Raw genomic sequence first — 63,574 nt, 5'->3', positions numbered from 1 at the left:
AACAAGATCTTTTACTAGGAGGTTGGGAGACAAATTTTACTTTTGACCAATTTTAATCTTATTGCAATTTTCATTATTTTTTGCATTGCTAAATTCTCTTTCTAGTCAAATGAACTTCAAGGTTTGATTCTTAAAGTTTGTGAGATCTAATTGCTCTATATATATATATATATATATATATATATATATATATATAGTATTTTTCATGTTTTTTGATTTAATTACAAATATTCGGATGTGTTAAGTATGTGACCCATATTTGGTAACTTAATATTTGCCTTGTCCATTAGAATAGTTAAACCCATAATTGTTTAATTGATTCTTATGCTTGTGAAAAACAACATAATTGGATGTAAGCTATGTGTATGCAATCTAGTTGTGTGGACATGCCATCTAATCTAAATAGTCATCACTTGTGTGTGTTTGTTAGTTAGAATTATGTCTCTCATATTCTTAGTGCTATTAGTAAGCTAAATATTAGGCACTAAGTTATAGGGTTGTTTATTGATAAAGGGAATAATTCCAACAAGTTTCTTCTTGGTTATCAACAGGCTAAGGAGAGAATAGTTGTTAGGCGTGAGACGTTGACAACTAAAAAATACTGAAATTATCTTTGCATCGATAATCAAACTAATAAACCAAATGGAGAGCTTTCACCTTTTACTAGAGCTTTATATAATTGATTTTCCTTTAATTTTAATTATTTTCATTTTACATAATTTTAATTTTTAATTTCATAAACCTTTTTTTTTTGCTTGATTTGTTATTATTAACGAAATAAAATTATCATCAGTCTATGTGGATACAAACTTACTCACTGCCATCTACTAAATTTATATTTTTGAGTAGGATCTATATATTTATTATAGGTATCAACAACTGTACAAGTAAATATGCTCTTCTTTATATATCTTATAGGGATTGCATGAGCCTATTTCATATAACATCATGCTCGAGATTAAGACTAAAATTTTGACGAGATCGAATTATATCGAATTGTACTAAACTTTATCTTCGATGATGCAGAAACTTGAATATAACAATACCGACACAATCAAAACATCAAACACACATTCTTTCGTGAAATAACACATTCATCAATTTAATTTATTTGTTATATATATATATATTAAAATCCAACCTTATTCATGCATGATTGTTGTTTATTTCCCAACTTCTATCATTTGTATTGTAACCGTAACCAAAAAGACATTAATCACTTAAATAGCAATCCTGTGTAGGACTAAGGATAGCAATAGTAATGGCTGTCTTTTACAAAGAGTTCAATGTTTCTTTTTGTTTGCATGTTTGGCGTGGATAGTGACCACATGGCCCCATAATCACAATGGGCCAATTATTTCACATGGTAATTTTTTATCCTTGTATAAAAACTATGTACCACGTTTTAAGATAGCTATTCATGCATGAAACCCATTTCTTAATTTCATAAAATAGATTCCTAAAAGACAAATATTTCAACCTACGGAAAAAAATCATTTTTATTTGGTTAAAATTTCCTATCAGTCCCCATACCTTGTATCAAAGTTTGATAGTTAGGCTTTGTTTGCTTTCAAATCGTATTTTATTTTTATGCTGCCAATTTTTTTAATTCTTTTAAATTTTAGGCAGATAATTTTTTCTTTTTAATTTTAATCAAATTTCAAATTTTGATAAAACCATCAATGGTGGTTATAATTTTCAAATTTTCATTTTTACTAGTGTTTTTCTTTTCTATATTTTTAATGGGTCAATTTGTGCTTATGATTTTTATCAGTTTTTTTTAATTTTAATTATTGATTTAAGTATTTTCAAATTTTATTTATTTTTGGTTATGTTTTTTCTTGGTATATAGTTTCAACTTCCTCTAAATTTTAATTGTTTTAATTAAAGTTAAATTAAATTAGAAATGATATCATATGTGATTGAGTGTAGAATAATATTTATATGTCTTTAAAAATTGATAATGTGACATTATTTTATTAGTACCTAAAAACTATATATTTTATGATTATATTAATATAAGCTATTCTCTTATATACAATGAGTCCCACAAATTTATTAGCACAAGCGGATTTATAGATGTTAGATTGTTTATAAGGAATTTTAGTAATTTTACGATTGAATTATTAGTGGGTAACATAAACTCAATCAAAATCTCAAATATAATATAAATTACAATGATATATAAATTATTTAAATTAACATTGAATCATCGATTTTTTCCGTCATTTATTTATTTTATCATTTTACTATAGTTAGATTTCTACTTTCGTATTTTTTATTGTGTTTTTTATCATCAAATATATATGTGAAAAATAAAATAGAATAAAATAAATAAAATAAAGAACACATAAATTTTACGTGGAAACCCTTTCGGGAAAAAAACCACGAGCAGAGGAGAAGAAAATTCACTATGTCGAAAAATTTTTTTACTCAAATACAAGAGGAATAGACTATATCTATTTATAGGCTTGCAAAGCCATATTCTAGTAGGATTGAAACACCTTATCCTAATCAAGATAAAATAGATGGAGTTTAATAAGGTTTAAAACCTTATTCTAAAATAAAATAAAAGAAGTCTAGTTCTATATGGATTTTACTTTTATTTTATTTTCCATCGTATTTTATTTAAATAAGAATTTGGGTCACTTAATTCTAACAATCTCCACCTTGACACAAATTCTCAATGAACAAGTTCTTCATCGCGAACTTTCAATAAACAAGTTCTTCACCTCTTCCAAAAAACCCTTAAGGGTTTAACTTCAACAATGAACACCAACCAAGTCTAAGCAATGCTCAAACTTGGTTATAGGAAGTGACTTAGTCATCATATCTGCAGGATTTTCATGAGTGCTAATTTTGCTCACAACAATATCACCACGAGCAATAATATCACGAACAAAATGATACCGAATATCAATGTGTTTTGTTCTCTCATGAAACATTTGATCTTTTGTAAGAAAGATGGCACTGATGTCACAAAATCTTGTCTTGATTTGAAGGTCTTCATTGAGTTCACTAAATAGTCCCTTCAACCAAATAGCTTCTTTACAAGCCTCAAGAATCGCCATGTACTCAGCTTGATTGGTAGACAAAGCGATCGTAGTTTGCAAAGTGGCTTTCCAACTAATTGCACAACCTCCGATTGTAAAGACGTAACTTGTGAGAGATCTTCTTCTATCAAGGTCTCCAGCAAAATCAGCATCAACATACCCTATAACTCCATCTTTAGTTCTTCCAAAGCGTAAGCAAACATTAGTAGTGCCTCGTAAGTATCTTAAAATCCACCGAATCGCTTTCGGTGTTCTTTACCAGATTCGCCATGTATCGCTAATCTGACCGATGTGCATATGATAAATCGGACGTGAACAAACCATAGCATACATGAGAGATCCTCTGCACTAGAGTATGGAACATGTGACATGTACTCAATCTCATTATCGATTGAGGAGATAAGGCCGATGAAAGTCCGAAATGGGTCGCTAAAGGAGTACTAATGAAGCTTAGCACTCGCATATTGAACTCGCAAAGAACTTTCTCAATGTACCCTTCCGACTTAGGTACAATTTACTTGCTTTTCTATCTCGAGAATCTCCATACCAAGTATCTTCTTTTTTGGTCCTAAATCTTTCATCTCAAATTCTTCACTTAGTTGGGCTTTAACCTTTCTTATCTCTCTTTTATCTTTTGTCGCTATCAACATGTCATCAACATAAAGAAGTAGATACACAAAAGAACCATCAACATTTTTCTTAAAGTAGACACAACTCTCAAAACTACTTCTTTTGAAATCATGAGAAGTCATAAAGGAATCAAACCTCTTGTACCACTTTGTCTTGGTGATTTGTTTCAAACCGTAAAGGGACTTTTTCACAAAGCAAACATAGTCCTCTTTTTCGAGACTATAAAACCCTCGGTTGTTGCATGTAAATATCTTCCTCAAGTTCTCCATGCAAAATGCGTTTTACATCTAATCGCTCAAGCTCCAAATCATGCATGGCCACAATACCAAGCAAAGCTCGAATCGAACTATGCTTAACAACTGGAGAGAACACATCATGAAGTCCACTCGAATTTGATGTAACCCTTTGCAACAAGCCTTGCTTTATATCCGGTTCTTCAACTCCTGAGTCCCTTCTTCTTTTTAAACACCCATTTACAACGAATGCCTTTTTACCTTTAGGAAGTTTTACAAGATCCCATGTTCTGTTTTTGTGGAGTGATTCCATCTCCTCTTGCATAGCAAACATCCACTTTTCGAGTCTTCACACTAATCGCCTCGAATAATTAAATGGCTCTTGATTCGCATCTATATCTTCACCACATTTAAAGCATAAGCAACTAGATCAACCTCGGCATACTTCTTTGGAGGTTTAATTTCTCTTCTTGTCCTGTTTTTGGCGATAGAGTATTGCGGTGAAGAAGCAACTCTATTCTCAATTTTTGTCTTGGCTTGAGGAGTTGATTTCGTATTAACTGATGCTCCACCGCTTTTGGTTTTCTTTATTGGAAGAGTCTTTAAGAGATAAGTTAGGTAGCATAGCGGTTTCATCAAAACAACATCTCGCTAATCACAACTTTTCTATTTTCGGGACACCATAACTTATAGCCTTTTACACCACTTTATAACCAAGAAAACGCATTTAATGGATCTCGGTTCCAATTTTCCATTATCAACATGAGCATACGCAGACACCCAAAAATCTTTAAATCGGAATAATTAGCGGGATTACGGACCATACCTCTTGTGGAGTCTTTTTCTCAATGGCAACGGATGGAGATCGGTTGATCAAAAACATGCGATGAGGTCGTCGCCCAAAATGACTTCGTAAGTTGGCATTTGACAACATACATCGAACCTTCTCCATGATCGTTCGTTCATTCGCTCGCAACGCCGCTTTTCTTTGTGGAGTATGACGAATCGTCAAGTGTCTCATGATCCTTCCGACTTGCACAATCTATTAAACTCATCGTAGCGAACTCTAAGCCATTGTGCATGCGGAGGTATTTTATCTGCTTTTCCGTCTGCTTTTTCAATCATAATTTTCCAAGACTTAAATGTGGAAAACACATCGCTTTTCGCTTCGGGAAGAACGCCTAAACTTTTACGGAAAAATCATCAATAAAGGTTAGCATATAATTAGCTCCACCTCTCGAAGGCACTCGGACGGCCCCACGGATCGTAATGGATATACTCCAACGTTTCCTTCGTGTTATGGATTCCTCTAGTGAATCGAACTCTCTTTTGCTTCCCAAAACACGGTGCTCACGAAATTCGGTTTGCAAATTCCTTGCCCATTAAGAAGTCCTCTTTGCTTAATTTCGCCATGCCATTCTCACTCATATGCCCTAGGCGATATGCCAAAGTTTAGTAATATCATCATCCGACAAGGAAGAGGAAGCGGCAATGCATCACCAAGAATAATAGAACCTCAGTAAAACATATAACTTGGCAATCTTTCTTTGCCCTTTCATCGAACAAGGGACCCTTTGAAATCTTTAAAACCCCACTTTCAAATTGTGTATCTGCACTTTTGAATCAAGAGTACTCAACGAAATTAAATTTCTTTTCAATTCGGAACATGCCGCACGTCACTAAGTGTTCGACAACTCCATCAAACATCTTAACTTTAATTGTTCCAACACGCGATTTTACATGAAGCATTATTTCCCATCAAAACAACACCTTCAGATCATCGTTTCATAAGTTGTAAACCAATCCCGATTGGGACTCATGTGGAAGGTGCAACTGAATCAAGTATCCACTCTCGCACTTTAGAATCATTGATGAAGCAACTAGAAGTTCACCATCGCCGTAGTCTTCTACAACATCACTTCACCGAATTTTTCCGGTTGTTTTCCTTTTGATTCGCAGCCTCCCTTTTAATCTTATTTTGTAGCTTATAGCACTCAGATTTAATGTGCCCTTTCTTCTTGCAGAAGTTGCAAGTTTTACCTCTGTTTGAAGATTTCGATCTACCCTTAGATTTACCACGAGGATTCCGTTCTCGTGTTCTACCACGATCATCATCAACATTCCGGTCTTGTCTCCCACGAACAATGAGACCCTCTCCCGAGAGTTGGGTTTAACCACAAGATGCTTCATCTTATCATACGAGGTTAAAGAATCATAAACCTCATCAACTGTGAGAGACTCGCGGCTATATAAAATCGTGTCTCTAAAGGTTGAATAAGACGGGGGCAACGAACAAAGTAGAATCAACCCTAGATCTTCCTTATCATCTTGAACCTCCATGGCCTCCAAGTTTGAGAGAATTTCTTTAAACACTGTTAAGTGTTCGTGTCTGACGCACCTTCCTCCAAACGATGAGCATAAAGACGCCGCTTCATATGCAACTTGCTTGTTAGAGTTTTCGACATACATATTTGTTCTAGCCTCTTCCATAATGCAATGCAGTTTTTCTTTCATCACATCCCGCAAAATTTCGTTGGACAAATGCAGATGTAATTGTGTTAATGCCTTTCGATCCTTACGCTTCTTCTCTTCATCTGTTAATGTCAAGGCATCTTATCTATCCTAGCGGGGCATCCTCTAGATCCATCTGCAAGAAGCGCTTGCATCTTAATTTGCCACAACGCAAATCGGTGTTGCGATCCAACAATGAATTTCATACTTCAAAGATGCCATTACCGTGATCGAGATGAATAACCCTAAGCTCGATACCAATTTGTGAAAAATAAAATAGAATAAAATAAATAAAAATAAAGAACACATAAATTTTACGTGAAACCCTTTCGAAAAAAACCAGGCAGAGGAGAAGAAAATTCACTATGTTGAAAAAATTTTTTACTCAAATACAAGAGGAATAGACTATGTCTATTTATAGGCTTGCAAAGCCATATTCTAGTAGGATTGAAACACCTTATCCTAATCAATATAAAATAGATGGAGTTTAATAAGGTTTAAAACCTTATTCTAAAATAAAATAAAGAAGTTTAGTTCTATATGGATTTTACTTTTATTTTATTTTCCATCGTATTTTATTTAAATAAGAATTTGGGTCACTTAATTCTAACAATATAAATTCTCTAGAATTTGTTATTATCCTTTCTTATTAATAAGTTAGTATCAAAATTTTTAATAGTTTTATATTTAAATTTAGTGAGTGATTGTCAATTAAGTCTTAACACAATTGACATGGACATTGTTACTAATATAGGATGACATGGGTTCGAGTGTGTTGAAGCGTATTATCTTCCTATTTGTGGGGTGGAGAGGGGCTATGAGTAGTTCTATGCTTTAAATTTAACTCGACCAAATATATTTAATTTGATTCGAATTTCATCTTACTCAACTCGATTCGAGAAAATTTCAAATCGAGTTAGGATGATAAAATTTCAAATCATATTAATACGATTCATTAACTCGATTAACTCAAATTTTTTTCATTCAATTCGATTTGATTCAATACGATCGAACACTCACCCCTATGTACAATTGTCATCCACCACCATTTAACACAATTGGAAGGATCCAATGGCTCAATTGGTCCTTCGATTAATTAAAAATTCATAGTGAACAATCTTTACCACTTTTACAATTTAGTCCTTGTATCTTAATTAACTATCCAATTGACAAAATTAGAGGACCAAACTTTAATTAACCTTTATACTAACCTCATTTACAGACTTAAACATTGGAAATGGAGTTTCGAAACCACCTTTTCGACACCACTGAAAATTAAGTTATTACACTAATGCCCCTATTTAATCAACCGTCCACTAACATATATTTAAGCATGGTCTAACTGATATTTTAGGCCTTTAGTTAGTTACAGGTTAAGTCTTTAATTCTTTTTTCTAATTAAAAATCTATAGCGATTGAATTTTACAATTTAGTCCCTAAATTCTAATTAGCTATCAATTCGGCAAAAAGTATTAATCCAAAATTCAATTCACCTATAATATAACTCCATAAATATTTAATAAAAATATTTACGAGTTCGTTTTACGAAGACAAAGTTCCAAAACTGCATTTTCTAACACCACTAAAAACTAAGTCGTTACAATAGGTTTTACAATGAAAAAAACACTTTGATCAATGAGAAACGAAGGAATAGGTAAGCCTTGATTGTTGCCTATTAGCTTTGGACAAAAGGAAATGTTGGCTTTGGTATTGTTTGCACTTTAACTAACGTCAATGGTAGAACCTTGATGCAAAGGAGATACAATATAACTCACTGGTTCCTAGAAACTACACACTATTTGAGAAATCCTGCTTGAGGTCTACAAACTACACGTCAACCCCAAAATCGTTATGCCAAAAGAGAACAGAATTGAGGAACTTCTCATCAATGCAAGAAAGGGATGGCACTAGAGACATTAACCATGGTTAGATGACATTATTATGCTAAAGGATGTGATTTTTTATGTGCAGGTAGATCACCCCTAGGGACCAAGCAATGGAAGACACTCAAAAGTGGGTTCATGCCTCTACAAATTGTCGAGCATGTGGTTTAAATGGAACTAGCTCTCAATCATATTACCAAAAAAGTAGAAAAAATACCATTGCTATTTTCGAAGATAATGTTGTTTTTATTCAAGTATTTTTTATACCATGAAGATAAGGTCTCCACATTTCAAGAAAATTTGATTAAAAAAAATTCAAGAAACCATTTCCTACATTATAAGAAAGAAAAAAAAAAGCATTCTTCAATATTATTGCTATTTCTAAAATATGTATATAGTTATTGCATGAATAATTTGGATCCGGTAAGTTAAAAAAAGTAATGTTATTAAAATTTAAGAAGACCATTTCTTTTGACATGTTAAATTCAAACTATCTAATGAAATAGTTATAGATATGCTTAGAATTTGATACTTGCATTTTAAATATACTTGCAGGGAACTTTGACTACCCAATCCAATTTCATGTTCAAAAAATAATTAGAACAAATTGTTTGGAGTACTCAAAGGTTTTGTGTTAGCATATTTGATTGTTCTCAATTTTATTTGGACCTTGTATAAAATGATTTTATGCAACAAATGGATTGGTAATTCATGGTAATAATAACCAAACACGTGTTGTGTTCTAATTTAATTAATTGACTTCTTAAGGGAAAAGAAGAGTTTGAATTACAAAAGAACTCTATTCTTAACTTTTGAGAGAGTTTTGAAATTGTTGTGAGACTTATTTATGAAGGCTTTTATTAAATAACTACTCAAGATAGTCTATGAGATAATTTTAACTTTTAAATGAGTGTTTTTTTGTTGTTATTTTATTTGCCACTCTTTTAGGTATTATTTGAAAATTTTTGTTTGAATTTATGTGAGGTATCTTTGTGGAGAATGATTTTTAATGATTTGAGTTTAATATTGGTGCTCCAAATATCCATACATATAAAGGCTAGTTAAGGCTTTAATCAATAGTTGATTTGAATAAATTGTTAAATAAAATCATATTCTTGACGAGGCTTTGCAAAATAGAATTATTATCTGAATTGTATTAAGAAAAAATGTGTGATTATAATTTTATTATGTGAGTCTTGAATGAGAAAAGGAGTGTTAATTTTGTAGTTTTCAGTTTTATGTCGGGTTTAGGTTACTATGAAAATTGTATCATGGAATGTGAGAGGTTTAGGGGTTGTGGTGAAGAATCGGGTGATTAGAAAATTAGTGCAGACAAATAGAGTCGACTTATTGTTGTTACCGGAAACAAAGCTTCAAGAGTTTGATATTCAGAGGATTCATAATTTGTGGGTGAATGATGATTTTGAGTTCATTTTTGCTCCTTAGCTGGTAGATCTACTGGTATTTTATCCGTATGGAATAAAACCTATATTATGCTGGAAGATCAGGTGATTTCTCAGAGGTTTGTGATTTTTCAAGGCAAACGGGTCCAATTTGATTTCAAGTGTTACATTGTCAATGTGTATGCACCATGTATCGCAAAGAAGCAACAAGTGTTATGGGATGAATTAAAACGGTAGATGCAAGTTAGGAATGGTAATTGGTGCGTTGTTGGGGACTTTAATATGGTCAGAACAGTGGATGAACGACAGGGATGCTGATCGGTTTATACGGATATTGAGGCTTTTAACCAATTTATCGAGGTTATTGATGCCTCTTAAGGGTAAGGCTTTTACATGGTTCGACCCCGATAATAGAAGATGTCGTTTGGATAGATTCTTACAGCGTGTTTGGTTGGCTGTAATATAAAACCATTACAGCCTTATTCAGTGGCCCAACCTTATTCCATTGTTTGGTTGGCTGAATAGGCTATTACATCCATATTCATTACAGCCTTATTCAAGGCTAAATCACCGTTTAGAATTCAGCACTCCCCCAAGGGAATACCTATTCAGCGTGAAAATTGTTCAAGTTTACCCTTCTCATATCTGTTCTCCTTCTTTCGTTCCACCCTTCTCCTTCTTTTCAGTCTGGTTCCTATTTCATTCCACCCTTCTCCTCCACCCTTCTCCCTCTTTTCAGTCTTATTCCCATTTCGTTTCACCCTTCTCCCTCTTTTTCACGTAATTCTATTGATTCTCAGTATCCTCAAGCTCCGGTTGAAATCAAGGTCAACGATTTCAATTTCCTCCCAACAAAAACGCAGCTTGAAATTCTGACTTTGGTGTGAGAGGAAAGGGCTAACGATCCAACACCCAGATGTTAAATCGGTGCTGAATCGAGTGAAGAAGTTCGCTGACAAGGTAATTTTGCTTTGTCTTAATTAAGACCCCCTTTTTCTTTAACTATCCCAGATCCCTAAGAATACACTTTGCTTAATCAAGCTATTCTCTATTATCTAGTTTGTTTGTAAATTACATCTCTTTTTCCTTTTTTCAGCCAACATTGGGGCAAATAGTTAGGCAGAAACTGAGTGAAGGTAGAAAGGTAATCTATATACACTTCTTAAAGTAAACGTTTGGTGTTTATTTTATTTGTGTCCATTGTTTTCTAAAAGAATGATTCTTTTATATGTTATTAGATTTGGAAGGACAAAGATAGAAATGAGGATTCGTACTTTTGCTCGTTCAAACTTTTACTGAGTTGTTTTTTTAGGATATTTTGCTCTGTTAACATGCTCATTTGTAATGATTAATAACTGATGCTCGGGGGGGAAAAGAGATAAAATGGTGAAAATTCAACTTCTAGAAGTCTTCCTACACCCTGAATGTGCACTCAAGACTTATAGGACATGCCTTGGTTAACTGACTGGCATTACATTTTATAGCCATTAGAAGCTGTTATATTAGTACTGAGGGAGAATCTGTTTAATTGGTTGTGCACAATTACTTTAGTCTTTACATAGGATACATGAGCCATTAAACACTGTTAATTAACTTCTCATATAGGTATTGGTAACTTCAACTGAACTTTTTCGGGAGCAGCATAACTTTCTAGCTTGCTTGTACTAAAAATTATATATATAAAATACGTACTTTCCATAAACTTCATCACTACAAAAGTTGGACCAAGACTAAGAACTTCCCGTAAAGTCTTGGCATTCAGATGTCTATCATTGAATGCAATGATTGTAAGCCCCTAAAAAAGAGAAGTAAGCAGCCCATAAAAATATTTAAGATGTAATGATAACCATGAATAATTTAGCTTTCATTTGAAAGAGAAAAATTCTACTCAAAGATGGGAGAAATCTAGAACTCTATTGTAGCACAAAACAGGAATGAACATAGACAGATTCAAAGATCAAAGGAAGTGTAATAAAAGATACTAAAACAAGAAACAAGAATCAGGTAGTTTCCAATTTTTCTCTGCAGATGGCAGAAGATAGATATTGACAGATGGGGCAGTTTGAAAGAACTATAGAATTAAATGAAAATTGAACTTTTGGACACTAGAAAAGTGGCTAGTATATGGCCTAAACTACCACCTAATAGAATAAACTAAATAAGCGAGAGAAAACTACGAGTGCTAATAGCTCTTTCGGCCCAAGTATTTCATTACCTTGTCATTTCGTAATGCATTTGTTGGAAGGATACTGGACTACATCAAAGGAAAACAAAAATTTTCCCGTTTGGATGTCATGGTGAACAAACTATGTCGAGGGTACATGTTCTTCTCTAGGGACCCATTTTGGTGCGTAAAACTAATCTTGTTACGACTATATTGTTATTGCTTGTATTCTGCTGCCTATCATTATTTTATATCTGCAACTTTTTGGTGTGAAATGTTAGATACATGGTAATTTACAAAAATTATTTATATTAAATTTTTTTTTTCCTATTTTGGAAGAAACTCGTGTCCAACATTTTTATTTGTTGAGTTGAAATTAAGATCTGCCCTAGTAGTCAAAAAACACAAACATAATTCAATGATTAAGAACAGATAATGTGCTCATAAACTTTGTTTTAAAAATGGCTTAAGATGCGTGTATATATATATATATATGTAAGATTCTTTTATGAGTGCATATATGGATGGAGAATTTGGTTTGGGGATTTGCTTAGTGCTAGTATTGCTAGGATAGAATGGGATCGGATGTCACATCTTTGCCTTTTTGTAATTGAAGTTGAACTATCGTATGTCTATGTGGAGAACATAAATGTCATATTGATTGAATTGCTTCTTTTGTTACCGGCGAGAATTATATAAAAAATGTTACTTTCTCAGAATCATCATCACTTTAAATGTTGCTTTTTTTGTTTATATATAAAATTAAAATGCATTTGTGACATGACTAGATGAGACATGTAGCATACAATTCGAAAACGTTTAGAAAACTACGAGTGCTAATAGCTCTTTCAATTCCAAGTATTTCAGTACCTTGTCATTTCTCTAATACATTTGTTCGGAAGGGATACTCTGGACTACATCAAAGGGAAAACAAAAATTTTGTTTTTGTACCTATTAGAGAAAGACTCAAGGATCCAAATTCTAACACCTAAATAAGGAGATTGCTAAGAAGAGAGGGCAAGGGAGCGACATATGGAGATGGATATGGATATTATTGACTTCTATAAAAGAGTATAATTAAAATAAGACCAGAATAGCAGAAAGGAAAATATATTACACACATATATTACGGGAAGTTCTATTTACATGGTTAGCCGGTTTCAATTTGATTGGCACGAGGTACACGGTTTGGTCCCCGTAATATAATTGCTTGCTTGTACTAAAAATAAAATATTTGCATTCTTAAAACTTTCTATCCATGGTTGGAACTTTCTGATGCTTTTTAATCCTTGTACCAAGTGCTATTGAGTTGTAGATCAGTATAACATCATGTTAGCTTGAGGAATTGTTTTATGCTTCTCATATTGCTATTGAGTTGTAGATCGGTATAACATCCATTCGATACCTTTTTGAATCCTTAAGTAATCATTTGTATAAATTCGAGATATTAAGAATGAACAGACGGTTTAATAATGTTGTGTTTTCTTTGGCGAATTGACTTCAAGATAAGGACCATAGAGCTTGATAGAAAAGGATCAAGTTGCATATACTCTTGGGCAAGAGAGGTTTCATACAATAATTATTGGGTATTGTTTTGGGTATTGTTTTGCATAAATCTATTATTTGCATAATTATTGGGAGGAATAATGCAACTTTTAAATATAAACTATCAAATAATATTGCTAACAAAGATAGTTTGAAAGAAGATTGATAAGCAATATCTTTGGCATTATATAAAGATCTGTTTTACCATTTATGAGGATTGATGTAAGTAATGAGAATTCCTAAGATATTTCATCAAGATGACGAGATAGATGTAAAAGCCAAGGGCAAATATAAAAGATAGATGTAAAGGCTAAGGGCAAATATAAAACAAATTGCAATTTGCACCTTAAAAGAAAGGGAAAGAACTATTTTGGCATATATGCCTTCATATCAATCTTTTGTTTTTTTCCTCAATTAACATTCCTACATGTATTTTTATTATATTTTTTTCCTCAAATAAATAATGACTTAGTATTTGATATACTAATAATATGTTTTTTTTTATTCCACAAACAATTTTAAAAATTGTTAGGCATCTCTTTTTAACATTTTGTTATACTTTTTAAGACACTTGTTAATTTATTAAAATACAAAACAAAAGATTATAATTTTATTAAAATGTATTTTTATTAAAATTGTGAATTGAGTTATACATATATATATGTGAAACAGTTATATATATATATATATATATATATATTAGTACTTTATTATTTCATATCTTTGTTATGGAATATTATTTATAAAATATCTAAAAATAATGATCTTGTTTCATGATTCAAAAGTTTACACTCATGTACTTTATCTTATTACTTATATCATTATTATAAAATTTTCAATTCCATAAATATACATAGAGAATATTGCTTATAAATCTCAAATGACTACATGTAAAATATTTATAACATTTCAATGACTACATGTAAAATGTTAAAAGTGATTTAACAATTATAAAGTGAAGGAGTATAAGTATTGAGTGATTTAAATAAACATTTATTTGGATAATTGTATTTATATAAATAAACATGAAATTCTTTGAAAATAAGATCAATTTCAATTGCAACAAACTTTAAAACTTTGAAAATGATATTATTATTATACACTAGTAAATGCTTGATAAATTATTTACTTATACATAAGCAAATATATTTTTAAAGCAGACTTATCCTATTTATTAATATGTATTGCTCATTTTTCTTTGTGTTTGTTATTGCTTCCTCTTCTTATTTGGCTTGTTTGATTGTTGCCTCACCCGAGTTGAGCATCTTGTATTCATTGAATCACTTTGTAAGTTCTTTGGCAATTAAATTCTTTTATTTTGTTTTACTGTTATTGAAATTAGTATTGGAGAAATGTGACCCGTTTACTACGATTTGAAGATATGTAACACTTTAATATCTTGCAGTAATGGCTCGTCTACCTTTAATAGTACAAAATGAGAGGCGTAAAAGAATTGGTCTTGCTATTACAATATGGTTGCAAATGTGTACAGTTGCGAATTGGTTCTTAGTTGCACTGGGTGCCATTCATAGTCTGCATACTTATAGACCAAGGGTTAGATCCTATATTTTAGATTTTTATGCAAAACGAGATTATGTGAAAAGACTTGTAGATGCTAGTGACGAGACGTGTATTGAACAAGTTAGGATGAATAGAACTACCTTTTTTAAACTATGTGAGATGTTACAAACTTTAGGGGAATTGAAGTCGTCAAGGAACATGCTTGTTGATGAGCAAGTGGCAATGTTTTTACATATTATTTCTCATCACCTTAAAAATCGAGTTATCAAGCATCACTTTAATAGGTCCGGGGAAACCGTTAGCAGATCATTTCACAATGTTTTAAATGCTGTCATACGCTTACAAGATGTGTTATTTAAAAAGGCAGAGCCAATTACAGCTAATTCTACAGACCCAATGTGGAAATGGTTTAAGGTATTGGAGTGAGTTCTATATATAGCTCGTATATAATTTAGTACATTTGGAATTAAATATAATATTCTAACTCGAGATTTTATACATGTGATGTAGAATTGCTTAGGTGCTTTAGATGGAACCCACATCAAGATTAGGGTTCCAACAGTTGATAAACCTAGATATCGAACACGAAAAGGTGACATAACAACAAATATGTTAGGTGTTTGTACACCTGATATGCAATTTGTTTATGTTCTTCCTGGTTGGGAAGGTTCATTCTTCGATGGACGAGTTCTTCGAGATGCCATAAGTAGGAGACATGGACTAAAAGTTCCTCATGGTAAAATGCAAAAATTAAAGGAATTTGAATTAATTTCTAAGATCATACTTTTTTAGGAAATTAACCGTGACAAATAGTTTCTTTTTATAGGTTGTTATTATCTAGTTGATGCTGGATACACAAATTGTGAGGGATTTCTTGCTCCTTTTAGAGGACAAAGATATCATTTGAATGAGTGGCGTCAGGGTTACCAGCCAAGTACTCCGGAAGAAGTTTTCAATATGAAACATGCTTCAGCGCGTAATGTTATTGAAAGATGTTTTGGGCTATTAAAACTTAGATGGGGAATACTTAGGAGTCCATCATTCTATCCTGTAAGGGTGCACAATAGAATTATTATTGCATGTTGTTTGCTCCATAATTTTATTCGAACCTATATGAGTCTTGATCCTATTGAAGAAGAGTTGGGAGAAGGATTACCTAGTAATGTGATAGATGACGATGAACCGAATATTATAAATATTCATCCGTCGGATGCATGGGCTACTTGGAGGATGGAACTAGCCAACCAAATGTTCGATGAATGGCAAGCATCTAGAAATTAGTTAGGTTTAGGGTAAAAATAGTAAACGTTTAAGTTGTTTATGTTATTTCATATATCTAGTTTATGAAACTTTGGTGGTGTTTGAATTGTTTTTTTTTTTTGTATTGTACTAGACTTGTTGAATGATAATTTATTTTCTTTTGATTCATCATGTGTTATAATTTTATAAAGTGTTGACCTTTTGATACATAATATTGAACTTAATTTTCATTTGCGTTTTTTCTTAAGATAGTTATGTCAGGTTTTTCCCAATCAAGTGTTTCTTCCCAGAGTTCTCGAGGAACCAAAAGGAAATGGGTTCCAGAAGAAGATGTTGCGTTGGTTGCTTGTATGGTTGACTTGCACAATGCTGGAACCTTTAATGCGGATACGGGATTCAAAGCCGGCTATTTAAATGAGTTAGAAAAAATGATGGAAAAAGTTTTACCCAATGCCATGTTGAAGGCTAAACCTAATCTTGAATCGAGGATTAGGACATTGAAAAGGGATTGGTCAATCGTTTATGACATGCTTAGTGGAAAAAACAATAGCGGCTTTGGTTGGGATGAGCATAGGCAGCTTGTTGTTGCTGAAGATGTGGTTTGGAACTCATATATAAGTGTAAGAATTATTTCAAGTCTTTATTATCTTATTTTAACAAAACTTATATCTAATATGAATTTCTAATTTTTATAGAGTCATAAAGAAGCAACTCAATTCAGACATCGGAGTTTCCCTTATTATGACCAACTTACTGCCATTTACGCAAAAGATCGAGCCACTGGAAAAGATGCTCAAACAGCTGCTGATATTATTGAAGAAATAAATGTTGAAGATGTAGCTGCTACAAATTCTCATGAAGAAAGAAACGATTTCCATGGATCCGAAGCTGATGTTTCTTTAGATGACATGGATCTTTCAGCTACACAACCTCAACCAAAACCGCAACTAGCTAGAAACCAAGGTGATTCTGCATTTTCAAAGAAGAAAAAAAGATTTCTGATGCAAGTGATTTTTCTACTTCATTTAATGATGCTGTCGCTTTATTGGCGGAAAATATACGGACCGTTGGCCTTGAAATCAGCAAGAGTATTGCATCCGAAGTGGTAATTCAACAAAAGTCAGAAATGACCATTCAAGAAAGTGCTTTGAAATTATATCCAACATTATGTGAAGTGGAAGGTTTAACTGAGGATGAACGCTATCGAGCATTGAGCAAAATTCCAGATCATCCAACGCAAATGCTCATTTTTTTAGTTTACCTTCTGTTGTGCGATTGGAATGGGTCAGAAGATTTCTTGCTGACCATTAAAAATCATGGTTGTGTTGATATTTTGATAACTTTTTGTGTTTGTAATATTTGGATGGTATAATGACATGATAAAATGTCATTACAATGATGTAACTTTTGGTGTTGTAAAATTTTAAAACATATGGATTATGACATATATACTAATGAAATCATGTAACTTTTGTTAATATATGAATATTATGCTTGAATGTGAAATATAATTTTCAAGTTATTTATTACTTTTTAGCAATGAGTTATTTATTACTTCTAATATTTAATTATTTTTATTATAGAATAATTAAATTATTTGTTTCAATAATGATATTTTAACACATTAAATATGTATTGCAGTTTAAAAATAATAAAGTAGATTATATATATTTTTATAGTACTATATATTTTGATTTTTAATTCATATATTAATAATTATATTAAGAATGTTATTAAATTATATTTTTATTAAATTATATTTAATAATAATTATGTTAAAATATGGTTAAACTATTTATTATTTTTATTAAATTATTTTCAATAATAATCTTATTAAAATTTAATAACTATAACAATAATCATCTATTTTAAAAAAAAATTCTGCTAAGGGTATTCTGGTCATTTTAGTTTTTTTCCTTATGCTATTACAACATCATTCCATTTAACCAAACATAAGAATACTATTACAGTTCTATTTCATTCCATTCAACCAAACAGTTGAATTACTTATTACAGCTCTATTCAATTACAGCCCTATTCCATTATAGCCAATCTGAGATTTGGATATTTGTTGCAGAGTTGCTTGAAACATTCTTTGTCTGACCATGTACCCATTATGCTTGCTTCAAATGTTCTGATTTGAGTTGAAAAAAATCTCCTTGGAGGATGCGAATAATCCTGAATGAACCTTTTCTATGGGAGAGATTAAAACAATGATTTGGAGCACTGAAGGCTCAAAGGCACCTGACCCGGATGGGTTCAATTTCCAATTTTTTTTAGAAAGGGTAGGATCTTATGGAAATGATGAATGAGTTTTATATTTTGGGCAAACTTCCTAAGGGCTGCAATTCTTCATTTATCACGCTCATTCCCAAAGTAGATAGCCCTCAACTCTTAAACGAGTTTCGACCCATTAGACTGATTGGGTCCATATAAAAGATGGTGGCAAAAGTTTTGACAGCAAGGTTGAAGAAAGTGACCGGTCACTTAATTAGTGATCATCAGTGCACATATTGGAGAAGATGGGGTTCGGAAAATAAGTGGAGAATGTGGGCGTTGGAAAATGTATCAGTTTTGGTTAACGGTTCATCGACGAGTCAATTCCGAATGATGCGAGGGCTTCGTCAAAGGTGATCCTTGATCATATTTTCTATTCATTTTGATTACTGAAGCTTTTCATGTGATGATGAAAGAGGCCGAAGATAATGTTATCCCTGGATCGTCGATTTCTCACCTCCAAGTTGTGGATGACACAATTATTTTCCTTGAAGCTAAGTTGGATTATAATCATAATTTGAAGATTCTCCTTAGTTGTTTAGAGCTCTTTTTAGGACTTGGGATTAATTATAGCAAGTCTGTTTTAATTGGGATTGGAATCAGGGATAATGTTTCTAACAGCCTTGCTGATGCTTTTGGGTGTTGCCTTGGCTTGTTCCCCCTTAAATATCTTGGTATTCCTCTTGGAATCAGCCCGAGAAAACGGGTAGTTTGGATCAAGGCTGCAGACGATAAATTACTTGTTATGGAGTCAGCTTGATGGGATTGCCCACTGCTTTGCTTCTCGGCTACTCCTGTTAAAGCAGTTCGATATCTGTTGGACGCCTCCAGCTCAAGGTTTTCTCAAGTTTAAAACAGATGGAGCTGCAAGAGGGAAGCCAGGCATTAGGGATTGTAACCGTTGTGGTAACGTGTTGGACCTATTAATTGTTTGTATGAAAAACTAGCGAAAGCTTTAAGACGTGTATTAGTATTATTTTTTTAAGGTGTTATTCGTTCTTAGCTATTATGATGTGTAAAAGAGTTATTGACAAATGAATTTCGATGATACAATAAAACCTAATGATTATTTAGGTTTTGTACTGATAGAAACAGTTTACTAAGCATTGAGTGAAATATAACAATGATATCAATTTATATAAAAAATTATGAATTTCTACAGTAATTTTTTATAGAACAATTTAGGAATATAAAAGATTGTGAGAGAATAGAAATTAACTTTTGATGTATTTTTTTGGTGTGTTAGACAAATAAAATTTGACTTCTATTTATAAGAGTTTTCATGTCTTTTCATAAAAACATAACTATCTAAAAGGATAGTCACATCTTTTAACAATAAAATCATGATTCATTGTTAATAATAAAGTGATATAATTTTTAAATTTAAGAGACATAGTTCATCATTATGAAATGTGATAACTTAGTTAATAACAAAGTGATATAACTTTTGGTTATAAATTTTATTTTTGAAAATGTTCCAATAATCTTCATAAATACAAATAAAAAAGAGAAGCGCGTCTTACTGTTGAATCAGATTCTTGCATTGTTGTTTCATCGTGTAATAATGTTGTTTGTAGATCTTGGAATTTTTGTGAGTTAGAAAATTTGTAGTACAAGAAAAAAGCTTATAAAGGAGAGAAATAGACTTGAAGCTTGATTCATTATTTTAAGGCTTTAATTTTAGCTCTAGGATACAATTAGTCTTAAAACAAAAATAATAAAAATTAAAATTATATTTATTCAAATAAATTTGTTTAAAATGCTTAAATTCCCAACTTTTGACCTTATGTGTGTGTAAATAAAACTTAATTAGTAAACCCACTTATCCAGAAGATTAGGCACTCAACTCAATTGCCTAAGTCATAAAAAACTTTCTATTTAAATTTTTTATATACGTTAGCAATGTCTAATTACTAACATTGCAAACTACTATTAATTGAAAATTTTTTAATTCTATCATACAAATATCAGTAATGTGTTGTTCATAGCAAAGACTGGCATCGACAAACTTAAAGCCTTTTTGGATGGGCATTTATTTTCAATGCGGTGCTGTGCGTTTAGCTTTCTTTTTGTCTCAAGTTATAGTATCTAATTTCACCACTATTACTATCTTTCCGTTAACAATAAGTAAACACAGCACCTATCTAAAGAGTTCTTTAATCTTAATCTGTTCTATGCTCGGTGGTAATGGGTTTTCTTGTGGCTGCTTGGTGGGCTTAAGAATCATTTTCTGGTTTTCTCTTAGGTTGGATACTTTAGCTTTTGCTTCTTGTTGCATTTGTCTATATGGCTTTGTTTCATCATTTTCATTCATTGCAATGTTACTTCTTATTTAATTTGGCGAATAGTCTTAAGGAGCAAATGATTAAAATTTTGTGTTTACACCTCTCTAAGTCTTGGCTTCATATTTCCTTAGCCCAATTATAAGCTTATAAAGGTAAAAAAAACCAAAATAAAGGTCAAAATTTGCAGTTATTTTTGAATAAGCTTATAAAGGTGAAAAACAAAATAAAGGCAAAATTTCGCAATCACATTTTGCATAAGCTTATAATGGTGAAAAACAAAATAAAGGTCAAATTTTGCAACCACATTTTGAATTTTAAGGTTGTAGTTTTGACTCTTAATTTTTATACCTTTATGAATTAAATTTTTATCGTTAAATTTATTAATTAAATTAATGTATTTTTATTAATATTATATAGAAATAATAAGTTAATATAACATTTTATATGTAATATTATTTTGTTGCATAAAATTTTAGAAATAAATATTTAGTTTAATAAATTTAATATATATTATTTGATTCTGAATTAAAATTTTAATATTAAAAAAGTATGAGGAATAAATCAAAATATATTGAAATATGGGAACTAAACTTGTAAGTTAATTATATCTGATTTTGAATAAAAAATCTAATTTGAAAAAATAAAAACCTTTTTATTTGCATTTATTATCTGGTCCCTGATTTCACCACACATTTTCCTTTGCTTTTTTAATAAATTTATTATTATCAGGTTTTTTATTGAAATAATACAGACATAGGATAACTACAAGGCAATAACAAGTGGAATTATATTTGATGTACCATTCATATATAAGTCTTATATGATATAACATTTCATCATTAAATAAAACAAAAATAGGAAGTACTTATAAATAAATATTAAAATCCTTAAATCTAAACTTTAATCTTAAAATTTTAAATCCGAAATTTATTAATATTTATTTATAATAATTACTATCAATATTTAATTATATTTAAATAAAATTATTAATATTTATTTATAAGTCTTCTATTTTTATGTACTTTAAAATAAATGTATCAAATACTATTTCATAAGAAATAATATTAACACGTTTTTTCATTTATTTTTTTTAAATTTTATGTTGTAAAATAATTTTAAATTTTATAAGGTGAAAGTTGGGAGAAAGTGACCCATCTTTTAAGCAATTGGACATAAGGTGCGGTGGCAGAATTTAAATCTGTTCTTTTTTGTGGTAATTGCTTGTTCTCCTTTTCAATATCTTTTAATCAATTGAGGGACCAAAATTTATTTTGAGAAAAAAGAAAAAGAAAATGGGACCTTGAGGGGATCCTTAATTTTTGTTTCGAGATAAATTTTGGTTACTTATCGATTCTATTTGTATATTTCAATTCGTTTCAATTTATAGTAATGCGTATCGATTTATATTGGTTGATACAATATTTTAATAGTTTAAATTAATTTTTAAAATTTTTATCTTAATTATTTTATTTTGTATAATTAAATTTAATTAAAATTAGTTTTCATATAAATATATACTTGAATTATATATAATATATATATATATATATCATATACATAAAAAATATTTAGAAATTATTAATAAATTCTAAACAGTATGTTAAAACACAACAATAATGATATGTACCAATATTAAAGCAAAAATGATATATCTATCTGTATGTTATTGACTACTTTGATAAGTATAGATATTATTATTTCTTTTTTCTTTGGATGTTAATTTATATTAGATTTGATTAAATTTAGAATTAAATTACCCTAGACGGAAAATAAGTTCTCTCAACATTGTTTCTTTTTTCTTTCACAATATTTAAATTGAAACGTATTGAGCTCCTTACAACTTGTAAATAATAATTTAATATATTATCATTAAATAAAATAAAAATTTAAAATAAATATAAATAATTTTATTTAAATATAATTAATTATAAATAAATACTAATAAATATTAATAACTAGTATTTATTTATAATTCTAACCATTACACCTTTAAACATTCTATGTTAAGTCTAACCACTTAAAAAAAAACAAATACTGCTATACATATATATATCTATATATGTTGATTATTGTCCCTTCTATTCGTATTATACATACATATATATATATATATATATATATATATATATATATATTGCTGTTGCAGGTTCACATAAACACAATAAGAGTAGATTCCCTAGCCTTTCGATATCAAACATGTCATGGACCTGGAGAACAGCAGCAAGAAAACTAAGCAGAAAATGGGAGGGAAAAAAAAGAAGAGTTGCTTGAATTTATCACCATAATTACATGAAATTAAAGCGCAAAAGGAAACCAGTTGAAGCAGAAACTAAAAACAGCTATTACACAAACACAGTAATAATCTCACTGTAGCTTCCAGAGAAGAGCAGATTTAATGGCTTCTTCAGTTGTCAATCCATAAGGGATCTTTGCAACAATGTCCTGGAGCATAAGCCCATTAACACACGACATGCTTGCATGGTGAACTTGAAACTCCAATTCACGAAGTGCTGACATTAACCTAGCACCTGGATAGTTCACATTCTCTGATTGAACCCTGATCATCACATCATTGTTTCCCATAACCTTGACATCAAGTTGCTGGTCACTAATCCTAGCAGTTGCAGCCGATGATGAATTGCTAGGCCTGGCTGCTGCTACTTCTTCCGACGTGGTTGCGCTTTGGTTATCCATGGCGTCAATTACATCCACTTTTACTATCTTAATGGTCCCTGATCTGACCATAAATTTTTCGGTGGTAAATATGGTAGTTTTTATTTTATTTTATTGAAATAGTACAGATATAGCATAGCTACAGAACTGAAATCCCCTGCCCGGATGAGTGCCCTTGAATAACATAATGCCACGTCTTTTTTAGTGGGATGCCACGTTTTCTTTCAATTGTGAAGTATTTTTTTCTATAAAAAATGTTTTTTTTTCTCAATTCATTTTTCAGATTTTATATTAATGATTAAAGAATTTAAATTTTAAAATTAAAAATTTTGATATTAAATTAGAAATAAAAATAAGTACATCATAATATTTAAATTTATACAAAATAAAAATAAAAATAGTTGAAAATTTCCTCGTATCAATTTAGCGCATTGAGTTTTGATAAACTGATTTTCCAATTAAATTTGAAATATTAAACTAAAAATTAATTTTTCAATTCATTAAGTTTTTATTTAATATATAAATTCCATAATAAATATAATAAGTATTGTATGATTAAAAGTTAGATTTATAATTATTACATTAAAAAATAAATTTAAACATTATTTGTTTGACTGAAAATGACTTTCTAGAAAATGAATTATAGAAAATGATTTACTTTTCAAAAAATCTAATATTTTTAGTGTTTAGACAAATTTGTGTAAAATATTTTTATTGTTTAGTAGATTTCTGAAAATATCTTATAAAATTATTTTCAATCAAACAAACATACATTTTCAAAACACAGAAAAAGATTAGGCCAGTTTGATTTTCATATTTAAAACCCAAGACCAACCTTACCTATTTTCATGTTTATAGTATGTTACTTTTATTTGGTTTACATATTATATTATTTATATTATATAAAATTTCAATATATTATATTATAATATAAATAAAAATATATATTAAGTTATTTATATTTAGAAATTTAATAAAAGTAAAAATATAATAGTAGTAAAATATAATTAGGTATTTTTAAAAATAAAAAGTGTGACAAATATAAAGTTTAATAATTTACAAATATACATGGATTTTGTAAAATTTGAGCTTTTTATTTTGAGTCGGGTTGGGCTTGAACAACTATATATAATATTGACACCATGTATAGGCCTGACTGAATCTAGCTCAACTCGACTTATAAACATTTTTAGGTTTAAAAAATTTTAACCTATAAACTTCATTTTTAAAAATTATTTTTCAGATTCAATATTTTTTCCATCAATTAAAAAGATTAAAGTATATATTAATTGAAAAAAATTAAATTTGAATATATATATATTTTTAAAGATGAGATTCATATGGTTAACTTTAAATCTTGAGATGTTTATGAATTGAATCAAGTTAGATTCAAGTTGGGCCTATGCATAGTGTTAATGCTATATATAGTTGTTCAAGCCTAACTTGACTCGGGGTATAAGCTTCAAAATTTGCTCAAATTCATCTAAATTTTGTTTTGTCATAATATTTTAACTCAAATCCTCTCAAATTTTGTAGAGATTTTTGAGTTTGGATGGATAGCTCAATCTTTGAACAGGAATATTTAAATCTAGCTTGATTTAATTATATAATACTTATTATATTTATTATGTAATTTATATATAAAAAATAAAAAATTAATTTTTGGTTAAATATTTCAAATTTAATTGGAAAATAAAATTTTGATATATTAAATTTGTTGAGGCAATTTTCAACTATTTTTATTTTTAATTTGTATAAATTAAAAAATATTAAAGCGTATTTAATTGGTATTACAATTTTATTTTGAGAATTCTTTTAAAGCAAATATAAAATCCTAAAAATCAACTGAGAAAAAATACTTTACAGTTAAGAAAATGATATGGCATTATATTATTGAAGGGTTACGAATAGTGACAACTATCCGATGCAGGGGAGGGGATTTCGGTTCATAGCTACAAGGCAATAATAAGCAGGATTAACACGTTTATTATTATTTTTCAGTATATTTCTTAAAATAAATTTAAAAATTATAAGGTAAAAGCTGGAGAAAGTGACCCATTTTTTAAGCAATTGGATACATAGGATATGGTGGCAGAATTTATTTTGTTTTTAGGGTAAATACTTCTTCTCCTTTCAATATCCTCACAATTTGCCGTGCTGGCGAATTTTGGGATAAAGTTTTAAGAAGATTTAGTAAAGTTTTTAAAATTTTAAGAGTTTAATGAATTTTTTAAAAAAATTATTAAGAGTTTAATTAAAATTTTATATGATTAATGAGAATTTTCAAAAGTTTTAAGTTTTCTAAAAGAATTTGAAAAACCTAATTAAATTTTTCCTTAAAATTTCAAGAAAAAAATAAAAATTTCTCAAAATTTTGATAGCCAAGACCTTGAAGCCGCCATAAGAATCTGCCTGTGCTTGTTTATCTCTTTGGGCAGGGAAATTAAATTTTATTTCCAAAAAAGGACAAGACGGAAAATGGGACCTTTAGGAGACAATCTGGGTATGTGTATTAATGATTGTTAAAACGTTATTTTTATTTTTTATTTTGGTCTAAATTTTTATTGGTATTAGCTATATTGATGGAGGCTTTCCATCTACATCGGTACGTATTGATTAGTATAAAATTTTAATATTTTAATTATTTTTATTTTTAATAATTACATTTAATTAAATTATTGGACATAACTAATTATTCTAAAATTAATATTTTATATAAACATATTTATATGTATGCATTTAAGATATATTTCCATATATATGTCATATACAAAATATATTTAAAATTATTAATATATTTCAAATTGTACACCAAAATATAATTGTACCAGAAAAAATTTTTAGGGGTTGGATGAATTTTTAATTTTTATAGTTTATATTTTTATAATTTGTAAAAATTAAATCAAATTTTTATAATTTTAGGGGACCAAAGTGTAATTTTATCTTTACTAATTTAAAATTTTTAAAAAATTTGAAGGCATAAAATGTAATTTTACATTTTAGGGGGGCCGAGGAACATGCCAGCCCCCCTAGCTTCGCCCTTGTGTACCAATATATACCAGTTTCAAAGTAAAAACTATCGTCCACCAATTTGATATTTTTACTTTATTAAATATAAATATAATTTTTTTACTTGAAGTATTGATATTTATATTAATATCCATTAAATTTAGAATCGAATCAAGTTGAAGGATAAACAAAAGTAAATTTTAAAAAAATTAATAAAATAAAGTTTGAATAAATTAAATTTAGAATCGAATCAATTAAATATATCTGATTTTTTTTTACTCTTGAAATTACAATAAAATATATATCATAATATTTTTACATATTAAATTAGTAATTAATCTATATTAATAATGGTATACTTGACTGAGTTGGATGTCAAAATCAAGTGACATCTCAACTAAATAAATAATAATATAACTAATATTGTAAATCTATTTATAATCTTTTTCAAACTTTAAATTAAAGGAAAAAAACACATTTAATCGCGTTTGAATTTATGTACTCCTAATTATTGTAATAGTAACGATGCCATCTAAGCTAAAGCTTAATAACTTCCCCACTCATTGTTGGAAAAATCAATTTAGAAAACAATATCAACAAGTATAACAGAAGTTTAAAATTTTTCTTTAAAACTGAGCCGTTATGTTATCTATAACAATAAACTTAACCAAAAAGCACTTGTGCTTTGTATGAGGTAGTCTAAAGTCGACCTCGGCTTTCAATTGAACGTCTTTCTCTGCTATTCTTGAACCATGAACTGCTTTGAGTGTGAGTTCAAAGTATATCAAACTAATCACTCAGAATGAAAAAAATTATTAATTTTGTTAGCTCGACAAATCAACTCGAAATTGTCAAGAGGGGGATGAATTGGTTTTTTAAAAAATTGCGGTTGCTAAGAAAATAAATAGAGACAATAAACACGTCGATATATAATAGTTCTGCCCCATTTACCTATTCCACTACCTTAACTTTCCATTTCTCAAATTCACTAATTTGACAACCTTTAAGGATAAGGTTTAAGCTTACAAACTCTCTTAACGTTTCTACCCAAACCTTATGACAAAACCCTCTCAAAGAAAATAACAAATAAGCAAACTAAGAACAAGCCTTTACAAGATAAGAATATTTGCAAATAAGCACAAATACAAGAAGAAATACTTGAGCTGAAATGAATACAATGAAAGCTTACAAGTGTGAAATAAATGAATCGAGGTTGTTTAAATTGTTTTAAACTTGATTAAAAGTTTATTCAAAAAGTTTTCCTAAGATTTCAAAATAATATTTCAAAATTATATCTGTTAGACTTCCTTTGAAATATGATATTATCAATTTTGCTCAACTTTATTTAACTTTGTTCAACTTTAACTTTTATTGAAAAACATTTTAATTTGTATATCAAAACATATTAGCAAATAAAACTTGGTATAACAAACTTTCACTAGGAAAGTTAATTCTCTCTATAGCCGAAATTATGCCTCTTTTTTCCAAAAATAGAATTTATTCTTTAAAATAAATTTTGCCTACTTTCAAGCAAAATAACATCGTATGAGAAGTGTTGTAAATTGCTTTAACATAGTTCCTATATATAGAGAATTAGTACAAAAGTTCTATTCAAATAAAGCTTGATTAAATAATAATATTTTAATAGAAAATATAACTTCTACCCTATGTAGAAGAGTGAGGCGATGACACCCTTGTAAATTGCTTAACAATAAGGTTGCCGCCCCTTGCATGTCATAAGGTCTTATTTGGCCTTTCATTTATTGGGTCAGATTATATGTGCTTCCTAGATTTTTATTCAACACTTTTAATTTATCTAACCCAATATTTATTTTTCATTACCCAAAATATTATTTATTTAATCAATTAATTAAATTAACTAAATTAATTTATCATTTGAATAATTTTCTCAATCCAATTTTAATTACATTAAATTCATAGTAACTTTACCATAATAGAATCTATGAAGAAAATACATTTAATTTTCTTCATTCAGCAAATCCATAATCACTAATTAATTTAATTTCATCTTTGAACTTTAACTATTTAATTATAATTAATTAAATAATAATTGAAGAACTTAAATTAATTTCTTAGTCATCCTTTATACTTTGAGAAAACGCATCAGTACAGATTGTGATACATGAGATCTATTTCTTTTAGTTCATCATTTTCATTCATTTCATATTTGTTGGTTCTACATACAATTCATTTTTGGTTATCTAGAGTTAGCAGAGGGACCAATTGAACATATATAATTAGGGCTCAAATAATTTGTAATTAAATTCTGATTTTTCGCCTATTAATTATAACATTATTTAGTCACGAAATCATTCCACTAAAGTATTTGTTGGAAAAATCCTAGTTTGAAAATGGTTTTCTTGCATAGGGAAAATTAAAAATTTGAAAATCGACCCAGTTTGTGATAATTATAGCAACAAACCTTAACCAAATTCATACCTGTGTTTTCGACTTAGCGAACGTTTGTTGTTCCCAACTTTCAACCAAACGATATTCTCCGCTATTCTTATACCACAAACTACTTCAAGTATGGGCTAAAACCAATTGAATCGAAACAAAGAACTAAAATTTTTTTCTCTACTTTTGGGTTAAAAATGAAAATTCTCTCTTCTTTATAGAAACCGATAGAATTCTTATTCTGAAAAAATATATGTAATAATTGAGTATAAATTCTCTTCATTTTAATTTTTGGAAACCTACATTCATTTCCAAATAATTTCATTTTGAAGAAAACTGTAATCATTCCTGAATGTTTCTGATTTCTCTTTTCCTATTCATTCTGTTCATTTCTATCCAAATATGCAATTCATTTCTGGTTTCAACGAGCTAGCGAAGGGACAAATTGGACATATGTAGTTGAGGCTCAAATGATTTATAATTAAGTTCCAACTTTTCACCTATTAATTATAAACTCATTTAGTCATGAAGTCATTCCACTATAGTATCGTGACTGGGCTTTCCCCAACGACATACCATTACGAAAGTAACTCGCTCAGTGCTCATCCAATGACCTTATCATAAGTGTGTTACCCTTATAGAATATTATTGGTCTCTTTGGGATAATATTCGTTCTCCCAATATGATCCTATTTTATCTCATGATAACCATTACATCTTCTTTCATGAAAAGTCAATCACTATCAAATAGTGATCAAATCATCCATCACAAAGATGGACAGCCAGTGGCCAAGTTTACTTTTCATCAACCATGTAATGCCAATGAGAGGATATCATTTACCCATGTTTTGGGCTATGAATTCCACAGTTGTGAAAGACACTACACACTACAGAATTCGTACATCCAACGCACTAGATTTTGGTTCTTAATCTATTTGAACTCAGGTTTTTATTTACATTAAAGTGTACGAGTCATGCATACATAGTCCTTCATCCACTCAGGATTTAGATATTTCATACAATGAACGTCACAAGTAAATTCAAATTAAATGAAGTTCAAAAATGGAAATAAATCATTTGGTCATAGTAAACTCATTGAATGTAGAAATATATATTTTCTCATAAAATTTTTTACGGTAAAGTCATCATGATTTTAGCAAAATTATAATTGGGTTGATAAAATTATTTAATTGGGTGAGATATTTATTTTAGGAAATAGAAAAAAAATACTGAGTTGGATCGAATTATAAAGTACTGGCTAAAAGTTCAAGAAGTACTTATAATTGGACCCAATATAGAAGAGACCCAAAAGCCCCTTATGTTTAAAAGAGTGACGACAAACCCTAGTATAATTAAATAGAGTTTACACCCCCTATATTCTTAGCTATATTGATCATGGCTCAATGAGAATAATCCACTATATTTAATCCCAATACAACAAGTGATCTAGTCCTATCACACCCCCGGTATAGCAACACTACTTTTGTATCTAAAGATAAGACCTCTAGCTTTTAATTTCATTTAATTTTGTATCTAAAGATAAGATCTCTCGCCTTTAAATTCATCACAAAGAACTTAGGTTGTAAAACCAAACAACAAATTATTTTTACTGTCAACTGAAATGTAACACCCCAAACCTGACTTAGACGTTATGACTGAATCTGGGAATGTTACGAAGAAGGGTTTTAAAACCAATCTTAACATGTTAAAAACCTCGTTTAGTATGTTGCTAGAAAGGAGTCCATATATTATAAAACATATCTATTTAACATATTCATTACTAAAACCGTCGATAGTTTATTTTTTTCGAAAAACTTAATTCGCAGCGAAAATCTTAAGTGTTATTATATGTCGAAAACCAAGTTTGTATTTTCCAAAAAGTTTGTTTGCGTAGAACCGTTATTTACAAAAAAAAATTGTTGGTTGTGCGTCGCATAAAACATAATCAAAACAAAGTCAACAACAAAAATCAAAAGAAATCAAAAAGTCTGGAGAGTCCCAAAATTACAAAACTCTCAAGGAAAACCAGAAATTAAAGTAAAACCGATAATTAAGAGATAGTTTCTAAACTAGGGGTCACTGCTAAGCCTCTGTCATACTGACCCACCTATGTGTGAGGATTATCTGAACAGAACAGACAAAGAGATGTGAGTTTTCAACTACTCAGTGTGTAACTTAACAGAGACACGCATACACATAAACTCATATTTCTCATGTAGCAGATCAGATACGGACATAAGTCCTTAACAGAACTAGATAATATCATAATCAGATTATCAGATACATAGAGATATGCAAAGTCCTACCCGCATGCATCCTCTACACACTATCTCCGACCATCCCAACACACCGTGTGGGGTATAAAACACCCACCCATCCCTACACACCACATAGTGTCTTTACGACAATTATCAGAATAGTTTGCAGCCAAGCTGCCAGTATATCGACGAAATGTCGCCTCACAGAACACTTTCTCCACATATATAAATCCCACCCCATATACAAATACATAATACACATATACAGATATAACAAAATAAACATGTCCCGCATACTCATATACAGATATCATACATGTTATTACAAAGTAGTCAAATCATATTCTCATATACAGATATCATACATGTTATTACAAAGTAGTTAAATCATATATATAAACTTCTCAATACTCAACCGGTCTTTCAAAATAGCAGATATCATGCATTAGGATTTATTTTGCCCTTACAGACCATACGGAAGGCCCATAGTCGATTAGAACGAAGTGTGTGACCCTAGGAAAAAATTTAGAATTTTGGGCCTACATGCCCGTGTAGCCCACATGGCCTGGCCCATGGCCCAGACACCCGTGTGCCCACACGCCGAAATTAGCCTAGGCCGTGTGACCCATATGACCACACACTTGCCCGTCACACAGTCGTGTTGCGTCGACAAGCCACTTTTTTGGCTTTTGTCGAACCTCGTTTTCTCGTGTTTTCATTACATACCTGGTTCGTTTTCAATGAAAAAGCTATCCCAAGACCACCAGAACCTAGAAACAGTATTCCCATGACTAATTAGCAAGTAATTTACGAATTTAACAACATAAAATCGAATAGCACACATAAACTTACCGTCGCTAACAATAGCTATTATCATGGTTTAGGCAGTTGAAGCAAAATTCATAGGTTCACTGTCTTCTCCTACGAAAGAAAATTCATAACGATCAAAACTCCTAACTACACACCCCTACGCATTTTCAAAAGAAAACTCCACAATTGATTAACAGAGAACGAAAGTGAAAACAGGATACAAAAAGTCACCCACCACTTACCGAATCGAACAAAGGAACTGCGATTACGAAGTAGAGCAATATGATTAAAGAATTATGGCAGAGTCAAATGGGAAAAGAAAGAAAATAGATAGAGCACAGAAAAGGAAAAAAAACCTCAGAATAAGGGGAATTTCGAGAAAAGAAAAAAATAAGATAAATTAAAATTATTTAATTTGAACTACACTCCTACTAACTCTTAACTCCCCACTATCCCACTAACAACCCAACTAACTCAGAGTTTCACTTCCACCAAACTCTATCATGCAACCGAAGAAAAAATTAACATTTATGCTCGTATGGGGATTCAAGCACGAGACCTTAGAGCAAGCTAACATCTTACCACTCAAACCATCAGGCTCATTCTAATATAAGTTTACCAAAAAAATATAACATAAACTCACCCAATAGGGATAATGTTAGAATAAAAAAATAATAAAATTTTCCAAAAGTAAAACTTGAACCCAAGACCTCATACACACCTTCCAATCACTTAACTACTAAAGTAGATACATATTAATGACAAAATTCACAGAAACAAAATTAAATTAGCTAGGGTGTTACATGATAAGTGCCTTCGATACTTCGTACATAAACATAATCCCTACTAAACAGTAGCTACAATAGCTACAATATACTAATAAAAACCAATGTAAAGTGGACTATTTAGAGATATATCTTCAAAGCTCCCGATCCAATCTCCAGAAAGTAAGAGATTTTATATGTAAGATTTGATCTAATCCTTAAGATGTGTTTTTTCCAAATGGATTGACCTTTATTGATAGGCTTAAATACTTCCAAAAAATCAACATTGATTATAGCCCAAAGGTTTTGTTCTAAAAATTGTCCACTTTCAAATATGGCAAGTAAGATGTTTGTCGCAGTGATTACCGAAGTGGGAACTTCCATTGGCACATAGACAACCACTTCAAAGACTTACCTTAGCAATTTGTCTTGACTTGCATAGAGCGGTAGTTAAAACTCTTGTCAAACACCCATCTGACGTTAGTTCAAACTCTATTACTCCCATTTTCCACCCCCAATATTGTATAAAAAATAATATTTATTTATAAGTCCTCCACTATTTTTTGTTTTATTCAATGATAATGTGTAATGTCATTATTCACTAACAACATTAAATATTCCCTTATAAATGATACTAAAATATGTAATAAATTCATGTACTCTTTGTAAATTTTAAATTTAGTCATTGTACTTTTATTACTTGAATTTAGTCTCTCTAGTTTTCAGATTTTAATATTCAAATCCTATTGTTAGCTGTTAAGATTATTTTGTTAAATTATTGTCTCTTACAACGTAATTTTTAAATTACATTGCTATCAAGTAAGTATTTTTTTTTTATTTCAAAACGTCTCACTAATAAATTTAACAAAAAAATAATAATATTAACAATCGGACTTAAATTTCGAAATTTAAAGTCGAGGGACTAAATTCCTTGGAAAAATACACATTCCAAATTTGTGAAGAGTACAGGGACCTATGACATATTTTAGCCTATAAATAATTATGCTAAAACTAACCATTTACTTTTAGAAAATACTACCTTATTCCTTTTTTTTTTCAAAATATAATTACATTAAAAAAAATAGACAAACTACAATAGAGGTCACCCAATTATAATTATTTTTGTCACCTAACTGTAAAACAATACTAAATGATAACCCAACTATTCAGCTTTATTTTTTTTATCACCAAAATAAAAATAACAAAAAGTCGAATATAGTTGCATGATAAAAAAACAAAATTAAATAGATTTAACGTTTAGTGACAAAAAAAAAAATTTACTTGAGCGCCTAGTAGCCTAAAAAATCACTATTCTTTCCGTACTCTTTCGAGATCAAACATTTCATGGACCTGGGGAACAGCAACAAGAAAACTAAACCGGGGAAAAAAAAGGTTGCTCACTTGCTTGAAATTTTCACCTTAATTACTTGATATTAAAACTCAATGGGAAATCACTTGAAGCAGACACTAAAACAAATAAAAAAAAAATTAAAACAGATATTACATACTAAATAATAATATCACTGATGTAGCCTCCGGAGAAGAGCAGATTTAATAGCTTCTTCACTTGTCAATCCATAAGGGATCTTTGCAATAATGTCTTGGAGCATAAGCTCATTAACACACGACATGCTTGCATGGTGGACTTGAAACTCTAAGTCACGAAGTGCTGACATTAACCTAGCACCAGGATAGTTCACATTCTCTGATTGAACCCTGATGATCGCATCATCGTTTCCCATAACCTTGACATCGAGTTGCAGGTCACTAAACCTAGCAGTTGCAGCCGATGATGAATTGCTAGGCCTGGCTGCTGCTTGTTCCTCGGACGTGGTTGTGCTTTGGTTATCCATGGCGTCAATGGTTTCCACTTTCACTTTCTCGTTACACACTTTCCGAAGCTGTGATTCCAAGTCTTCGATTTTTGACTTTAGCTCGGTTATGTACGTGACGGCATCGGATAACAGCGACGCTTTGTCCATGCGCGACACGTTAGGGACTGCAGCTCGGAGAGCGTAGAACCTATGGTTTAGCTTCTCACGGCGTTGCCTCTCGGCTTCCACGTGGTTCACTGGTGTATCTCGTCGGAGACCAGGTTTCCTTCCACGTTTCTTTGGGGTTCTGATCTTCTCGGTGTTATTCACGGCAAGTAATGCACCATCGGAATCTGAATTCTCTGAGTCCACATAAGAAGATTGCTGCCCTGGCTTTAAATCTTCTATGGTTTTATTATCAGGGCCGCCATTTTCTTCTTCAATGCCGGCTAGTAAGCCGATATCTGGAAAGGAGATAGTCCTCTCAAGGAACTGGGTTGAACCCGAGATTAGGTTTGGATCGAACCTGAACAAGGATTTCACTTGTTGAACAAGTTCCCAGTTTTCCTTAATCATATCCGAAGATCCAAGTTCAAGAACACCACGATTTGTTGGTATGCAAACAAGTGTTCCGATACCATGCAATTGAGCTTCTCGAGCTCTTTCACAATCATTAAACTGCAACTCATGAGCACCAGTTAACCAAACCAAAGAGCCAGTACTAAGAACCTTGCCTAAAACCCCATCACCGACAGAGAAAGATCGAGTCAATGACATCACATAGAACCATTCAGCATCAGTAATATCAGTGCCGTCGACCAACGAACCATTTATATCATGGTTGTCTCCGATGAGTGCTTGAAGTCCTTTCAAAACATTCCTTCGCTCATTATGTAAGCCTTGAATGCTGTACATGTTGTTGTTGTTGTTGTTGGGTGTTGATTTGGGAGATGTGTCTTTGGTTCCTTGAAAATGTCCATCTTCCCAAGCCAAGAACAAACGACCGTGGTCGTCGGTTGACGTCTGCCAAAATATGGCATATGTCCACCATTCTTGATGGCTTTGGACTATGAATTGAAGCCTTTGCTGTAGGGTTGAAGGTGGAGTTTCCTGGGAAAATGAAACTAGTGATGAAGATGAAGATGGAGATATGATTAGTTCTTCCATGGCTGACAAATGAGAAACAAAAGAAAAACGTGTGGACTGAAATGCCAAGGGATGAAAAAAAAGGAGAGAAACGAGGATAAAATGAATACAATGTGGGAATCTAAAAGGCTGACTGGCTGAGAGCCCCTGCAGGAGGTTTTTGTTTTTGTTGTGAAAATACATACAAGTAATGATTATTTTATTCCACATTTATTTGTGGGGGAATGTATTTCACACGTCCCTTCATTATACGGATAAAATCAAATTAGTACATAAATTATTTAATTTGGGTTATACTTGATAAATTGAAATTTTAAGTTTTAAAGAGATAAGTAGTGAAAATTCAGTGTTGAAATTAAGTTATAAAATATATTTGGTATTTTATTTAAAGTTAAATATTAAATATAATTAGATTGTTTGATATAATATAATATAATGCTAAAAAATAAAATAAATTATTGAATTTATTCTCTAGTAATCTACTTATTACTTTCTACATTTTGTAGAGAAATTTTGATCTAGTAGTTTTCATTGTGGGTTATCAAACATATTTTAAAAAATTTAAATACTGAAAATATTAATTTTCGGTTGATTGAATTTTTCAATACTTTATCAAACAGAGCATTAGTCTCAAAGAATTAAATAAGACCAAATTTCAACAGAGTTAACATTTAGTTAGTGTTCGGAAGCCACATAATAATTGGATTTAGGTGTAATTACTTGTAATTACACAATGGTAGCATGTTTGAAAAACCATGTAACTTTCCAATTCTAAGCTAAAGGTGAGAATTGAAGTACACCCGAATCTAATTTAAAAAAAATATTTTATACAAGTGTAAGTTATAAAAACATATTATAAGCATGAATATGTTTTAAGTGTTTGGGATAGTTATAAAAAATTTCTTGTATTGTAAATCCTAAAAATATATTATAAAAATAATCTATTTGTATTTTATAAAGTTATAATAAATATTATATTATTCAAATCTTAAAAATTTCAAAGGTGAAAATGTTTATTATAAAATTAATTTACATGTTATAAAAGTATTATAATATATTCTTAGTCTAAAAATATTATTATAATATATTCATTTATAAAAATTATGGCCAAGAAGTATGGGCATAACTTAATTATGTGTCCATAATATAGATTATAAAAATAATATACTTATTCTTTAAAAAAATCGTTATAGTTATTTATCATAATTTATTTATAAAAAAATAATTTTTTTAAATTATGGTAAAAAATCATATTATTTGTAAGGAAGAGTTATAAAAGTTATTTGACACTTTATATTTTTTTATAAAGGTTATATATTATAAATTTTATATTATTTTTACTTAATTTACGTATTATAAAAAGATTATAACTTATCATAAGTCTTATGATCTATCGTAATTTCATATGTCAAATTAGGCTCTCTCAAATATTTAATGAGCTTGTTCTCAAGTAGTTTACGAGTATTTTTAATGTTTTTTATTGATTCTTATCTTTTAGTGTTAATAATAGTTTTTCTTACATTTTACTTCTTTTGAGACTCAAATTGGTAAAACTATATTTTTAGGAATCTAATGATTGATTTGAACTTGTGTAGGGAGATGACTATGGCCAAACATCAATAAGAACCTCAATTGTTGTGAGGGTCACGACATAGGTGTATGCGTGTCGCAACATTGACTCCCTATCACCTTAAAGAAGCAAACTTCATCGAAAAATCAACTTGGAGTAATTTGCCACTGAAGTTGCGACACTAAATGTGTGGCGTTACGACATCAAGCCTTAAAGTCTGAACTACAAGTCCTCGAGGTCACGACTCCAAACCAATGGTTGAAATGAAGGAACCTAGTGCCACTGTCATGAAGCTTTATCGTGACACCAAATGCCCCATGTAACACCCTATACCCGGTCTGATCGTCGAACCCGAGCTACAGGATGCTACAACAGTAAACATAAACAATCACATACATTTTTATCTGTAATATTCCATATATAAACAATACAAGTAGAACCTAATGATTAATAGGCCTTTCAAACAAATTCGAGTCTCAAACGAGCTTTCAAAAGCTCTTAAACTGACTCGAAACCAATTCAAGATCAAATTGAAAATTTTACAAAAAGATAGGTAAAAAGGTAAAACAAGGGTCACACAGCTGTGTGATAGACTAAGGCCTTGTGGTGCTATATCACACAGTCATGTCCCCAAATCATGTAACAGACTGATGTTGTGTAATCCAGGGTCACACGGTCGTGTCGCCAGGCCATGTAACTAACCGTGGCCGTATGGAATCAAAACCATATTGAACAAATAGAGCACACGACCGTGTCATCTACCCGTGTGTGACACACAGCCGTGTAGTTGACCATGTGTAGCATAAATGACCATTTTTGTGCAAGTTTCATGCCATCCAATCAAAGTGACCTATAATGCCATTTTATACCATTCAAACCTATTCCAAAACATACAACCAATATTCCCTCGTTGGCACCAACACATATTCAAACTCAAATCATTATGATTCAATCCAAATTACCTAACTATTTAATACCACAAACTCAACAATGCCAAACATAAACACTTACTATTTTGTAGACATATCATTTAAAACTTGCCATTATCATTAACTTTCTAATGCCAAACTTAGCATAAGCCATATCACACATATTAGGTTACCAAATGAACTTTTAAACATATACAACCATGCTAATACATTCATAAACTTGTACAAGTTTTAGCCATCCTATGTACATGCCACAAGTAACTAATTTGGAACATTAAAAACCTACCAAATTGAGAGACAGTGTAATAACCCGAATTTTGCGGTTATCGGAAAAGTGTATTTTCGAGACTTCGTTACTAAAAAAAAAAAAGGATCCGTAAATATTTATCAAAAATATTTAAAAAGTTCAGAGTGGTTAATTAGAGTTTAATTAAGTGAATTTAGCTTAATTAAGGATAATTAGATAAAATGATTAAATTGAATAAAGTGTGAAAGTTTAATTATAGATTAAAAGAAAATAAAAGGACCAAAATGGCAATTATGCCATTTAGCATAAGTGAGGCAGCATATAAAATAAAAATCTAAGATTTTACTTAGATTTTAATTAATATATATATTAGTAATAAATGATATTAAATTAATTTATTATAATTATATTATAAGATATTTATGTGATAAACAAATTAATATAAAGACAAATGTATAGTAAATAAAATATACAAGTGTATGGATAAAAATACATACATTTGTAATACATGTATTAGATATTAAATAGATATTTATTAATTAAATAATTATATTATAAGATTTTATATGATAAATATATTAAATAATGACAAATGTATAGTTATAAATGGACACAAATGTACTAATAATATACACATGAATAAATAAATAATACTTATTATTCAAGTATAAATACATGTGTGTATATATAAAAAAGGAAAAAAGAAATAAAGGAGAGAAACAAAGAAACAAAGCAAACGAAACAGAAAGCAGGGGAAGGAAAGAGAGAAAAAGAGAAAAGAAGGAAAGAAAAAGAGAAAAGAAAGAAAAAAAAAGGGAAAATCAAAGATGTGAAGCTTGAAAGTTTAATAGGTAAGTCAATTGAGCCCTTTTTACTTAATTTTGATATTTTAGAAGCTTTGGACAAGATTTTGATGAAATTAAGTTGATAATTTGAAAAGATATTAGATTTTTAGATACTGTTCATGTTGAGTAAAATGATGAAATAAGGGTTAAATTGATAGAAATTCAAGTTAGAAATGAAATAAGGATTGAATTGTAAAGTAATTCATAAGTTTTATGTTGAAGGGCTAATTTGAGGAAATTTTGAAACTAGTTAAATAAGCTGAAAATTTAGGAGTTAAATTTGAGTTGGGATGGAACTTGAATAGAAATAGAGTATGAATTAAGTTAGTAAAATTAATGGAAATTGATTTTAGGACATAATTGTGAAAATGTTGGAATTAAAGTCTAGTGCTGAAATTATGATTTCCAAAAGTTGTAAAGTAGTTTAAAGTGATAGAATAAAGTGTTAATTGAGAAAAATCATCTCGATTGAGAGGCTAATTGAGTAGGGACGAAATTGTTATTTATTAAAGCTTAAGGGAAAAATGGTAATAAACAACTTGCACTAAAACAATATTGGACAGCAGCAGTAGACTAACTTTGAAAAATCACCATAAATTTAAGAAATCGAATTAGAAGATGAAAAAAATATGAAATTAAAGCTTATTGAGTCTAGTTTCTCATAGAAGAAACAGTGTAAGCAATAGATTTGTAAATCATGAGATATAATAAATTTTGTGAGACAACATCAGAATGATTTCGGGTTTCCCTGTTCTGACTTTGAAAAATCATAAAAAATTGGATAATCATAATTATGGGCTTAAATTTATATGTTTAGAATATTGAATGAGTCTAGTTTCAATAAAAATAAATGGGAACATCATTTGAATTCTTTACGAGAAGATAATTAATTTTTAGTGAAGAAGGGTCACAACTGTCAGACAGCAGAATAGGGGTAACTTTAAAGAATAAACTGTACTTATTGACTAAACAAAAAATTCTTAAAATTTTATGGTAAGAATATATATGAGCCTAGTTTCAGGGAAAATTATCGGATCTTAATTTAGAGTTCTATAGCTCCAGATATAAATAATTTAGTGACTATGACACAGATGAACAGCTTGAATATTCATAAAAGTAAATAATAAAAATTATAGATGATGTTACTTACAAGTGTGTTATATACATTAAAGATGTGGAATGGAGAGGAGGAGGAGGAAAAATATATATGAATATCCAGCTTGCATGGCTAATTTCCATGTTTTAGGCTTAAGGACTAAATTGAATAAAAGTAAAACTTGAGGTCAATTTTGTAAAAATGTCAAAATGATCAAATTGAAGGAATGAATTGTTTTATTATCTAAATTAATAAATTGAATGAAATTTTCAATTTAATATCGGGTGAAAATTGAGAAAATGGTAAATTACCAAAATGTCCCTAAATCTTGATATTTCTACAATTTTGCTAGGTAAGTTTATGTAACTTGAATTATATTCTTTAATGCTTGAAATATATGTTATTGATGTGAATATGATTTGAATGTTCATTGTATGAAAATTGATGAAACATTGATATATTTGATAAAATGGGAAGAAATCTTGGTTGAATGAAAGGAAATTTCGATGGATCTCGAAAAGGAATTGGCGGTAAAAGGATCTAGCACGGACGGGTGATCCTATCTTGATATAGCCCTCTGAAGAATATGTGGAAAATGAATTTAGCCGGACGGGTAATCCGAATTAGGTCTGAATTTAGCTTGGGTAGTAATTGGATCCAAGCTCATTCTGATAATTGTCGTTGCGAGGATTTAGCTTTGGTGGTAATCCCGACAATACTCTATGAGTTTATATTACTGAGGATTTAGCTGGTGGTAATCCCTTTGTAAGGATGAGGTTAGCGGAGTGTGCTCTCGATATGAAATGTGTAAGACCATGGTTGAAAGATACCATGGCAACCTGATATGAAATGTGTAAGACCATGGTTGAAAGATACCATGGCAGCCTGATATGAAATGTGTAAGACCATGGTTGAAAGATACCATGGCAGCATGACATGAAATGAATAAGACCATGGTTGAAAGATACAATGGCAACATGACAGAAAATGAGTAAGACCATAGTTGAAAGACACTATGGCATCATGTCAAAGATAAATAAGACCGTGGAAGAGAGACGCCAAGATATCTATTGAACAACTAATATTCGAGTAATATGTACCGGATGACAAATAGTTATATGAATTGGTTGTACAAAATGGTTGTGTGAAATGTTTACAGGAATTGGTAATATGGAAATATATGTACAAAATAGTTGTATGAAATAATTAAGAAGATAGATAAATGAAATAAGTATAGATACATGGAATTTAATTTATGTTAAGTTTAATACGAACTATTACCAAAGTAAATATACATAAGATATAAGGAAATGATGATGCATGAAATATTGATATAACGAAATGAATGATATATGCTTATGAAGAAATAGTAAGAGAATAATATATTTTGTGACATGTACATATATAATTATCTTTGATATGTTGATATAAGGAAATTATGTAAGTTGAGACTATTATTGAACTTAAGTGTGATATGTTGAGAAAATAGGTATATCATTGTTAAATTTATATGAAGTATGTGCAAGTATATTGACAATGTTGTTGTATGATGCTTAGACAAGTGCCAAGCTATTGATTGAATGGTAACATGTTTAATTATAAGGAGCATTGAAATGGTAAGTACTTAGATGAAAATATAATTTAAGATTTTGCGAAATTTTTTTGACCCCGATTCAATTCTGGTTGGTTTTTAATGTATGTTTGGGGCTTCGAGGGCCCAATAGAGAAACGTTATCGTTATTTTCAAAATATGAATAATGAATGACTCAAAATTATCTGAAAATGTTTAGTAAACTCCGGTAATGCCTCGTACCCTATTCCGGCAATGGATACGGGTTGGGGGTGTTACAGACAGTAAGTGTGTGCTTCTTGTTGAGCCAATTCACATGTTTCGAACATCCAAAATCTATAGAAAATTAGTAACACGAGTAAGTATTTAAAATAATTAGTAAGCTCATACAATATAAATGATTACTTACCTCAATTATTAATCACATACACAATTCATTATGAAAAACAATTATCCTAAGCAAGGCACAATTGTAACAACCCGTTTTCAATGGTGTCGAAAATAGTGGTTTCAAGACCACAATTTCGACTAGTATGTCAATGTTTTATTATTTATTTAATATTTATATGGTTATTACAATGTCGTACTAAAATTTGGTTAGGAAATTTTAACGTTTAGATAGTTAATTAGGTAAAAAAGGCTAAAGTTGTAAAGTTAGTTTCTATTAGCTAAATGTGTTAAATAGCTATAAAAATATGAATTGATGGACTTAAGTGGTAAAAAAATGTAAAAAAAAATGCTATCATCTTATTTCTTTCCTTGATGAACCGAAATCACCATTGTTGTTAGCTTGAGAATCGGCTAAGCTTGGTTTTCATGCATGGTATGTAATTTTTGCCCATTTTTAATGACTTTTTATGTTTTTGTTATCATTTTAGCTTAATCTAGCTAACCTGGGGGTTAATTTGTAAAGATGTTAGATGTTTTAGATTGTCTCATTGATGAATTTGAGATGTATTTGAAGTTTGATGAGACAATCTAAATAGTAAAAATAGTCCTACATGAATAATGAATAAGTGTCTGGTTACTCGTTTAGGTTAAAAATACATGATAAATAGCCAAGTCAAGGCTTAAAGTACATGTATTCTTGAGTCCACAACACATGCTAGAGCTCGAAACCTTCGGGCTTTAACTCGAAACCTCGTATTCAAGACTTTTACTAAGTTCATCAGGATTTAACCTCAAATTACACCACAATTCATAATCACCGAAAAATCACTATTTTCTAATTAAGTAAATACATCAGCAATAGGAATTTAGTAATACAATATGAACTGACCTGACAAAACTATAGCGGTTAGCTAACAAGGACTAGTTGGTAATTTTCCTTTTTCCACGTACGTCCTTTGGCTATTATAATTCTTGATCTAAATCATAATTTGATTCAATTAGCTATTTCAATTATCATTCAATAGCATATTGAATTCATATAATAGATTAATTTTATCTAAACAACAATTTTCCAAGTTTTACATTTATGTCAATTTAGTCCCTAAAATAAAAAATACTATAACTTTTAAATTTGAGCTTCGATTTTGAAATGGATCTCAATTCTATCCTCCTATAGTCCCTTAGAACTCATAATTTCAAAATTTTCATGCACATTTCAAATTTATTGTATTTTAGTCCCTAAATTCAAAACTAATAACTTTTACTTTATAAACTTGTCCATTAACATATCTAAGCTTCAAAACTAACCAAATAGCCAAAAAAGATTTAATAAAACATCAATGACATCTTTTACAAACTTTAACAATTTTGAAAATAGAGATACAGGTTAACTGAACCTAATTGCAACGTTCTCAAAAACATAAAAAATATAAGAAAACAAACTTGAAATCACTTACCGATTGAAGAAAAAAGCTTAAAAATTGAAAACCTTTATTTCTTTCTCCATGTTTCAGCTATGGCTCTTTTTAGATGATGACAACCACCATCTTTTCTTTTATTTGACTTTTATACCTTGTTTAAACTTAATGTTTTAATTAATTATCTTCATAACTTAATTAATTATATTCAACTTTACTAAGTGAAATATGCCATCATTTTCCACCATTCACTTATGCAATATGGCTCAATTGCATAATTGATCCTTAAACTAAATAAAATTCCATAATGATTAATTTTTACTATTTTTATAATTTAACCATTTTTCTTTAATTAACTATCAAATCACAAAAATTACTAAACCAAACTTCAACCCACTTATACAAAAAATCCGTAAATATTTAATAAAAAATATTTATGAGCTCAGTTTATGAAAACGAAGTCGCAATACCTTTTTTTCCAAAAGCATTGACTTTCGGTATAACCACTTGTACCTTGACTAACAAACAAATTAATAAAATATATACAATAAAAATTCACCATAATACTATATTTAACTCATAAATATTAATTACTAATGTTCATGGACTCGCTAGTCGGAATTGTGATCTCGAAATCATTATTTTCGACGCTGCTGAAAAACAGGTTGTTACACCCCAAGCCAAGCCCGTGCCTATTGTCGTCAAGGTCATGACACCAAGAACCCCTAGCCAAGCTCGTGTCTAATGCCACGGATTTCCTGACACCAAAGCTTGGGTGTGGCAACACTGAAGTCTGACGGGTACAGAAAGCTGCAGGAGCAATTTTGTGTCCAAACTTAGCTTAAGTCACATCATTTTCTTTAAAGGTATTTTTGTCAATGTTAAGGTTAAGGGATCTGATATATTTAAGGCATCTTTATGCCACAATAAAGGGGGAATTTTTTATCATCTTTTTATTAACATATTTTATTCCCTCACCATTTTTTCCTTTCTAGGCTTTTCCTTTCTTAGCTTGGTAGTTATTTATTGCTATTTTCTTCTTTGTTTTCATTGGTCTTTTAGTTTTCTTTCAAATAGATATAATAATATTCATTTTTATTTTGGGTTTTCTTTTATAGCATTCAATAGATTCACATCTTGTTAGTTATCGAAAATGCAAAAATATTAATTTGGGCTATGGATTTATCATCATTCTTGTTGTAATTATCTTTAAAGAAGACTCCTTTAAGAATCACTAAACATTTCTAAACCTTGTCTCTTTTTGGTTACTTGATGAATCATTTAAGCATGAGATTGGTTGTTCTTTATATTTTGATGATGAGAAGGAACTAAGTTTTATGGTGGTTGGTTGATTGACATGTTGCATGATTAATTTTAGAGTTACTGACTAAATCGAATAATCTTCAAAACCTATAATTGATGCCTTTAGGCAAACATTTAGATAGGTGAGACCGAGAGGAGATCCTATTGTGACCTAATTTGATTGTCTCGATTTAGTTTAGTGAGGTCGATATATAAACCAAACTAAATTATCTAATTGGGTAAAATGGTGACTGAGATGTAAAATTGGACCAATCAAGAGTTTGAGCAATTTAGATCCCTAATTCTGGAATTAATTTAGCAACATGGATAACAACCAACCACTTTATCTCAACGAATTAATATTTGTTATACTTTTGAATGCTATTCAATTTAGTCTTCCTAGGTATAGTTTAGTGTAATTAACTTTGAATTATGAACTGTCGTAGCTAGACTTCTTAGTTGTATGCTTGATCAATTTCATTCACTTTATCACCTGATCTCTCTTGGGTTCAATCATTGGAATGCTCAAAGTGTTCCGCTGTAAAACTTACAAAAATTACACCTGACCTGTCACACTTGTAGTCAAAGTCGCTTTAAATCCTTATATTTTGTTTTAATTCTCTGCTCGGTATTCGTACGCCGTGGCACAGTCATCTTCCTCCAAATTATGTTTATATATTTTTTATAATTAAAGCTACAAACTATTTGCACCTTGTACCCGATTGTTATATGATAAATGATAATTATGCAAATATAATAGATTTTCTTGCACCATATCTTAGGGTATGATATCATTTGAGAGAATGGTTCACAAACTCTTTAATTTGAGACATTCTAGGCTTTGAAATGTGGATGAAAGGACATTTTTTGTTCTAAAAAAATATTTCACATATTAACATCACCTTAGTATATAAAAGAAGGTTGGATCGTACTAGCATGTTGCATACTTCATAACTTCATTCATAGGTGGATTGAGATGATCCATGCTTTGAAGAGTATATGGAAGAATGAGATTTTGATAATCTTAATGATAGAAATTCAAATGATGATGATGAGCTCGGTCAAGGACAGACAAATGATGATAAGAAGCATACGTTAAATATTAAAGAGAGAACAACTCAACAAATATGAAACACTAGAACAATTAGGTAAAGTTGCATATGATGTTTATTTTTCTTGTTATTTTTATCAGTAATCGTATTATCAAGTACCTTTTTGGACTAACATAATACAAATAATAACTTGATTTTATTTTTAGAAATTTTTTATTGTACTAATAATTTTTGTAGTAATTAATATTTTTAAAACTATAGATTGAGTAATGGTGTAATTACAATTTGTACTGCCAAACATGACATAGGGAACTGCGATATAATTACACTTTGTCAGCCAAACACGTCTAAGGAATATAATTCATTGTAATTACAAGAGAGTGTAATTACTAATTTAGTAGTTACGCTTGTTTGAAAAATCCCGGTTTGAAAAACAATTTCTTGTACAACGGAAAATTAAAATTTTGAAAACCAACTCGATTTGTTATATTTATAGCAATAAAACTTAACCAAATCCGTACTTTTGTTTTCGACTTAGCGGACATTCATTGTTACCGACTTTCAACCAAATGATCTTCTTCGCTATTCTCATTCCACAAACTACTTCGACTGCAGGCTCAAACCAATTGAATCGAAACACAGAACTAGAAAAAAATTTATTTCATTTTAGGGTGAAAACAAAAATTCTCTCTTCTTAATAGAAATCGGTAGAATTGTTACTCTTGAAAAATATATATAATAGTTAAGAATAAATTCCTCTAGTTTTCGGTAGAATAACAATCTTTCAAAGTTGTGTTAATAGCTTTACCAATGCCATCTATTTATAAGACGAGAAGGTAGAACCCTTGTTGAGTTGTAGTGATTTATGTTCAAATAAGAAAACAACATCCTACTTAGAATAGGACTAAGGTCGACGACACACCCTAGTATTCCTACTAGAGTTGTCGCCCCCTTCATTCATGAGGAGTTTTTGGCCTCTCTCACATCGGGTCCAATTATGATTGCTTTCTAAGCCTTTTTGACTCAGTACTCTATAATGTAATCCAACTCGATTTAGTTTTTCTATTCCCCAAAATAAAATTTAATATTTATATATAAAACAATTTTCTCATCCCTATTTTATCCTTAGCAAAATTTTGACGATTTTACTCTTCGTAAACTTTTATCAATTTTCCCCCTAGTAAAATTTCAAGAAAATATGTTTAGTATTTCAAAAATCAACATGTTCACTATAACTGAATGGTTTATTTTCATTTTTTTGCTTCAAAAAAGTCCTAAAATATAAACTCATTCTTTCGATCATTTTTTAAGTAATCAATAAAAGATTGCAAATGGATCATTTCCATTTTCATTTCCATTTTTGGAAACCTACATTCATTTCCAAATGATTTCATTTCTCCATTTCGAAGAAAACCATAATCATTCCTAAATGTTTCCTATTTCTCTTTTCATATTCATTCCGTTCATTTCTATTCAAACATGCAATTTATTTCTAATTTCAATGAGCTAATGAAGGGACCGATTAGACATATGTAGTTTAGGCTCAAATGATTTATAATTAAATTCTGATTTTTCTCCTATTAATTATAAACTCATTTAGTCACGAAGTCATTCCACTATAGTATCGTGATTAAGCTCTCCCCAACGACGTACCATTACGAAAGTAACTACTCAGTGCTCGTCCAATGACATTTTTATAAATGTGTTACCCTCATAGGATATCATTGATCTCCTTAGGATAATATCCGTTCTCCCAATATGATTATATTTTATCTCATGGTAACCATTACATCTTCTTTCATGAAAAGTCAATCACTATCAAATAGTGATCAAATCATCCATCACAAAAATGGACGACCTGTGGCCACGTTTACTCTTCATTAACCATGTAATGCCAATGAAAGGATATCATTTACCCATGTTTTAGGCTATGGTTCCACTATTGTAAATGACGCTACATACTACAGAAATCGTACACCCAATGTACCAACTTTCAGTTCCTTATCTATTTAAACTCAGGTTTTTACTTACATCAAAATGTATGAGTCACGCGTACATAGTCTGCCATTCATTCATGATTTAGGTATGTCACACTATTAACATCACAAGTGAATAAATCCATAAAAAAATTTAAGATCTATTCTACTTGAGTCTTGTCCAATGTACTGTCAATCCTGTTAGTTACATCTTTGTCTCTATCTTTTGGAAGTCATCCACTCCGATGCATAAGACAAGGCATCTCTCCAATTAGCCTTGGTAGACAACATATTAGTCTTTTAATTGGTTTGCTCATTTTTTATTAGACTAAGGACATATTTAGGTTCGTCTACTAATACAAGCTATCTTTCCATATTATGATCCGACCACGTAATATCGCTTAGTGTTAGTTAAACATTAGACAACCAATTAGCAGCATTTGCTTCCATTTTATTTTGCATGAAAAAACCATTTTGAGGACAATAATACAAAGTATATTAATCAAAATCAATGCATTTTTTTATTAACCAATCTATTCAAAAAAATTACAAGTGTATATTGACGAAAATACTAACACTTAGGGCACCAGATCCAACAATATCCCACTTGTTGTAGTGAAGTAAATAAGTCATGTTTTGTATTCTTGTGCCCCTTCATATGTTTTCCAAAAAGCTCTTTAGCTATAAGATTCACAACTAAACAAATCTCTGGGGTTTATCCTCATATGTAATTTTTTACTATGTCTACCATTCCATCAAACACTACTGTCTCCCTTATGTGTTTTTGTCCTTATGTGGTTTATTTGGGTTTGGCTATATCCGTACTTTTACAGTGCCATAGCTTCTTTCATACCTCTTATTCAACCCTTTATAGTGAAGTTAGCAATGTAACCCTTCTTAACACTTATTCACACTATAGACTTGCCATTTAGGATAAAAACACAGCTCGATGTCAAATTTCTCGAATCCTAACACGTTTGGAAGTAAAACCATTATATCTTATAAGAGTAAGATCTCCTTTGTAATAAACAAGCATATAATCCCTCATTCTCTATAAATACTTGAGTATATGCTTAGCTTCTTGCCAATGTCTTGGTCCTAGATTTGCCACTTCAAAATAGATATATGGGCGTGTGCATAGTTTAGCATACATGAGACTTCCTACTACCGAAGCATAAAGAACATTTCTCATGTTCTCTTTTTATTCATCTGTCTTAAGACAGTCTTATAAAGAGAGATGAAATCTCAATACGGAGGGTTGATTTCCCTTCTTCGAATCGGTCATTGCATAATGCTCTAATATCTTATCTATGTATGAAGCTTGGGATAATGCTATCAGTTTGTTCTTTTGATCCCTTAGGATTCGAATACCTAGAAAGAAATTAGTTTCTTCCAAGTCATTCATGCTAAACTATTAGGTTAACCACAGTTTAACAGATGAGAATGTCCCTACATCATTTCCAATCAGTAGAATATCATTGACATATAGAAAGAGAAACACCATCTTTCCATCCCTTAGACATTTATAAACACAAGGTTCGTCTATGTTTTGTTCAAATTAAATAGTCTTGATCGCTTGATTGAATCTTTGATTCCATGAGAGGGACGTTTGCTTAAGTCTATATATGGATCTAAGCATTTTGCAAACTTTATACTCGTTCCCTTCAGCTATATATTCGATGAGCTGCATCATGTAGATGCATTCTTCAAGATAGTAGTTCAAAAATGCTGTATCATAAATGAAAGTCACAATAATGAATAGTAATATGCGGATTGATTTGAGCATGGTAACCACACAGAGAGTTTCTTCGTAATTGATACATTCTTTTTTAGTATAACCTTTTGCTACAAGTATGACCTTGTAAGTTTCCACTTTTCTATCCGCATTTCTTTTCCTCTTGTAGATCCTCTTACACCCAATAGGTTTTATCCCTTCCGGTAAGTCTATAAGTTCTCACACTGAGTTGGAATACATAGATTCCATCTCAGCTTTAATAGTTATTTCGCAGAGCTTAGAATCAACACTCTGCATCACTTTGTCATATGTGAGCGGGTCATTATCTTCATGTTTAACAAACTCAGTGTTAAAAACACTTCCACCAGATTGGAAGAACTCATGCTTACGAGAGACCTTCCCATTGCGATGAGGCTCCTTATGCTGATGATTGTTTACAGGACTACTATTAGGAGATAGTTCTAGAACCATTTTCATAGTGTTTTGTATATTTCCTGAAATCTCCTCGAGTACCTCTTTACTTCGAGGTTTGAAGTCATTCATGTAACTTTCTTAAAAAAAATAGCATGAGTTGAGATTATAACAGTTTGCTCTTTCGGGTTATAAAAAAACCACTGCTCTTTTGGGTTATAAAAAAAACCACCCTTTGTTTTTCTTTGGATATCCTAAAACATTTACAATTTGTCCACAAGTCCAACTTCCTCGCATCTTTATCTAATATGCTTGTTGGGCATCCCTAAATCCTAAAATGACTAAGATTCAGTTTCCTGCCATGCCACAATTCTTATGGGGTTTTCGATGCTGCCTTAATTGGAACATTATTCAGAATATAGCAAGCCATTTGTACAGCGTATCCCGAAAAAGAGATTGGCAGGTTCAAATAACTTAATATTGAATGTACCATGTCTAACAACATTTGATTTCTTTTCTCTGCCACACCATTCTCTGTGAGGTACCCTAAGAATTCATTAGATAAATATTCCACACCTCGATCATACCAGAGTATCTTTTTGGGTAAACCTAATTGTTTCTTCACTTCCGCATGAAACTCTTTGAATTTATCAAAGGTTTCACTCTTGCAATACATCAAGTATACATACAAGTTCTAGGGGTTTTTCATCCCTCGTTCCTTTTGCATTAAAAGATCGCTTAGTCATCTTACCTTCCAAGCAAGATTCACATTGTGGAAGATCAACTTATTTAAGCGAACTTCAGATGTCGTCTTTCACAACTCTAGTTATTCTTTCTTGGCTAATATGACCAAGTCTCAAATACCAAAGGTATGCCCCATTAGGGTGAGAAATTTTAAGTCTTTTATTTGATATTTCAGTCTCAAGTAGTGTGTACATCTTTGGTTTGATAAAATAGATTTTATTTGGTATTCATCCATTAAAATAAGATTGTGATTTCTAAATATTGCAATTCCATTATTAATAGTCACGATAAAGTAGTCTTTATATAAACATGCAATAGAAATTAAGTTCATTTTGAAACTTGCTACATAGAAAACGTCTTTTAAAATAATCTTCCTAAAATTATCAAAATAACGATGTACATCTCCCATTGCTTCAACTGCCACACTTGTCTCGTTCCAGGGTTCACAACGATAAGATCTTATCTCTAAGATCTTTCGTCTCCTCGAACCCTTATAGAGAAACACAAACATGATTAGTGGCTTTCTGTAACAACCCGATTTTAGGCTCAATCGGAACAATGGTTTCGGGACCACTAATTTGAGGTCAGAGAAATTAGTTTTTTAATATTATTTTATGTGTTGTGGCATGATTATATGAGAGTATGAAAATTTTGTCGAATTAATTTTAGCGATTGTAAGCCCAATGTGAAAAAGGACTAAATCGCATAAAGTGCAAAAGTCTCAATTTGATAGCTAAGGGTGTTAAATTGCCATGTATCATGAATTGGGGGTCTTTAAAGGGCAATTAGACCCTTTAGAGAGGCTTGGATGACCATAAGACAAAGAAAATAAAATAGTCAAAGTGTTAGGTATTTGATGACCTAATGTGTAATGAAATAATACCCTAAAGCCTAGCCTTCATCTTTTTCATTCATCCTTTCTTCTTGACCGAAAATATAAGCATAGGAGGGTTTTGGAAGCTTGAAAAAATTTCAGCCACTTAATCTCCCTACAAGTAAGTGGTTTTGATGACTTTTCTTAATAATTTTTATATTTTTGGAACCCTTGTAGCATGAGCTTCCAAATAAGGGGATTATTTTGCAAAATGGTTGAAAGTCTAGGGTTTTACCATGAGTGTGCTCATGTTGTTTTATGAAATTTTATGGAAGAAAATGATTATGGTGGTGTAATAAACAACTTTTATGAAGTAGTTTTCATGGAAACCCTAATTAGGGACCATTTGCATAAGTTGTAAAATAGGTGATAAATGTGTGAAATAATGAGAATTATGGGTTGCTTCTAGTATAAAAAGTATTCGACTAGGCTTGGTCAGTGAGAAAATGTGATAAAAATTAATTTTCAGACCTAGGGGTAATATGGTCATTTTGTGAAAGTCTAGGGGCAAAATGTCATTTTGCCCAATTATGAATTTTCAAGTGTCTAGATTAATATTCTAATGAAATAAATGAATTTCTATCATTTTAGATCAAGAATTACAAAATCTGGGCTTAGACCGAGGAAAATCAAAACAAGTGGACTAAGCCGAACTAGTCGTCTACATTTTGTAATCCGAGGTAAGTTGTATGTAAATAATACAACTAAATTATTTTTATATGTGTTTGAATTGATATAGCCTAAATTGTTTGTTTGTGGAAATGATTATATATGATGAATATTGAGATAGTAGAACTCCCGTTTGAACCTTAGGAAATAAATCAAATATTCATGCCATGACATTCGGGTTATTTGTGTGCCACTGTAAGACATGTCTGGGACATGCATCAACCAAATTATGAGAGCCAGTGTAAGACCATATCTGAGACATGGCATCGGCATTGGGACGAGATGTAATACCCTGAAAATTTTTACAGTAAAATATTATCCGTGATATAGTAAAATAAGGAAATAAAGTGACAAAAAGGGAAATTTTGAGTTATGTCAATATTGGGAAGAATATTATGATATATTAATTTAAGAAAGGACTAAATTGCAAAGATGAGAAAAGTTTTGTTGCACAAGAGTAAATACTCAAAATTTAAAGGGTTGAAGTGTAAATATAAAAAAGTTGAAGGACTAATGGTGAAAATATTTTAAGGGTGGAATGATCTAGAAACCAAGAAAAATTGATGAATTAGGACCAAATTGAATAGGTGAAAAATTATGAGGGACTAAATCGCAATTTTACCAAATTAAGTGATGACTCAAGGATGGAATTCTAAAAGATCATGAAGGGCAAAATGGTCAATTAGTAAGAGAGAGAATTCTAGAATGTAATGATTATGTTGATGATATTTTAAATTAATTAATTAGATAAATATTATTTTGTTAATATTTTTATGAGATAGTTATTATTATTATATTATTATTTATTTAGTATAAAAGGAAGGAAAGATGAAGAATTATCATCATCTTTCCTTTCCCATGCAAACCAACGTAAGAGAAGAAGAAGAAAGTAAGTTTTCTTTCTTTACAATTTAGTCCTTCCACCAAAAATTTATTATTTTCACCTAAAAATTGAAAGAATTTCCATAGCCATCAAGAGAGAAAGATAGCAAGGAGATGATGGGGAGCAAGAATATCAAGTTGGGGTCAAGAAATAGAAGTTGGAAGAGAGAGAAAAATCAAGTTAAATATTGAAGTCAATAAGAAAAGGTAAGAACATCAAGATTTCAATATATTTTTAAGTTTAATTTTGTTGAAAAAGCATGGAATTGATGTTGATTTAGAATTTTATTATATATGGTGTTATGTTCTTGTCATGTTAGTGAAGAGAAAATAAGAGAAAGTGATAAGAAATAGTGTAGAAAAAGAAAATGAGGGTGTTAAAAACATGGTAATTAATATCTTGAACTAAAACAGTTCTAGACAGCAGCAATAGTCTAATTTTGAAAAATCACCAAAAATTTTATAAATCAAATTATAGGATGAATAAAATATGAAATTAAATATTATTGAGTCTAGTTTCTTATAGAAGAAATTATGTAAGCAATTGAATTTTAAATCATGAGATATAGTAAATTTTGTGAGACAAGGTCAGAATGATTTCGGGTTCCCCTGTTCTGACTTTGAAAAATCATAAAAAATTGGAGAAAAATAATTATGGGCTTAAATTTATATTTTTAGAATCTTGAATGAGTCTATTTTCAAGTTAAATAAACAAGAACATCATTAGAATTCTGTACGAGGAGATAATTAATTTTTAGTGAAGAAGGGTCACAACTGTCATACAGTAGAACAAGGGTAAATTTAAAGAATAAACTGTACTTATTGACTAAACCAAAACTTCTGAAAATTTTATGGTAAGAAGATATGTGAGTCTAGTTTCATGGAAAATTAGTGTATATTAATTTGGAGTTCTAGAGATCTATTTATAAATAATTTAGTGACTATGACACAGATGAACAACTTGAATATTCATAAAAGTAAATAATAAATATTATAGATAATGTTACTTACAAATGTGTTATATACATTAAGGATGTGGAATGGAGAGGAGGAGGAGGAAAATATATATGAATATTCAGCTAGCATGGCTAATTTGCATGTTTTAGGCTTAAGGACTAAATTGAATAAAAGTAAAACTTTAGGGGCAATTTTGTAAAAATGTCAAAATGACCAAATTGAAGAGAATGAACTGTTTTATTATCTAAATTAATAAGTTGAATGAAATTGTCAATTTAAGATTGGGTGAAAATTGGGAAAATGGTAAATTACCAAAATGTCTCTGAATCTTGATATTTCTGCAATTTTGCTGGGTAAGTTCGTATAACTTGAATTATATTCTTAAATGCTTGAAATGTATGTTTTTTATATGAATATGATTTGAATGTTCATTGTATGAAAATTGATGAAACATTAACATATTTGATAAAAAAAGGAAGAAATCCCGGTTGAATGAAAGGAAAATTCGATGGATCTTTGAAAAGGAATTGACGGTAAAAAGGATCTAGCCCGGACGGGTGATCCTATCCTGATATAGCCCTCCCGAAGAATACGTGCAAATGGATTTAGCGGACGGTAATCTGAATCGTGGTCTGAATTTAGCCTAGACGGTAATTCAGATCCAAGCTCATTAGAGTAATTGTCGTTCTGAGGATTTAGCTTGGACCGTAATCCAGGCAATACTCTATGAGTTTATATTCTGAGGATTTAGCTTTGACCGGTAATCCCACTGTAAGGATGAGGTTCATGAAGTGTGCTCTCGATATGAAATGTGTAAGACCATGGTTGAAAGATACCATGACAACCTAATATGAAATGTGTAAGACCATGGTTGAAAGATACCATGGCAACCTGATATGAAATGTGTAAGACCATGGTTGAAAGATACCATGGCAACGTGATATGAAATGAATAAGACCATGGTTGAAATATACCATGGCAGCATGATAGAAAATGAGTAAGACCATAGTTGAAAGACACTATGGCATCATGTCAAAGATAAATAAGACCGTGGATGGGAGACGCTATAACATCTATTGAACAATTGATATTCAGGTAATATGTATCAGATGACGAATGGTTATATGAAATGGTTGTGTGAAAAGTTTACAAGAATTGGTCATATGGAAATACATGTACAAAATAGTTGTATGAAATAATTATGAAGATATAGATAAACGAAATAAGAATAAGTACATGGAATATAATTTATGTTAAGTTTGATATAAACTTTACTAGAATAAATATACATAAAATATATGGAAATGATGGAGCATGAAATATTGATATAATGAAATGATTGATATATACTTATGAAGAAAGCGGTAAGAGAATAATATATTTCATGACATTCACATATATGATTATCTTTGATATGTTGATACAAGGAAATTATGTAAGTAAAGACAATTATTAAACTCAAGTGTGACATGTTGAGAAAATAAGTATATCAATGTTGAATTTATATTAAATATGTGCAAGTATACTAACAATATTGTTGTTTGATGCTTAGACAAGTGCCAAGCTATTGATTGAATGGTAACATGTTTAATTATAAGAAGCATTGAAATGGTAAGTACTTAGATAAAAATAAAATTTAAGATTTTGCGAAATTTTTTTTATGATCCATATTTAATTTCGGTTGGTTTTTAATGTATATTTGGGGCTTCGAGGGCCCAATAGAGAGACGTTATGATTATTTTAAAAATATGAATAATAAATGACTCAGAATTATCTGAAAATATTCAGTAAACTTCGGTAATGCCTCGTACCTATTCCGGCAATGGATACAGGTAGGGGGTGTTACACGAGAGCTAGTGTAAGACATGTCTAGGACATGCATCGGCCTCGAGATGTAAGCCAATGTAAGACATGTCTGGGACATGCATCGGCTGTGAGATGTGTCAATGTAATACCATGTCTGGGACATGGCATCGGCACGAACATGTAAGAGCTAGTTTAAGACCATCTCTGGGACATGGCGTCGGCCTTAATTTCGATAGTCAGTGTAAGACCATGTCTGGGACATGGCATCGGTATTATACTCTATGTTTGAGGCTTAGTGAATATCTGATAGCATTCCAAATGGTTCAACAGTGAGGGTTACAGTTTGAGTTAAACGAGAAAAGTATAACCATGTTGTGAGTGGTATAGGTACCTATTTGAAATGTATGAGATGTAAGCTCAATATATGCTATGTACATTATATTGGATAGTGATGAGTAAGTTGTACTTATGCCTACTTTTGTACTATGAGCATGATGATGAATGGTAAAGATGTTGTTATATCTATTTGCATGCAACTTACTAAGCTTTATGCTTACTCTCTTTCCTTTCCATTTTCTTATAGTGACGTTTAATTAGCTCGAGGATCATCGGATGTTGGAGGAATCGATCACACTATCAACCGAAGCACTTGGTATAGTTGGTTTTATTATTTTGAATATGGTTTTGAATATGGTATGTGTAGGACCCTGACTTTTGAGTTTTGTGTCATTGTTAATTGGCCAAATGTGTTGGCTTACTTTAGCATTTAATTCATTTTGTATAAGGCCATAGAAAATGGCTAATATTGAAAGTTTATATATGAATGCAAGATAGTCTTTCATGAATGTGAAATTGTTGGCATGGCTGAATATAAGAAATGTATATGGGCCTTAGCTATGGTTGTTTGGTTGAGAAATCATATTAAGTTAGACTTTGATATGTTGGTTGGCATTAGATGGCATTTCAGGGTGGCAAAAGGCTTGGTAGATAGCCTTATATTGTCTACATGGGTAGACACACGGGCAAGTGTCTAGGCCGTGTGTGACACACGGTCAGCCCCACAGGCGTGTTGTTCGACCGTGTGTCCCTTGCACGTTAATTTTACAGGTTAGTATGCATGGTAGTAAACACACGGGCAGAGACACGGCTATGTGTCTTAGTCATGTGGAGGACACTGCCTCTGGCCACAGGCGTGTGCCTCCCCTTTATTGGATGGTGACGTCAAAAACAAAATGTCAAGGTTTTTAGACACGGGCTAGAACACGGGCGTGTCATGACCGTGTGAGTGGCACGAGCCATAGACACAGGCGTGTGTCAAGCCGTGTGAAAACCCTTGCAGGTTCGAATTTGGAATTTAATTCGCACGGGCTAGGGGCACGGGCGTGTCCCCTTGTGCTTAGGCCGTTTGAACCACACGGGCCATCAGCACAGCCATGTCATAGTGAACCGCACGAGCGTGTTGCCCTTCCACACGGGCGTGTGCCGTGTTTCAAGGGTCATTTTTATAAAGTCGGTTTAAGGACCCGAGTTGGTTCTGAATGGCTTCTAATGGATGTTTGAGGCCTCGTAGGCCCATATTGAGAAGTTTAAACAAGTTCGAAAAAGTTTTAAATTTATCGGGCTCATATGATCTGACTTAGTACATGTGTATGTGAATTGTGAACGTTAATGCCTCGTACTTGGTATCAGCATTGAACTCGGGTAATGGGTGTTACACTCTCGAATCAGTAACCCTTTCGTCTATTGAATCTTTCACTAAACAAGCTTCTATCACCAAGAGTTCCATACCTTTGCCTTTGGTAGCTAGGTATTCTTTCCACTTTTTACAGTTTTCCTTAAAATGCCCTTTCTTGCTGTAGAAGAAGCATTTAGACTTAGGTAAGGCTTTAGGCTTTCTGGTTCTCTTCTTTTCCACTTGTGGTGGCCTAGAGACCTTAGTCTTACCTTTTTTAGTGTGCTTTCCTTTTCGTTTTAAGAAAGAAGCAACGACTATATTTTTTGTAACGATCTGAACGTTAAAGGTGTCGAAAACATTACTTTTGGGACTCTATTTTCGTGAATCGAGTTTATAATTTTTATTTATTTATTTTATTATAAATATTTTAGAGTTACCTTAGAAGTGAATTGAATGATAGACATATAATTTAAATTAGTTAATATTCAATTAAAATTCGGGACCAAATCATGTATGTGACAAAAAAAATTTTAATGTATATTAAATTGCATGGTGAAAATAGGGTAAAGGAATCACAATAAATAGATCAATTTGATAAATTATTGATAGTGGAAAAGTATGAGTATCATCATTTATAAGATGATAGTTATATTATATTTATTATTTTATTAATAAAACAAAGGAAAATGTTAATAAAGGGATATTAAATAAAATAAAGAAAAGAATGTTAGTGGGGGAAAGGGATGTTTTCTTCTTTTTTTGTTGCTGTCGAAAACCATTGAAGGCTTGGGAAAAAGCTTTGTTATTTTTGTTGCTAACCTTGAATGCATGTAAGTATTTCTCAAAGGGATTTTCATTTTGATTATATTTTTTAGTTGGGAATAGATTAATTTAGCTATTCCATATGCTAAAATTTAAAAATTTTGGAAGTAGTGGATAATGCCATAGATGAAGTTTAAGTTTTCTTTGGATTTAATGGTGAACTTTTATGCATAGATTCTTTATGGAAAAATTGTTAAGGAAAATTTCATAATTTGTAAGTTAGTGATGTATTGAATATTTAGATTGAGCTTGATGTTGTTGGGAGAATTTTTGGCATGCAAGGGTTGTTTTATTTGTAAGTTTGTGTGCTGGAAAAAAAATAATTAAATGAAGAAAGGATGTTAACTTCAATTGTCATTTTGGTGTAGTATTATGAGTTTAAATGGAATTGACTGTTAAGGATGTAGCTACTGTTAAATTCCAAATGGCATGGTATTAAGTGATAATTTCAAGAGTATAAGGATCGTTTGGGAATTATATAGATATGTATACAAATATATTCGGGGAGATGAGGAAATTATTATAAACATTGAATGGACTAGTTATATTTTGTGGCATTGTTAAGAGTTTTGGATGTACCATGAATGATGCTTGAATGCTTTTATTGTTAGTAGCAGAGTTTATAAGTTGAATGATGTGAGATTAGATGGCCACGTAATTTGGTTGGTTTTGTGGCTAAAGATTTAATTGTGGTAATTATGAAATTTATGGGTTGTTAGTAAATATTTGGTTATTTAAGGCCAACTTAAAATTAGTAGGAATTTAGCACAAGCTCTTTTAGCTCTAATTCTATATATTGATAAGGTTAAGGAATTTAGATTAAATTGCATAAATGCCATAGCTTGGGTTAGTTTCGCAAAATGCTATTAAATATGAATTATTTTATTTTCTTTCTAATGTTTTAAGATAATTAATTAAATTAATTAAGTTATATCATTATATCTAGAGCAAGAAATAAGCGGTTCTGTTGTTAAACGCGGGAAAGGAAAAGTGGTTGAGTAGACATCGTTGAATACCGGTTGTCACTACATGGGTAAGTTCGTGGACTTGAACTTAATCTTTTAATTACTATTTAAATTAATTAATGTTAAATTAGCTCTTGATATAAAATGTATATATATTATCGAATTAATGTTAAGGAAAATGAATGAGGAATTTGTGGAAGTAAATAATGGTACAATCGTCGATATATTCGACTAGAGCTAAGCTCACTATGGATTTTGTCAGTATATTCGACTAGTGCTGGGCGCAATCTTTGTCAACTTGTCTAACTAGTGCTGGGCACACAATCGTCGATTTATCCAACTAGCGCTGGGCACAAACACCGTTGGTTCATCCAACTAGAGCTGGGCTCACAATTATTATCATCAGTATTTCCAAATAGCACTGGGTGCAAATATTGTTGGTTTATCCAACTAGAGCTGGGCTCACATTCAATACTATCGATTAATCCGACTAGAACTGGGCGCAATCTCCTTTATTGTTTACCTCTAGGCACCGGGTGCCTCAACGTTAATAGATCTTGTGATAAGGTTACTTGAATTGTAGCACCCCAAACCCGGCCCAGAAGTTATGGCCGGATCCGACGTGCCACATCAAAAACGTTAAAAAAAAATTTCCATTCTAAGTCCAGAAAATCGTACTTGATGTTCAAAAGATTAATTTATTAAGGTGTTCCCTTTTCAGTGTTTTAAAAGCCGACTTTTGTCAAACTAACCAAGTGAATAGAAGCTGTGCACCAGGTAGGAAACCGGAAAAGAGGTGGTGAGTCCATCGGACTGCTTAAGTACCAAGCTCCCTTCGGATCCAATCCTAGACATGCATACCGCCATTGCCACGCCTTAACGTCATGGATATTTCTAGGAAACCGATTTGATTATGTCATTTTAGGAAAAGTGATTAATTTTGGAAAATACTTTCATTGCGGAAGCTTTGCTTGTTGTCGTGTTATTTTGAAATCAATTGTTGTTTTTGAAAACGCTACTAAAGCTATCCAGTTTCAACAGTTAAAATAAGTAATACCTATCTTAGTAATACATATTAAAACCATCAAAAATAAATAAGCGGCCTTATTACATTTAAAAGCCCAAAACCTCAAACGTAATTAAAAGGATGTCCAGTTCACGGAAGAAAATCAAACTTTCGAGCGGGTGGCCACTCCAATTCCCTCACGACTCCAAGCCCATTATGGTTGGGGATTTCGGTGGATGAAAATAAAAGGGTGAGTTTGGGAAAACTCAGTGTGTAAGGAAAACCCATTCAAAGCCCAAGTCACTCAAGCCCATTGGGCCTAAGCCCATTCAGTAACGGTGATCTTGGGCGAGCCCTTTTCAGATTATAATAAACCGGGCCTTATCCCTTATTCGAGATAACAGTATGGCTCATAGGCCCATTTCAAAATACATGCAACATCAGTAAACATATGCAAGCCCATTTGGGGAGACTACTCAACCCACCAACCACTACATTCCACCCGTACCACCATACACTCCATGTAGGAATAGCTCAACCCACCCAAACCCAACACTCCATAGTTGCGACTTTCGCTGCTCGATTATCAATAGAATTGAGGCAAAGCCTCCAAGACGTGGACAAGCCACTTTCATTACTTCCTCCGTCAATATCCCGGTCCATGCATCGATAATAACAACATGGCATGCAATAAATAACAACAATCAAACATGCATTTAGGTCAATTTAACCCTAAGGGTATTTGGTAATTTATCTCCTAGGGGTAAAGCGTAAATTTTTCACTTTTAAAGGTATTTCAATAATTTATCTATTTTAGGGTTTTTCATGCATATTCCTACCTTTCACGTACTAACAGAATCACTACTGAGGGTTCTTACCGAATTGGGCAGTTGGCCCATCATTCCAATTTTGGCCCATTAAGTCCAAAAATATCGAGGCACGTAAATCATGCATTTTGCAGTCCAAATTTTCAGCTTACCAAAAACATTAATCGATTTACCTCACGAGCATTTACACTCGCAAATCTACAAAATACCGCTTTTGGCATTTCGCTTTTCGACTTTTGCCGATCCGACTAAGAAAGAGGGTGTTAGTTACACACCTTTTGCGACGATATCTTGACGAGATCCACACACGAACCGCCTACAATTGGATTACTAACACGTTAATCTAACTATTCAAATACAAACTACGTATTAACCCCTTACAATATTCGGCCAACCACACCTACAGATCATAGTAAGCTTATAAGAAAACAATAAGCAACTCATTAACAAATTTTTGTCAATGTTTACCACATAACCTGAGAAACAGTCACTAAATCATTTATAACTGGAGCTACGAAACTCCAAATCAAGTTCCGTTAATTTTCCTTGAAAATAGACTCATATATCTTCTATCCATAAAATTTTCAGAATTTTTGGTTTAGCCAATCAATACCAGATTTTTCTCAAAGTTTCCCATGTTTCACTGTTTGGCTAATCTGACCACTCTTCATTACGAATCAAATTTCTCATTGTACAGAATTCAAAATATGTTCTTGTTTATTTCATTAGAAACTAGACTCAATAAGATTTAATTACATAATTTATTCAGCTTCTAATTCATCTCCCACAATTTATGGTGATTTTCCAAAGTCACGTTACTGCTGCTATCCCAAGCAGATTTATTACCAAATCACTCTTTCATACACCTATCTTGCATGCATGTTATTTAAACATGTATATCACCAATCAATCATCACATATCTATGATTTTTACTTAAGCATAATCTCTATTTCATCATTTTAAAGCACAACATGTTAGCCAATTTTTCCCTTTAGCATCTCAGGCACATGCATGCTCATTTGTTTGGCTCAACTTCACATATCTTCCATTTTTCATCAAAAGAACATGAAACAACAACCATTTCCTTCATTTTAATTCATGACCAAATGCTCACAACACAACTAAAAATCAAAATATACTTCAAGAGTTAAGGTAGAATCAAGAAGAACTCATGAACCTCAAAATAGAAGCAAGGTACCAAGAACTTACCTTCAATTTTCCTCCTCCTAATGACCGAATACTCAAGAGCTTTCTCCTCTCCTTTCTCTTCTCTAACTTTCAGCTATGATGAACAAAGATGGACAAAACTTTGTTCTTTTCACCCCTTTTTCTTTTAATAAAACTTCATATTTCATCCATTTAATTCTTTAATACAAAAGACATGAAATTCTTATCATGAAACATTTACCTAACCCATTATCATGAAACATTTACCTAACCCATTATCGATTTGTATCAATTTGTACCATAAATTATGGATATCAAGTGCACATTTTGTCTACAACAACATGATGGCTGGCCACTTCATATAAAATGGGAGATTTGTCATGCAAATCCTCCTATTTTGCACTCCTATTTATTTGGCCACTTCAATTTAGCCTATAGCATTTTCAAACATTTTCACATAGGTCCTATTTCATAATTTCACTCGCTTTTTCTTATGGAACAAAAATTAACTAAAATTACCGGGTTCTATCTTAAGCTAGAAGGCCCACTAACATAATTAAACCTATGCCAACATTCACAGGATTCCCGAAAATTGAGGCGTTACATGAATTATCAAAAACTGAAATTTTATTTGGTTAAGTTATAATTTCAATTAATATTGATTGTTCTTGTGTTTAGCTAATAAATGAAACCTTTTAATGGTAAATTGATTTACATGTTGCAGGTTAGATAAATAGTAGAATCGGATTCAGCATCCCTCAAGAATCCCGTACTCAATGTTGGTGACATTTTCTTTTGTGTTTTTGGCATGTACCTAGGATTGCAAATTTAATGATAGCGTTCCTTTTGTTTAGTAAGTTCTAAGGAATATGAATATTAAGTGTAAATAATTGTAAATACATGTTTAAAGTTTTATGCAATACTTGAAAGTAATGTTTGCTTAAATGATTTGGTCATTTTGGTGATTTATCTTGTAACACCC

The 63,574-nt window shown here is 31.1% G+C and overlaps 4 protein-coding genes across 4 annotated transcripts; 2 read left to right on the top strand and 2 right to left on the bottom strand.

The window, feature by feature from the left end:
* The first annotated feature begins 14,829 nt into the window (after nt 1-14,829).
* LOC128285455 (uncharacterized) lies at nt 14,830-17,312 on the top strand. The gene is made up of 5 exons (XM_053022944.1): nt 14,830-15,357; nt 15,454-15,679; nt 15,770-15,993; nt 16,452-16,802; nt 16,899-17,312. Exons 1-5 carry the CDS (start codon nt 14,830-14,832, stop codon nt 17,310-17,312), a joined length of 1,743 nt encoding a protein of 580 aa, XP_052878904.1.
* A 1,330-nt stretch (nt 17,313-18,642) lies between these two features.
* On the top strand, nt 18,643-19,240 carry LOC108477696 (uncharacterized). Its single transcript, XM_017780207.1, has 2 exons — nt 18,643-18,787; nt 18,876-19,240. The coding sequence occupies exons 1-2, from the start codon at nt 18,643-18,645 to the stop codon at nt 19,238-19,240; spliced, it is 510 nt and encodes a 169-aa protein (XP_017635696.1).
* Nucleotides 19,241-22,665: 3,425 nt separating this feature from the next.
* On the bottom strand, nt 22,666-23,589 carry LOC128285707 (transcription factor bHLH14-like). The gene is made up of 2 exons (XM_053023609.1): nt 23,134-23,589; nt 22,666-22,972 (listed from the first exon to the last, which is right to left on the bottom strand). The coding sequence occupies exons 1-2, from the start codon at nt 23,508-23,510 to the stop codon at nt 22,942-22,944; spliced, it is 408 nt and encodes a 135-aa protein (XP_052879569.1). The 5' UTR covers nt 23,511-23,589; the 3' UTR covers nt 22,666-22,941.
* A 10,326-nt stretch (nt 23,590-33,915) lies between these two features.
* LOC108479071 (transcription factor MYC2-like) lies at nt 33,916-35,864 on the bottom strand. The gene has a single exon (XM_017781494.2). It carries the CDS (start codon nt 35,837-35,839, stop codon nt 34,217-34,219), a length of 1,623 nt encoding a protein of 540 aa, XP_017636983.2. The 5' UTR covers nt 35,840-35,864; the 3' UTR covers nt 33,916-34,216.
* Nucleotides 35,865-63,574: the final 27,710 nt, after the last annotated feature.

This window comes from Gossypium arboreum, chromosome 12, assembly GCF_025698485.1.
Source record: "Gossypium arboreum isolate Shixiya-1 chromosome 12, ASM2569848v2, whole genome shotgun sequence".
NCBI classification, from domain to species: Eukaryota; Viridiplantae; Streptophyta; class Magnoliopsida; order Malvales; family Malvaceae; genus Gossypium; species Gossypium arboreum.
This window is presented reverse-complemented; position numbering and strand designations above follow the sequence as displayed.

What these genes read in the sequence shown, in the direction of transcription:
- LOC128285707 (XM_053023609.1), bottom strand. Translation starts at nt 23,510, where the DNA reads ATGGTCAGATCAGGGACCATTAAGATAGTAAAAGTGGATGTAATTGAC. An exon ending in GCTCTTCTCTGGAAGCTACA is followed by an intron (nt 22,973 to 23,133) that starts GTGAGATTATTA and finishes GCTGTTCTCCAG; the next exon opens with GTCCATGACATGTTTGATAT.
- LOC128285455 (XM_053022944.1), top strand. Translation starts at nt 14,830, where the DNA reads ATGGCTCGTCTACCTTTAATAGTACAAAATGAGAGGCGTAAAAGAATT. An exon ending in CAATGTGGAAATGGTTTAAG is followed by an intron (nt 15,358 to 15,453) that starts GTATTGGAGTGA and finishes CATGTGATGTAG; the next exon opens with AATTGCTTAGGTGCTTTAGA. An exon ending in GGAGTCCATCATTCTATCCT is followed by an intron (nt 15,994 to 16,451) that starts GTAAGGGTGCAC and finishes TTTTTTCTTAAG; the next exon opens with ATAGTTATGTCAGGTTTTTC.
- LOC108477696 (XM_017780207.1), top strand. Translation starts at nt 18,643, where the DNA reads ATGGTGGCAAAAGTTTTGACAGCAAGGTTGAAGAAAGTGACCGGTCAC. An exon ending in TGTATCAGTTTTGGTTAACG is followed by an intron (nt 18,788 to 18,875) that starts GTTCATCGACGA and finishes TGATTACTGAAG; the next exon opens with CTTTTCATGTGATGATGAAA.
- LOC108479071 (XM_017781494.2), bottom strand. Translation starts at nt 35,839, where the DNA reads ATGTATTTTCACAACAAAAACAAAAACCTCCTGCAGGGGCTCTCAGCC.